The sequence below is a fragment of the Canis lupus genome, chromosome 38 (assembly GCF_003254725.2).
Source record: "Canis lupus dingo isolate Sandy chromosome 38, ASM325472v2, whole genome shotgun sequence".
Lineage (NCBI taxonomy): Eukaryota > Metazoa > Chordata > Mammalia > Carnivora > Canidae > Canis > Canis lupus.
The window spans coordinates 19,798,209-19,870,297 of NC_064280.1; positions in this window are offsets into that span (position 1 = coordinate 19,798,209).

The following is a 72,089-nucleotide window of genomic DNA, read 5'->3' on the forward strand; positions in this document are numbered from 1 at the left end:
AAAAAAACAAAGTGCTCTTCTTAAACGCCTTCCTTGTAAGACCTGGCTGCCCTACCCCGAGCCATTAGTGGGAACAGAACGTTAATAAGGAGGGACTGTGGTATCTCTAAGAGAGGTTGACCTCCTTCAGCGGAAGCAGGGCACCCATTACAGTGTAATGATAAATCACAAGCTTTTCCCTTTCATTATTTTCCCAGAAGACTCTTCTCTGAATGCATAAACATACTGGAGGGAGGAAGAAAAAAAAAAACACGCAACAGATGAAAGAAAGGTGAAGAAAGAGAGAAGGGACAGAGAGGCCAGCAGCAGACCCCTAGTGGGATTTAAAACAATAAATGCATCATACACACCCACATATTTGCATATAGTGAAACTTTAACATAAGCTCATACGGAAAAATCTCTGCCAAAAAAATGTATAAATGAACTGTAAGTTGCAAGAGCCTCCCTCTGAGAATTGTAAATACAAATGACATCTCTAGGCGAGCTTCTTTGTGTTTAATACTATGGTGCTTTTCTCTCTATTGTTGCAAATTCAAAGGCAAATTAATCCAAGGGATGGGATAGAGCATAAATAATCAATACATTTATAACTGAGTTTATTATCTGTTCTCTAGCCCATCTTTCAGCTCTTAGTGGTGATCGCCTCCGTTTAACAGGAAGTGGCTTTCAGGGTAAAACATTTGCTGAGTTCTCCTCTCTCCCTCTGTCTCTCAGAGAATGAGAGAACCCAAGACTGGGGCTTGTGCCGAGGGAAAGGGCAGAGGGAGAGAGAATCCCAAGCAGGTGACACACTCAGCACACAGCCCCATTTGGGACTCCATCTCACGACTCTGCGATCATTACCTGAGCCCAAACCAAGAGTCAGTCACTTAATCAACTGAGCCACCCAGGTGCCCTTGGGTTCTTCTCTCTTGATACACTGATCACGAACCAATACTGAGGTGTAGACCACTCCTGCTGGCCATGCAATGATGTCTACTAGATACTTCTTAAAAAAAAAAAAAAAAGATTTTATTTATTTACTCATGAGAGACACAGAGAGACAGGCAGAGACACAGGCAGAGAGAGAAGCGGGCTCCATGCAGGGAGCCCGAGGTGGGGCTTGATCCCAGGACCCCAGGATCATGACCTGAGCTAAAGGCAGACGCTCAACCACTGAGCCACCCAGGTGCCCCTACCAGATACTTCTATAACTGTTGCCAAAAACCTGCTTTTATATCAGCCATAGCATCATGGCTCTCAGGTCACCTTTGCCTTTGGAGCCTAGGATACAGCCAAGTGACTTGCAAGGCTGTTAGAAGATGATTCCTGTTCAATGGAAACAGGATCAATGTGAAAACATGATGGAAGTGAGTGAAAAAGGATCCAAAGTGACTGATTGCAACACTCCGACTTTTTATAGTTTGTCTGTGTGGGTAAAAGTGCTCACCATGAGTGCATGGGTTAGTTGGACTGTCTCCACGCAGCTTAGAACATCAGACTCCATCTTTGATTTTACTTCTATGTTATTTTTTATACCAACACCTTGTTCACACTAGATCTTCCCATTTTGAATCCTATTTTCTAACAAAGATCTTTGGCATGGCTCATCAAGTTCTTAAGTTTATTTTTCACTTCCAGGTTTACCTGCTATAAATCCCATAATCTGGCTCTAGTCCAGTGGAAATGGTCTCTCATTTAGCCAGCTCCAATCCACTTGAAAGGACTTCAAGCAAAAATAAACCTTTATGTTGAAGGATGTATTCCAAAATCACTGGTCAGTTTTTGTCCTCTATGGAGCATCCAGCTAACTTTGAAATCATTCCTCCAACATATCAGATTCCATTTCCCTCCACTACCTCGAGGTTCACCAGGCATCACTTCATTTTTATCAATGGCCTTCCTTAGTCCCTGTTTTCACTAAGCAAAAGAAATCTGAAGAGGATTTTCACCTTTACAAGAATGGTAATTTTATGAAAATTTTGCTTCTTTGCTTTACTATTTCAGCTTACAAAAAGATTTCATAAGGATTCTCTACTTTCAGATAGTAAGGGAAACTCATATGCCATATTTCCATGACATCGATTTTCTACAATTTTATTAAAAAAGTTTTTTTCCATGTCCCCCCTCCTACTCTCTTGTCTTCATGATTGTTTCTTTGGTTTTGGTTCCATAGCTCATTTTATGACAGTGACAGGTATCCATCCCTCCTTCATTTTTGTAAAAACTGCAGCTCACATCTCTTGCTTGGTAGAGGACCAGATCATCTTTGGCTTGAGCTGGGGAATATTTCCTCCCAGACTACTGATTTATGGCTCAGATTTTCCAAATATTCACTAATAGTGCTTTCCATCAATAGCTACTTTATATGTACAAAGTATTCATCGCCTCCTAATAACCCCGACTGCTTTCTCCATTGCTTTGTTGCTAACATCTATTTTTTTGACCCTACGTCAATCCAGTAACTCACTCATTTTTGAGCCATCATGATTTTCATCCCTTTTCTGATTTATTAGCAGACTACTCTCTCTCTAGTATGCCTTTCTTCCTTAATATATTTGTGAAAGACTCTTTGACCCCAGCTGTCCTGAATGTTTTACTGTGCTCGCTGGCCAAGGCTTTTGCAATGGGTGCAGTTTTATGAATCTCAAGATGAGCTTTGCTTTTAAAAGCTGCCCTTTTCTGTTCATTTAAATAAAATGTCTCCAGCTGTGTTTATGCTACCAAATCATTTGTAACCATCTCCTCCACTTTGGCCCCAAACATTTTTTATTCACAGACCTCTAGATTGCAGACACAATGGCTCTTGGTTTTGTCCTTAGCACTATTTGCAAGAATTGTCCATCACTACTCCCGTTTCTGGATCTGTCCTAGCGTCTGCATCCTAAGAGGGAAACACTGGCTTCATAAACAGAATCCCCATTGTAACCCCTCTGCTCAAAGACCCAGACAGTATCTCCCATCACAGCTTCCAGAAGCTTAGTCCAGTTAGCAGCCCACTCAGTCTACTTGAGAGATGGGGAATGTCTGGCATTAACGGAGGTCCTTGTGACTGTCTCAAAGGCTACTCACGGGCTAAGGAATGTGGCCCACAAGACTTATGACTAGCTGACTTACTTGGCTAAAGAATTTGGCTCACAACTGTTAAAAAAAAGATAACCATTCTAATTTTTTAAAAGATTTTATTTATTTATTCATGAGAGAGACACAGAGAGAGAGAGAGAGAGAGAGAGAGGCAGAGCCACAGGCAGAGGGAGAAGCAGGCTCCATGCAGGGAGCCTGATGTGGGACTCGATCCCGGGTCTCCAGGATCAGGCTGCCCCTATACTAATTTTTTTAAAACTATATTTGCAAGATGGAAATGGCTAAAATTAACAGAGTCGCCTCCTGGGGGAAATTGTTGATTCCTTATTGTGTCTTCTTTCCACTGTTTTGCTTTATCTTCCATTTTATTTTTCTTTTAATCACTGATGCCATTTGAGTATTCCTTCAAGTTCATAAACAGATGAAGGATACTCATTTGAATATCCTCTTCCATTGTAATAGTGGTGCCATGCTAGTAAGACTGACAAACACTGGGTAGTGAGGTTGGTTTTTCCTTTGTAGTACGAAATGTTGCCAGTTCTGATAGCTACACTTGGACTGTGAGGGAGCATTGACACACTATTCCAAAGAGTGCCATACCATAGGTCATCAAATAACAACATGGAGCCCTGTACGAGGGTGAGTAGGAGAACAGGAAAAACCGGAGATGTGTGACTTGAGAGCCCATAATGCTAGGTTTCCTACACTGAGTAGCTTAAAGTAGGAATAATAATAATAATAATAATAATAATAATAATAATTACAATAGATTGATTCTAAGCCAAGTCCTTAAGAGAAATTTGAGGATCAATTTGGGAAGACAAAATGCTAACACATAGTTCAGAGAGATGGGATAAAGATTTTACCCTGGAGGTAAAGCCAGGAATCCAGAAGGAGGCTTTTACTCCTACACCTGATTTCTTGCCTATTTGGGCTCTAAAAGCATGATCATCAATGCCCCAGCCTCTAAATGACTCAAAGTATTCCCTGTTACATGAAATCTCTTCTATCTCTTCCTCCATTAATAGATAAATTATCAACAATCTAATAAGCCTGTCCACAATTAACTGATAAAAAATTAAATTCCTTGTTGATACTTTGTTAGAAAGAAAGCTTCAACTGAAGTTAACAGTGAGTTGCTTATATTTTTGAGCTCATGGGGACATCTGAATTCTAAATTAATGTTTAATAATATTAATAATAATTTGAAAAGCAAGGGAAGCCCTAAATGCCATATGGTATGATGGATTGGATCCTGGAAAATTTAAGAAAAGAAAAAGGACATTCGTGAAAACAGTGGCAAAGCCCAAATAAAGCCTATAGTTTAGGAAATAGTAATATATTGTTAATTTTTTAGCTTAGAGATATGCACCATGGTTATGACATCTAGAAAAACCAGATAAAGTTCTGTACTATTATTGCAACTTTTCTGTGAACCTAAAATTATTCAAAAAGAAAAAGTTTATTTTAAAAAATGATGCAAAGCAGAGAACATAACATGATCGGTGCCCTCATTGCCTTGTTATTCCTCTCTGACAACATTCAACTCCTTTACTTCAATGCTTTAATTTGATCCTCTTCTTTTCCAAAGGCACAAAGTAATGATCAAAAACTTAAGTAGTCAGTACTGTGGATATCAATAATATATGTATAGGAGACATTTATATTTAAACAAAAGGCAAACAAAACAGACACAAAAGCAGCAAAAACAAGCTTAAAAAAGAAACACCCATAAAGTTTGCTTCTCTTCCTTCTTTTAATCTAAACCAAGTTTTCTAAAAGGATAAGAACTTGGGTTCTTGAGTGGGGTCAAGATTCATTTGTCAGGATCCCCTTGGTGCTTGACCCAGAATCCCCTACGCATTTTTCTTCCTGCAGCAGCTGGAGATGCTATTTGAGTCCTGGTCTACACACCCAGTTCTCCTGACAGCTGCAGACCCCTCAGAACAGGCTACGGTGGAATTCTAATTTGACCCCATTTGGAAGCCCTGGAAACTGGTGGTTGCTCCATAAATGTAGCTGAATGAATAAATTTGATTGAGCAGAGAGCTGGGAGTGGAGGCAGAGACCAAAGGGCTCTCCTGTTCTGGTCTGCCAGATGCGCCATTCCTGACCCAAGGCCTAATCCCTGAGCAACATCCGATGCTTGAGGTGTGATAACTCCCCACTGGCTATTGTCCTGTGTTAGGAGCAGAACTCGCTTTGCCCATGAACTTCCCAAGAGGCAAATTTAGTTCAGAGGGAATAATCAGACTCTGGGGTCAGAATGGAAGAATTTCTCAAGGAGCTTCATTCTTGTCTTGAATTGCAGAAAGTCAAGAGGCTGTTGAAAGCTTGCTGTGGCATGCAACACAGCATTATATGGCATGATGTGGCATAACCACAGCTTCATACGTGCATGCATGGAATGAAGGGTAGTGACAAAGGACCATAATTCCAGGAGGAAATTCCTTTGGAACTCATAACTGTCAAAGCCGTATGGGCTTGTTCCCTGACATCTTTTCAGTTAAAGAAGCTATTGGAGAAAATAATTATGTGCCAATTTATAATCATTTCTGCCACTGTCCATTGTTTCTAAGCAGCTTGTACCTTGAAAGCTACTCTTCTTTTGTGTGGCCAGCAGTAAGAATCTCTGGATCTTTGTACAAAGAAAAAAAGAAAAAGAACAGAGTGATGGAGTAGATGGGATGCAGGTCAGATTACTAGATCAAGGAATCACAGTTGGGCGTTTGCCAAGCATCTCTACTTTTCCCATTGGCCTACATAGGTGATGGTTGTTGCTACGTTATGTTTATTAACCATATAAATAATTCAACGTTTTGTGATTTGCCATGGGTTTATTATCTACCCCCAAATGAAGAAGGAGACCTATTGTTTGGAAATAGTTCAAAGGTACAGATTTACCCCACCCCACCCCACCCCCCAAAAAATCTAATTCCACCATTAGAAACCCATTCTTTTTGTCCTAAAGAATTCTAGTCTGTGCAAATGCAACTGCCCCTCGGAGAAGTAGCATATTAAGCTTTAGAAGCCATTATAGCAGATTAGTCTAGCAGACCTTATCTGGAGGGTTTGGGGAAAAACAGAAAAATACCTTGAGGAAGAAGAGGTAAGGAAGACACACTTGCTAAATGCCTTTCACAGGTATTCACATATAACCCTCACATGACCCCGGCTTCCTGTTTCAGACACGGAAGAGGGAACTCATGGACATTAGGCAAATTGCCCAAGGACACTAACCTAGTAACTGAAGGATCTGGTGTTTAAATCTAGGGCATCTGACTCCCAGGTGCAGGCTCTTCCCTTTGGAGGAAACTGAGAGCCATGGATCTGTGGTCAGAGATGGGGAAAGCAGAGGTCACCGTGCAATGGAGGAGGAGCAGGCCATTTGTAAACTGTAGGCTGCTGGATCTCAACCCCTGACTAGGTGGAGTCCAGCAAAATCTTTTTTTTTTTTTTTTTAATTTTTTATCTCCCGACCCTATACAATGGCAAATTGGTACAGTCACTTAGCTCACAGTCTCTGGACTCCACACAGGATCTGGGTTTCAGTACAGTCCCTGCCTACTAGGTATGTGACTTGGAAAATCTACTTTTTTTTTCTCGTTCCTATATTTGTAAAGTGCAAATATTAATCAAACCTTCTTCATGGTATCATTGTGACAATTAAGTGAAATACTGAACATGAAGTGCTTAACACCAAGATGGGGACAGAGTAAATGCACAGTGTTTGCCGTTATGATTTCTGCAGGGGAAGATGAGGAGGGGGTATCCCGGAAGGCTAGATCCTTCCAGTCTTTCTCAAACAGCAGCATTCCCCACTCGGGTCCGGACTTTATGACAATGAGGCTTGATTTTACAGTGATATTTGAAATTTTCTTTGTTTTTGGTGGGTTTTTTTCCTTCCCATATGGGGCTCTCATCATCTCATTACAGTTCTGACACCTTCCTATCTCTGAATATGGAGGAGAAAAACACTCTAAGTGTAATTTTCTCAGAAAAGAGAGACAGAGGGGGATAGGCAGAGAAGTGTCTGAAATTGCTCAAAGATCTGGAAGTAGGCTTATGCCAACTCAAGCCTTTTCTTCCAGGACGGTCAAGTATTTCCAATTTCCCTTCGCCACCCTACACTGGTGTGTCTGTTGAGGGTATGGATGGGAAGTCAGTAAATGGGAAACAGTAAGCAAGAGGCTTTCCAAAGGATAGTGGAACCATTCATTCTTGTATGAAAAGGAGACATTACACAGCATGGCGAGGGGAGACCTTTCCTGTGTTGTTCAGAAAACTCATCGGGTCACAGTGGGGCATGATATCCAGTAAGAAATTCTTCTACTACAGGCTGCAATTTTAGATAGAGGGAAGGAAGGGAGAAGGAATAAGACCTTAAGGGGCACTTGAATATCTCCACTGAAACCGGATTGGGTTGGGGTGGCCAGGAAGAGAAGGGAGGGGAGAGGGGGCTGATATACAAAATAAAACAAAGCCGAAACACCCAGGAGAGTCCCAGCCCCTTAGCTTGTAATAAGTCAGCTTTTGTTAGCTTGGCTTTTGAGTATTAAGCACTCAGTTCATCTCCATTGATTTGTAATGAGGCTGGGAGGCTCACAAAGCCTTAATCAAGCCAGGATCCCTCTAAAATGAACTCTTCTGTGGAGGGGAACTAGCAGATAGCATCTGTGGAGGAGCTGTGCTGGAGAGAGCTCACTGTCTCCATTGTGAGGCTTACACTGGCCCAGAGAATGGGGTAGGGGCTTCATTAGTCTGATAAAAACAGACAGGCCAACTTTTCATTAGAGGGATGCACAAATCCACTTTCCTTGGCTTTCCTCCTTTACATTATAAAAGCATTATCAGGCCCAGGCTTATGGGACTCATTATTCCACACAAACACCCGTTGTGGAGGTGGGGAAGTGCTGGGGAGCTGAGCGCTCAGTCTTGGACTGGTGTTGAGGACCTCTGCTAGCTTTTCAAAGCAAGAGCACCCGATTCACCCTGAGCTTCCTACCCTATGAAATGGAGATCCACATGATAATCGTCTACTTTTTTTTTTTTTTTTCCTACTGTCAAACAAGAGAAAGTGCCAGAGCTTTTGACCTTTTCCAATAAGGGCAATTTGTCCTAAGATTTATGCTTTGGGATAGTGAATTACAGAGAAATTCGAATGCTGGTGCATCTCAAGGTCTCTGCCCTAGTAAGATGGTTTTAAGCAAATTACGTAAATCATACCGAGGTTCTTTTGTTCTGCATCATGTTTCATTAGGGAATCATGGAAAATATAAGATCCTATAGTCGATGTAATTAAAATTTGGGGATGGAGGCCCTGGTATGGGGGGTTCGATCAATATTCCTGTTTTAACTTTCACAACAATTTTCAACTTCCTTCTCTGCCTGCTACAGAATCTCTTTGTTTTACTCACTTTTCCCCCTACATTCCCAACTCTCCACTATCTACTCAGCTGAGGAACTGACACTGACTGGTATGTTCCTGTCAGTAAAGTACAACCCCCTGGATCTTCCTTTCCCTCATTTTTTTTTTTAATTTTAAATTCAATTATCCAACATATAGGACATCATTAGTTTCAGATATAGACAAATTGAGGGTTGCTGGAGGGGAGCAGAGTGGAGGATGGGGCAGTTGAGTAATGGGCATTCCCTCACTTCTTTATGTATAATGATGGACACTGTTCAACGCGGCATTTTGTTGGGTGCCTTTATTTTCCACCACATACTGTGTTACTGTCTGACATTGTCTTTAGATTAAGACTTTAGACTATATTCTGTAAAGTAATAATAACAATAATATGCTTTATCAGTATGTGTCCCAAGTTTTGCAAAATAAGTCTATTTGAAAAAAAGTATACCTGAATAAACTTCCAACTTGCAAAAATAAAAGCACTCTTTTTTTCTTTTTTCTTTTTTTTTGAGAATTTGTATTGAAACCTTCAAAGGAGATATATAATGTAGTCATGGAAAACCCAATGTTGGCTATACTCTGCAGCTCCAGACTAAGCAAGTACCTTACTTCGTAGGCCAAACGGTGATCCATGGCTTTATGGGAAAAAAATTTAGATTGGACTTGGAGAAAGCTGGCATCCACACAGTCAAGGATTTATTGCATTCCAGGCCACACCTGAGGCAAATGTATGACTTTGCCGGAAACTTCCCAATGTCATCGTCCGTCTGTCTGCATTCTTCCAGCCAATCACTCAGAAATGATGAAGTCTACCAAAAATGGCAAGGCCCTGACCAACTTTTAGTGAATATTAGCTTCACCAGAGATCTAGGCTCTAGTATCTTACTTTGTACATTGGCAACAATACTCTTGATGTGGCCATCCTTTTGGTGCATCTCTCTTAGATTCAGAGGCCAAGAGCTGCAAATCCAGCTGACAAAGCACAGGTCAACAGGAGGGGGGGAAACCCCAGATGTTGCACACATGCAGGAGAGCTCAGTGATGAGTAACCCAGAGAGAAGGTCAGCATTTGGGGTCTATATACCATCTTAACAAAGGGCAATAAATTTGTGGAGAAATGACAGGGTGATGAGAAAGGGGTTTGGACTTGTAGGGCCAGTGACTGCAAGAAGGTAGACATGTGGGGGAAACTAATGGAAGGTTTGTTTGGGCAGACCCATCTTGGGGCTACTCTGTCTCCAGTGATCATGGTTGTTCTCCTGCTCCAGCAGAGGAGAGGGGAACACTGTCACAGAAGGAATTTATGTCTTGCTTTTAGGCATATAGGTGGAGGGCAAAGAGTTCTTTCTGCATCTCCTCCTTCTTAATTGCCTTTGGCTCAGAATAACCCTTATGCCCAAATTGTATATTTAGGGGTGGCACAATCTGATCTTCTTTAGTACCTTTGTAGGGATCTGCCCTACATGGGTTGGGGCTTGACACAATGCGATCTGCTGGGGTCACAGAACCAACCCACATTTGCAACAGCTTTGATACTGCTGGGGAGGCAACCTAAGTGATTTTCTCTCCCCCCTTTGTATTTTTAACTTCTGACTCAAATATGACAGAGACTGAGGAGCCAAGACCTCAACTGTTCCTATTGGTGGAGATTAGGTGATTCAGCACCTTGGGGTAGTTATCCAGCTTCTAGAGGATGACTCTTTGATTTCTGGTGTCATCTCAGGACATTTCCCTGAATTATGCACTGGGATCAGTCAGGCACAGAAATAACAAAGTGTGAGGAGCACAGTCCTCCAAATTGTGACATGACATGATAGCAGATAGACGTTATGCTTTTCTTCAGGAATGTCTGATTTTACTAGACAAAGGCCTAATTTTACTTCTAAGAGAGAAGAGTTTGGGGCACTGCCAGATATATACAGATAATAACATGTTTGATGAAAAGAAGAACGTACCTGTCTTTCTTAGCTTGTGTAAATACCTGGGAGAGCCTATCAGTTTCTGCTCTCTGGATTTTTATGTGAAGCAAGGGTTACCCATGTTTACATTCAAAGAAGAATGTAGCCTTTTCTGAGCTGGGGCTGCCATAAATCCTTATTGAGTTACATAGTTATTCAGGCCTTTTTAGGCTTCCACTTGAGCCCAAACCAGTGTAAAATGAGGGGTTTGGGGGTTATCTGCTTGAGACTGCATCATGGCAGTCAACTTGACCGTCTACTTGAGACAAGCCATTTGGCCTGAATGTTAGTTTTCTTCTTTCAATCAAGAGTTAATCTCCTTTTCTTTGATATAACTGGCACTAAATGGCCTGAATTACTCTGTTCTTTTTAGTGATAAATCCAATTGGGTCTTAATCCTGAAAACAACCTCAGGTTTGGCACTTATCCCAAGAGAGATGGAATGTGGTATGGAGGTCAAGCCAAGGGTGATAAATTGAGGAATTATGGATCATACCTTCAGCTCTGTTACTTTAATTGCTTTCAGCATTGCTGTGAAGAACGAACAATGCAGAATGGCCAAGCACTTAAGGAAATCAAGCAAGAGTGGAGGGCCTGGCGAGCAGGAGGCATGCTCTGGTGTGGGGTTTTCTGAGGTCAAATCATGTGCTACTTTAGCTTCTTCATATGTCAGCAGTAGAATAAGCACCATATTGAAGCCTTGGAGGTGCCAAGCCTCTCAATGCAGCTCTGATTGTAGTGAGTGTGAGTGGTGTGAGTGGGCTAATACCCAGTTGGGGTAAGGGCAGCCTCTCACTGACATAGAAACAGAAAAAAAGACCCTAAGGCAGCCACAGAAGTGGCTGAAAATGATCCTGATGGCTCTGCAAGGGCCTCCCAGTGTGGACCAAGAGATCCAAGACACTTTGCCCTTGATCATGGTGGAAACACAGAAAGTTCCTCAGGTTGTGGTGAGCATGAATGCTGAGACTTGTCAAATCAAATGCTCTTTCTCTAATGCCATTATTACTGTGGTAAAAAGAATAGGAAAAGGTGGAACAAAATAACACAAATAATTGACTACGTAATTAACCAAAATTCAGTTTTAAGCCAGAAAGGATGCTTTATATGAACTGATAAATTTTCATTATTATCTACTACTAGCAGAAAGTTATACATCTGTGCACCTGAATTTTGGGATTCCAAGAGCTCCTATAAGCTCTCCCAACAACTGAAGATCTTATAGAAGAAGGAACAAAAACCCAGTAAGATAAAGATTGAAAAGGATCCTCAGAAAGAAGCAATATGAGGCTTGTTGAGGAGTTGGTTGAGAGATTGTATTCATAGGTATAGTGGGCAGGCTGAGGAATGAATGGGGAAGGAGGACCTGGACTGGGGGCTATAGCTGGATGGGAAGATCAGGGATGGGGAAGAAAGAAATGAAATAAGAGACTAGATATAGCAAGAGTTTGGGTCAAGTACAAGAGGTGGTTGGAAGGCCTACAGGCTAAGGACAAAGCCAAAAGGGAGAAAGAGAAGGTACCTTGGAGCAGCAGGTGGGATATGGGATCTAGTGACACGTCGATCAGTTACTGTGAGTAGGGAGACGTCTGCGTGGTGCCCTCAGACAGGAAGAAAGTGGAAAAGAATGTTTGCACTGCTCTTTATATAAAGGAAATGACGGGTTGAGGGAGGTAACAAGCGATCTCATTTCCAGCAGCATCTTGACTAGATACCCCCGCATGGTCACACTCTCCTTTTGGCAAATCCTCTCAACTGCTCTCTCTCTCTTCTAGCATCTGAGATCATGACATCTCATAGAAAGTCACTGAAGCCTCTCCGAACAGTCTCCTACCCTCTATTTCAACCTTGTTTCTCTAGTTCTCCTCAGCTTTCCTGTAGATTCATATCTAGTTCCCGCTGCTCTGCATGGCGCCTTCACGTCGGTTATGGGCCAGATGTCTAACTGGCCAATTTCCTCATATGCTGTCTCCATAAGCTTCATAATGAAGCCAGTGGCCAAGGTACACTATCCTGCATGTGGCAGCATTCTAGCCTATTCAACCTGAGACTTTACTTACGCAGAAAAGTAAAAGCGGCTAATTTTTAAAAAATGCGTATACTTCTCTTCCTTTATCTCCCTACATTTTTTATCATAATAAAAATTCTTACTACTCACTGTTGACCATCTTGGAACTCTGTTGGGCATGAAAAACATTTAGAAAATTATTTAAAAAATAGGAAATCCAAGAATGAGCATATGGCACCCAATTTTCTTCCCTAGAACCAAGAGATGCTACTGTTTGCCTTCTCCTCTTAAAGGAGCTGTGGCCTTTAAAGAAAGAGGACTGCACGAAAACCTTGACAAGTTACTGAATCTGGTGACCAGGAAATGGTCTTTTGTTTTGCGTTGTTGTTGTTGTTGTTGTTGTTGTTGTTGTTTTTAAGGTGGAGACTCTGGATCCCAATAATGCTTAATTTCATGACAAGAGAAGCAGCCTGGTCTGTATTACAGCTTAAAATTTATGGCAGTTTCACAGGATGCTTGCTAATTGTGCATAAGGGAATAAGGTGAATACATGGAGTTGTAATTTTCTAACCTAAACAATTTAGGTCTTTAATAATCAAGAGTGAGATTCTAAGTCATTGCTTCATTCATTTATGTACAAACAAGCATCATGTGAAACCTTTTAGGACCTGGACTTTTATAAAAAAAGATACGTTTCCATTCAATAATGGGAAGAGAATCATATTTACATGTTATGTCATTGCTATTAATATTTATTAACTGGATCATGGGCAATGGGAACTCCAGTAAATAGGTCCTTCTCAACTAAAAGCCCAGCATCCCAGAACACGGGCATTTTTCTTTATACAGAAGGGGCTTGGAAGTTCTCCCTGGCTTTGGGTAAGCTGTCATTGATCTCTTAAACAATATGGATGGAGGCTCTGAGCACTGGAGTTGCTAGAAGTAGTCAGTTCTGGAGGACTGGGTTCTGAGCAGCCTCTTCTTCCCCCACAAATGTATAAAAAGGAGAGTCTTGGGAGCCTGCAGGCTGAACTCATCTTATTGTGCACAGTTTTTACCCCAGAGTGTTGCTGCTCCCAGCTCTGGGGGCCACTGCTTCTTCCCTAAGGGTCACATTTGGCCACAAGTGTAAAGTAGGGTTTTGGGCAGTGATATGACACATTGGGCATCACATTAATTGGTACCAGAATCCAAGTCTTAGGTGCCAGTCACTTAGCAGATTACCACCGAGACTGGTGTGTATATGCTTGCTTGTGTCCTGCGCCTGACTTGGAGGGGAAGCTGCCCTCCTGGAGTCATAGGGATGCTGCTGGGAGCAGGGGGCTCTGCTCCTGTGTCAATGGCAGCACTCCTCAATGACCTTCCGCTTGCACTTTTCCAAGGTCGTAGGGGTACCTTCTCCTAATAACAGGACAAAGAGTCCCGCAGTTGATGGCAGTGCCTCCTGTGAGTAACAAGTACCAGCTGCTGCTGCCAGGGCAAACCTGCGGGATTTGAAGCCACCAAGGGCACAGTTCCTAAGCTGGCTGGCTCTGCCCCAATTGCAGCCTCAGCCCAGATCAACTCCAGGAACCTGCGCCGAGCCTGCTGTCTACAAGGGACAGACTGAGAGGTCTGTGCTGATGCAGACAGCAGCTGTGCCAGGAAGGCTGAATTAAAGTCCCCATGTAGGAAAGGTGCCAGGAGGGAGGTGCTTCCAGCCTGAGGTTGTCGATCAGGAATCCTATAATCAACCGACCTGTGAGCCCTACCAGACAGCTCCGGAATCCTTCCCTAGAATGAGGCAATAAATACATCACTGCACAACGAAATGGCCTCTGGGTGGCTATAGAACACTTAATTATTGATTAATCTTCATTAATTAATGAATCTGAATATGAGTGCTACTAAACAGGAATATGAAGAGCCAGCATTCCATGCGAGAAGAGAGAGGTGGCCTCACTGTGTCCCCAAGGCAGGGCTGACTGCTCATGGTGTGAACTGCTGCCTGACGGGGGGTTATCTAGGGTTGATAGTGTCAATAGTGACCCCCCCCAACCCGGGGTACCACCGCTGTGCCACGACTGGGCGTAATCATCTAGGTTGAATAGGTTGAACAAAGGAGGAAGATAAGAGATTCAGTGGGAAAATAACCAGAGAACCAGCAATCCAGTTCAACATTTATTTACCACCTACTATTTGCAGGGGATTGACTCAGCACTTTCTGGGAAATCCTGAGAACGTAGGCTAGAAGCAGGCGGCACCGAGCAATAATCTGAATTTAACAGGTGGACCATTAACTTTAAACTCTTTAAACTTAAGATACAATAAAAACAATAACAATAAATGTCTTCCTTGAGTTGGGGGGAAACAAGTGAATTACTTCTAAATATGGCCTCGTCCTTTTCCCTAGAGTGGTACAGGCAGCATGACAGGTAAACGCTGCCTTTATTACCTGCTGCCTGTTGGGCTTCATGCAAGCTGCTTCTCTTTGATGGCCTTTGGTTTCCTCGTCTGTCTCATGAAGATAATTATATGCTCCTCTTAGGGCTGTCATGAACAGTGGATATGATCATGAGGAGGGTGTAGGGATCCCCCTGACTTATAGGAGTCATTTATCAACAGCCTACGAATCATTTATAACTGGTAGTAAGTTGAGTTATTACTCTGTTTGGCAGTGCAAATCACAATCCTTTCATCATGTGACTTCCACACTCAAAACCCCGCAATATTCATTTCTGATCACAGGGAAGGATCCATGACACAAGGAGGAGGGAGGTGTCTACCTACAGAGACACAGATGATGTCTTGCTTCAGAGTGTGGGGAGCAGGGTGGTGGGGGCTGTCCTCAGCGAGTGTGGGCTTGAATCTGACATTGCCACTTGCTAGCTGTGTGACTTTGGGCAAATCACTTAACCTTTCTGGCCCAAACTGCAGTCTCCTATGCATTTGATGAGGGTAATGATAATGCCTATCTCTTAGGGTTGTCATGAGAATGACATGTGATATCGCATGTAAAGCATATTGCCTGGCATTTACAAACCCTCAAATATTAAGTGTTAAAATAACACTTAAAACTGTTAAAATGATAATCTTTAGAAGTTTTTAAGATTGTTATCAGAGAGCATCACAACTAAGCCCCACTGGGACAAAACACTCAACTACCTGATGGAAAAACAATCTCTTCCTCTCTCCTGCCATCATTGTCTCCTGCACCTTACTGAGAACCCCACACACCTTCACCAAACACTTCTATCTGTATGTTGGGGTGGATACTAGAGCTTCGAGAGAGACTTTTCTCTAGCTTCCATGCTGCAGTGGTCTAGGAAGGTGCTACTCAGAATCACAGCACGACCGACCTGTGTGCGTGCTGTTAATACTCTGGAAGCAAAGTTACAATGGAACATTCGAGGGCATGGTTTCAAAAAGTTTAGCTTTTCCTGGTAGAGTTCTTGATGAGTGAGACAGCTTTCCTACCTCCAAGGAGTTTATCGTTTAGAGGGAGAAGTCATGCCTCTCTACGTAACTCAAGTATCAGGCTGACTGTTTTAGAAGCTAGAACACTGATGTAAGCAAGCAGCAGCAGGAGCTTGGAAATGAGAGGGAGAACCTAGCTCTGAGTGATAAGGTGACCCTCCAAGGAGGAAGTGGCAACTAAAGGATGCTTGCTTTGAAGGATAAGTCAGATTTCCGTAAAGCAAAAAGAGGGGCAAGGTTATTCTAAACTGAAGAAACAGCACATATATAAGCATAAAGGCATAAGAACATGAGGGAATATTCTAGAAATGCTGTGCTAGTAATTTTTAATAAGTGATGTTTGTAAGCATGCATGTTCACTTTTGCAATTTTTTTGTTCATTTGAATGTGAGTTACGGTGCCCGTTCCTGGGACCCACAAAGAGGTCTGTGTTGTGAGAGACTCCTTTCAGTTCACAGGAGGTATGGCGATGGAGATATTCTTCTGGTTCTCTGCAGGAAGCCATTTTATAAGGGAAAATGTCCTCTGGAATCTGGGACTGGCCCTCGAGAAAGATGATTTCTAAGAATTGCTGAGAAAGCATTTCCTTAGCATATCACCCAGATTCCTTAGCATGTAATCTGGGATGGAGATCATTCAAATTAAAACAACAACAACAACAACAACAACAATGACAAAAACGGGGAGAAAGAAAGGAAAGGAAAGGAAAAAAATCTTAAAAAAAAAAAAAAATTCCAACCCAATGAAATGCTTCCCTTGACCCCATGGAAAAGGTGGGAAGTCCTCTGGGTAGAGAAGTCAGGTGAGGGGCAGGAGGAGCTGGGGCAGGGCTGTCTTCCAGGTTAGAGGTGTTCTTCCCCCAGAAGGGAAATCACACCATACAGCCTCCCCCGTCTCTCAAATCCTCCCCTTGCCCAGACCACGGAATGCCTGCGGGAAAAGAAATAAAAAGGCAGGTAGAGTTCAAATCAGAAAAAAAAAAAAAAAAATGGAAACCAGATTCTCTGAGGGAAAAACAGAATCATTGACACAGCTAGAGAAACCTGGAAAGCAGAAATGCTAAATGCGAGTGAGCAAGACTCTTGCAGAAGGAAATTAGATATGAGCTGCCAGGTGATACAGCAGCTGAAAGGTCAGTGCTATTTTGGGCTGAATATGAAGAGGCTTCAGGCATCTCAGGACAAAAAAAAAAAAAAAAGGTACAAACTAGAGAGGGTTCAGAGAAAGGCAAAGCGTTGATTAAAAGGATGGCTGTTGGCTTTGTGGTGAGAGATTAAAGGCATGGGGAAGGCAGGAACAGGCAGGGAGCTCGGTGCCAGGTGTATATTAATAGCACTTTGTGGTGACAAACACACTCGACACCATGTTTATTTCTTATCTCTCACACAGTTGTTCTCTCCTTATAAAATGTGCTCATTCATCCAACAGTCATTTATTGACCACCTGCTTTGTGCCATTTATTGTGTCGGTGAGTCAAAGTTAAATAAGCCACAGCCTCAGTCATTGGAAAGCTCACTGGCCAATGCCATAGGGTAAGTACTCAACAGGTACTCTGAACTCCAGGAAAGGGAGTATTTCTGTAACAGAGCAGAAAACGTTTATTTTTTAAAAAGATTAATATTTATTTATTCATGAGAGACACACAGAGAGAGGCAGAGACACAGGCAGAGGGAGAAGCAGGCTCCCCTAGGGGAGCCCAATATGGGACTGGATCCCAGGACCCTGGGATCATGACCTGAGCCAAAGGCAGATGCCTAACTGCTGAGCCACTCAGGTGTCCCAGGCAGGAAATGTTTAAAGAGAAGGCAATCTTTTAGCTGGATATTGCAGAATGAATAGATTGCAAAGTGGAATGAGTGGGTGGAGGGATGGGAGGACATTTCAAGCAGAGGGAACAGCGTGATTAAATACACAGATGAGGGAACACAACCCATGAGGCTGAAGCCCAAGGCATGTGGACAGAACGGAGAGGGGGTTATGGAAAACAGATCACAGGAGGAAGCTGTCATCTGTTACAGTATGTTGGAGCGTGCTGATTGACGTGAGCCTGACCAATAAATATCCTTGAAGGTCTACAGTAAGGCTCTGTGCTCAACATGGTCGGAAATATAAAGGTGGGCATTACATAGTTTCTGACCTGAAGGAGCCTATCAATCAATCAATAAATATTTGCTGAAGTCTTAACATGTCCCAGGTGCTAAGCTGGGGATTTGTCTCAAAGAAGACAATTCTTCAAAAAGCTTTCAATCAAAATGATGGCAATAGATCAATTATATAGATTATTAAGATTTTTAAAGATTTTAAGGGGATCCCTGGGTGGCTCAGTGGTTTAGCGCCAGCCTTTGGCCTGGGGCGTGATCCTGGAGTCTTGGGATTGAGTCCCACATCGGGCTCCCTGCATGGGGCCTGCTTCTCCCTCTGCCTGTGTCTCTGTCTCTCTCTCTCTCTCCGTGTCTGTCATAACTAAATAAATAAAATCTTAAAAAAATCTTAATTATTTATTCATGAGAGACACACAGAGAGAGAAGCAGAGATGTAGGCAGAGAGAGAAGCAGGCTTCCTGCGGGGAAACTGATGCAGGACTTGATCCCAGGACCCTGGGATCATGCCCTGAGCTAAAGGCAGACCACTGAGCCACCCAGGCATCCCTTAAAATTTTTTAAATGAATGGAGAAGCAGCCCAGAGAACTACACCATTCCAGTAGCAGGCAGGGAGGACAGTATATGGTAAGTTCCTGTTCTAAGTACCTATCTGGGTAAGATAAACCTCCTCAAATTATAGTTGTTTAAAAAAAAAAAAACATTTTATCAGTATAACTCGTGGTTCTGTGGTTTGACTGGGTTCAGCTGGGCGATTCTCCTTTGGGGTCTCTCTTGGAGTTGTTGATAGATAGCAATGGGAACTGGAATTGTCTGCAGGCTCAACTGGGCTAGACATCCAGAACGTTCCTTTATTTAGAGGTGTGTTGCCTCTGTCTAGGTGATTGGCACCAGTAGGTGCTACCCAGGCCCCTCTCTCTCCACATGGCATCTCCATGTGGCCACTTGCAGTTTCTCACAGCAGTAGTCTCAGACATTTCACATAATATTTGGTTTCCCCAGAGCATGTGCTTCCAGAGTGAGTATTTCCAGAGGCTGAGGAAGAAGCTGCCAGGCTTCTCAGGACCCAACCTTGGAAGTCAGGCAGTATCATTTCCATCACATTCTGTAGGTCAAAATACTAATCCTGAGGACAACCTGTTCTGGGGATGAACATGACAGGCAAGAGTCACTGGAGGTCCATCTTTGCAGACAAGCCATCATGGCTGCAAATACAGGAAGGATTACAAGGGATGGGATGGCTGTTGTGTAGAGGACTCCAGAGAAGATAATTCACTGAGGAGGTGAAACTTGAGTTGGGCCTTGGAGGAAATATGAGTTCCATCTGAGAAAGAGACAGAGAGAGAGAGAGAGAGAGAGAGAGAGAGCATGTGGTAAAATGAGCATCTATTCTCAAGAGGAACTGGGTTTGAATCTTGCTTGCATCATCTGCTTTCTAACCACACATCTCTAGGGGCAATACCTCATGGAGCAGTTGAAGAGAATAGTGATAACGTGCCCCAAAAGTCTGTATCCTAACCAGAACTTATTTTAAAGAAGTTATTATTTTTAATCATAAAATAAGGTATTTGAGACTAGGTAAAAGTTAAAGGTACAAGGAATGCTGAGGACAGAATGAGTGACCTACAACATTGTGGTAATGATATTCAGAATCAATTAGAGGGAAAAACTTATAACAAGAACCCAGATTCCACACATTCTGCATTTACACAAGTTGTACTGCCTGAAATGTTTATGTGGATAATAATCTGGCCAGATCCCACCATGGTATGATTAGAGAGCAAAGAAAGACTGTCTTATTCCAAAGTGCCATCTTTTCTAATATGCCCAAGAGTCTTCTGCTCCATCATTAGTAGTTCATTCTTCTCAGTTAAGATATCCTATCCCCTGGGATCTCCTATCACAATGGAAATACTCTGGAAGAGGTAATACATTAAGATATCATCAATTACTAACAATGTGTTATACTCTTGAGATTACTTTTCAACCTTAATAGTCAAAATATTCCAGGTTACACAGCGCTAAAAATATTCTCACAATTTTAGTTCCTTTTAGTACAACTAGACTTACACACAAAGTCCTCCACATGTCCAGGCAGCTCTCCAGGGCAGCTGTCCTCCATGTGTTGGCTCACACGAGAGGCTGCCTTGATCTTATGGCACCTCCGTATCAGCTCGTACCCCGTGATCACCATGGCAGGAGAAGACAGAAATTAAATGCATCACAGCTATTCCTATTGCACTAGCCAAAACAAATCGCATGGCCACATCTAGCGTCAAGGGAGGCAGGAAACTATAAATCTCTCATATGCCCAGAAGAGGAACCAGGTATCAGTTAAGCGTAATATGCATAGCACACAGATCAAAAAGGAAATTCATGGAAGAAAGAAATTAGGCTTCAATTAAAGATTTGGGCAGTAAATAAATAAATAAATAAATAAATAAATAAAAGATTTGGGCAGTGAAGTAGAGGGGAATTGTTAGGAGCAGAGTAAGAGGAAGGTGTGATGAGTCATCACCATGGGTTCTGGGCCACATAGGTTTATAGGGTGGCACTAAGCTCCCAGAAGAAGACAAAGCATCAATAATAGAGATAGAGATTCCCAAATGAGAGGAAGAGGAGCACACATCCAGCACCAGCCTTGGTCCTTCCATATTTAGACATCAAGTCATTTGTCTTCAACACTAGGTGGTGATGGTCAGCATCATCAGAAAGCCAAGGTAATCCTTCACCAGTAGTCAACAATGGAGAAGAGATTCCATGTCAGCCAGCAAAGGAGTGGAAATGAAGCAGAAGAAAGTGGGCCAGAGTTGGGAGGTCGAGAAAATGGAAGGTCTTGTCTGGGTATCAGGAGACATGGTAATAAGAAGCTGAAAAAATGGGATAATCAGAAACTGTTTTGAACTGATTTTCATTTAGAGTTCTGAGGTGAAGGAGGGCAGACTGGTGTTTCTCAGGTGAGATAAAAAAGTATCTTTGGGGAAGTAGCAACAAGGAAGAGCCGAGCAGTCTTAGTGGGGATCTACATGCTTGTAATAGAAACATCCTGAGTAAGGGAGATGGTCATCCCTCTCATCCTTCTCATCCCTCTCATCCCAGGGCTGTAGCTCGACTCCATACCTAAGCATTGAGGCAGCTCTGAAGGCTCTGGCCTTTGCCACCTTGATGTGTTGCCTGCCATCGTTCAGCTTCCAACAACGGATAGTGAGGTTAGAGTAGATGCGTGGCTGGCCACTCTTTCGTTTTAACTTTTTATTTTAGATTCACAGAAAACTTGAGAAGATAGTACCCAGAGTTCTCATATACTATCACCCATGGTTTTTCTACTATTTTCATCCTACATGAGTGCAGTGCATTTGCCCCAATTAATGAACCAATGTTGTTATGCGATTATTAACTAATGGGTGACGATGTTTTTAAAAATTTAAAACCAAATCTGTGTATGATTCAGAGATTGGATGTGGGCACCGTATATATTTGTAAGTGCACACAAGGGGTTATGAATCAGTACAGGTCGCATATAAAGAACAGAGCGTTTCAGCAAACTTATCTTCAATAGCAGACAACAACGAAATCGCTTACAGAAAGGGCCTCTAGGGCCCCAGTGGGTATTATTTCAGTCCTGCACTAAAGGCCAAACTCAGTGAGGTGGGATGAAACTAATAAGACCATCAGAAGATTGAGTCCATGATATATCAAAAAAGGAAGGAAAGAAGGAAGGAAGAAGGAAAAGAGGGAGGGAGGGAAGGAGGAGGAAGGAAGGAAGGAAGGAAGGAAGGAAGGAAGGAAGGAGGAAGGAGGGAGGGAGGTAGAGAAGGAGGGAGGAAGGAAGGAAGGAGGAAGAAGTGAACCTGGTCACCAGGGAGGACTATTTCACACGGTCTCATCTCTTCTCAACTGCAGGTTTTGGAAACTTTAAACCTGTAGTTCTTTGGCCTCTTCTGAGCTTAGCCATGAATTCAGTAACTTGTTCCCAAAGGCAGCGTCTATGATGACTCATGCAGCTCCAGGCTGAGTACCTGAGAGTCTCAGGTGAATCTTCTAAACCTTAACTTTCTTCACAAATTGCTAAGACCGTTGCAAATCTTCAAACTTGCCTTCTTGATTTACTTCTTTGGCTCTTCCCTGAAACCTCACTCTGTTTGACTTATGATGTGATGGGCTTTTTCCAGATGTCTCGCTGAAGAGCCAGACTCTGTCCCAACCTGTAGCTATTACTTGGGGGTACTATTTCAAGCCAGAGAGAAATTCTATTATTTTCCTGACTATGCATATTATTGCTTCCAAAGATTCCTGCTGCCACATCTTACCTATCCCGCGGATAGCCACGACAGCTGAGCTCAGATCTAAGGTCACTATGTCCATTTGGATGCTATTATCCAAACTGCTGACGGCCTTCCTTTGCATACCAGACTGACTGTTGTTGGAAAGTCTCATGTCTCAACATAAGAATCTAGCACCATGGGGTTGTTCTGACTAGATCTGAAAGCCCTGAGGGCAGCATGCACAGTTGTGTGTGTGTGTGGGTGGTGAGGGGGCAGGTGTTTATTGCTGAAATATATAAAAAGCTCTAAAGAAGTGCCTTATTAATGGGATAGGGAAGGTCATCAATGGGGAGAGACTTTGAGATGGTAGACAGAGTTTAGGGATAAGAGAAAGAACACAGTCCAAAAGAACCAACGTCAGCCCCCTGATTGAATGAGCAGGTTGCTGGGAGATTATCAGAGAGCAAAACAGACAAAGAGCAATCACTGCCTTGGAAAAAGCAAAGGAGACTGTCTACCTTTCCCTGACGTCAGAGACCTGAGTCACAGCCCTTGACTCAGCATCTGCTCCAGGTGGCCAACTCACAGCTCTAAAGCATTAGAGGGTCCTCAAATCCTGTCCGCGCCTAGATTTGGACACAAACCACAATCTCACTCGCTTTAAACTTTCATCTTTGATTTCCAGTTTTTAGTCAGGCTCAAGGTTTCTATTTCATTAGTGGAAAAATATGAGAGCCCTCCAGTGGCCAAAAATAAAACCTATAAATTTATACCAACTCTAAGTAAAGCCTCTTTAGCCTTGTGGGGGAAAAAAAAAAAGTTGTGTCCATATTTCAAAGGCAGAGAATTCAGTGTCAGATAAGGTGGAACTTTTATTATCATTCCATTGACTCTCAGATAACTTGAGTCATTCTTAGTAGAGCCAGACGAGGCACAGCATTGGAAATGGGATCGGAGGCAAAACTTTACAACACTTGGTATATTTCCTTAAATGGAGATTTGTTATGTAAAAATAAAGCGGCAACAGAGAAGAGTTAACATTCATCATGGTCCAGTTGAACAACTCATATATGGGGGAACCTGGATTCCTCTCTTCGAAGATAAATCTGTAGCCATGAGGAACTGTTCCTAGATTCTTCGTAGGGATTTATATATATATATATGGCTGGACTGTTTTCTTCCCTCCCTCTGGTTTATCTATGCTGTACACTTTCTCTTATCCATGCTAATGGAGGGGATCAGTAGTGCAGATAATTGAAAGGTTGTGTGCCAACAAACTGCCTTGTGGTTGCTGCCAAAAACTCCCCAGTGTTGCATGGTTAATGAAAAGTCAAGCAATGGCAGGTCTCTCATCACATAGGAGGCCCGTATAATAATAACAGCTATTATTTATTGAACCCTCACTATGTGCCAGATTAAGTGCTTTACATCCAATTATCTCATTTCATCCTCACCTACAACCCTATGAAATTGGCGAATTTTCTCTTTTATGGATGAGGAAATGGGGTCTCAGCGGGTCAAGTAACTTCCAATGGTCATTCTACCCATTTAAGTGGCAAAGCGGTCTCCTAAACCAAGTGGTTTTTGTTTGTTTGTTTGTTTGTTTGTTTGTTTTATTAAAGCAACGCCCATTTTGCCATCCCACCTCCAAAGGCCATAAAGGATCAACCACGCTTGAGGGAAATGTTTTGCAAATGGGAGATTTTCAAAGTGGATTCAGAGCACTGATTCTGTCCTAACCCTTCATGAGAGACTATTTCCAGGCTAAAAATGATCATTCATAGACTTTCTGGATTTGAGTTCCTCCTAGAAATTTAAATAGCATCAGGATGGGAGAAATATATCCACATGCAACGGATACATTTTAATCTTTACCTTACTGAGATTCTCTGTAGGATCTGGCTTAGTAAGAGTCCTAGTCTCAAAAATCTCTCTTATTTCAGCTTTGGTACCTCATTCAATCCTGGTTCTTCTTTAAAACTGCTTCCGATTTCTTTCACTGTGGTCTCTTGCTGTACTCAACCCTTAAATATTGCTTTTCTCCGTCATGCTTCCCTTTGCCCTCTTCTTGGCTTGCTGTATGTGTTCCTGCTGTAACTTCAACCAGGACCCAGATGCCAATAGTTTGCTAGGCTTAATATTCAGCTCTGATCCCACTCCCAAGCTCTACGTTCCCAACTGCCAACAAGTTATTTCCACTTGAATATAATATTGGCACCTCAAACTCCCCAATTTTCAGTGTGTTCTTTACGTTGGTAAGAAAATTATATTATTACTTACCAAAGTGTCTCTCTATGTGATTGGCATTACTATTAGCATCAGTATCAATAAACAAGTAACGGATGAAAAAATGTATAAAGCTCGAGCTTCTTAGCCAACAGTAGAGTGAGTGCCTCATCCTAGCTTTTATCAATCTTCATTTGCACACCTTCAGTTCTCTCCCTTCAACACCATTCCCATCTACCCTCAGATACTTCAAGTTTGTTCCTTAATTCTCTGCACCCGAGGATAGACAAGATTTTGATTCCATGCCTCTGGTTCAATGCATATTGTCTCCTTCATTTTCTCTTTATCTTGTGAACTTTGATTTATCTTATAAAATTCATTCTCTGTGTCTTCTTTTTGCCCAGGACTTCCAGGCAAAAAGTAGTAGTAGTTTTATCTGTCATCCTGTTGTGCCTCACACACACACGCTGGTAACCCAGAATGTGTATTTTAATGCAAAAATGGATCAGAGTATCTGTCCTCAACCCTGTGAGCCATCTGAAGAGAATTAAGATTCTTGCTTCTTCTAACTTCTATTAATCAGAGTTCCTTTGTACACACGGGTATGTTGAAAGAGTAAATGATCCATAACCTATATCTTTGGCATATTCTGGCATAGACAGTGTTTAGAGCAATAGAACTAACTAATTTAATTTCACCCAGATGCCCAATCAGGAAGGCGAAGAAACTTCAGGAATTAATTCCACTCCATATTGCCTAGCAATAAGAGGAGAGAGAAAGAAGGGTGAGTGGGGAGCTAAGAAATCAGTTAGGATGAATAATCAAAGCTTAAATGAGATGGAGATTGGCCCGAAGATGAACATCTCCCCTTCCTCTTGCTGATCCAGACCACTCTGCGTGGCCACTATTCTCTCTGCCCCTCTCAGGGAACCTGCTCTCCAACCAGAGGATCCGTGGATCTTCTCTTTTTCTTCCCCATCTTTGTAGTCATAGATGTGATGCTGTTTCCCTTACATCCAGACACCCTCAAATAAGCCCAGGGGCAGAGACACCCAGGAAAAGCAGAAGAGCATGCAGCAAAAGGAGTAGGAAACCAGCTTGAGTCAAGTGCAAGTGGGGTCAGAACAGAGCCGCGGTGGGGGAGGGGGCGGTCAGGGAAGTAGGACCTGGGGACAGATTCTGATCCAGGCTCCTTATAGAGTCAACACTTAGGACTCTCACTAAGCTGTTTTGCTTTCAGCACATTCCATGTAAACTCCATTATTTCTGTACAGTTCCCTGACTTCTTGTATGCTTACTATGTCCTCTTTTGGTCTCAAAGCTTCTACTTATACATATTTTCTGATGTCTCAGTTTTTCTCATAGTTGCTGCTTGCCTAGTTTGTCTTGCCACATTCCTTTGTGGAAGAGGTGGCTCCTCGTCCTCAGGTTCCTGCCTTCTCCTTCCAAAGCAGTGGCTGTAACCCTCTCAAACTAAACATCTCATTTTCACGCTGAATATTTTACAGTCTTCCCTTTGCTCACCTAAAATTTGTAAGCATGCTTTTTCCTTATTTAAAGACTATAAATAGAATCAATAATGCCCTAAGTATAAGATTTTAAAAATGCAGAAAATAAAGTGATTTAAGGTAAAATAATATGGGAACGGGGTGCCTGAGTGACTCAGTTGGTTAAGCCTCCTACCCTTGATTTCAGCCCAAGTCATGCATGATCTCAGGGTCATGAGACCGAGCCCCACATGGGGCTCCATGTCCAGCTCAGAGCCTGCTTAAGATTCTCTCTCTCCCTCTCCTTCTCCTTCTGCCCTCCTAGTTGCTTGCATGCTCTCTCTCTCTCTTAAAAAAAAAAAGATAAAATAAAATAATTTATATTTTTACATTACATAATTACAAGTAATGATGCTATTTAAGTCAAATTTAATTAATTAATTAAAAGTGATACACAATTTAATAAGTAAACATTCAGGCATAACTATACTAGAAAATGAAATGAAGTAGTGAGATGATTATATCTAAACATGAGCCAAGATAAAAGTAGCACTAAACGGGGACTTACACAGTGTCTCATATTGATGACTCAAGTGCTGTGAGCAGCATTATTGTAGATGATGTGCTTATTTTTCTGAAATGGTAAACAACTGTGGGTAAAGATACAAATATAATACAGTACACTTTTTCCTTGATTGAACCAGTGGATATGCTCCTAGAAAATTCAATGTCTATGACAATTGCACATTTATATAGAAAATGGAGTTAAACTCTAGACTTATAAAATTATAAAAATATTTTTCTACATACCTGGAGGTCCTTCAGGATTTCCAAAAGTTGTGCAGAGTATAAAACAACTTCTTTCTTTCTTTCTTTCTTTCTTTCTTTCTTTCTTTCTTTCTTTCTTTCTTTCTTTCTTTCTTCTTTCTTTCTTTCTTTCTTTCTTTCTTTCTTTCTTTCTTTCTTTCTTTCTTTCTTTCTTTCTTTCTTTCTTTCTTTCTTTCTTTCTTTCTTTCTTTCTTTTCTTTCTTTCTTTTTCTTGATTTATCCATCCATTTGAGAGATATGGAGGGGGTGCAGGGACAGAGGGAGAGGGAGACAAGCAAACACCCTTTTGAGTGTGGAGACCCACATGGGGCTTGATCCAAGGACCTGAGCCAAAATCAAGAATCTGTTGTTTAACTGAATGAGCCACCCAGGTGCCTCACAAGACAACTCTTGACTGTGTCACCTTTCTGTATCTCTGAATTCAGCTGCAGCTGCTGTAGAAAGTTCTACAAGAGGCTTGCTTCACTTCAGGCCAAGAGTGTCCTGCATCAGGTGCATTCCACATGTCCTCACTTTCTGTCACTTGGCTTCTCCTATGATGTGAGTGCCAGAAGAATCTTGTTTCATCTGTACTGGTCACTACACATGTGCAACCAGAAAGAGCAGGGGTGTTCATATCCTCAGAGTAAACTGCTAACCAGTTGCAAGTGGGAAATTTTGGATACATTTTCCTGCTTCCCCTCTTTGGGGAGAACATTGTGAAAGACACTCTGAACATTTCTCATGAGGTCCTGCAGAATCGAGCTTTAGAGGCTTTCACTTTTATCAATTGCTGTGGATGCTTTAGAGAAAGCAAGCAACCAACTCAGGGTCCAGGGTTAAAACAAGAGTCAATAATTAAAGCAACCTTCATGTCCTGCATCCATAGGACAGAGTGCTCAAAATCATGAGCAGAATTTTGCTGTAAGGGGGTAATTGTAAGGGATACGAAGGATGCAGAATGTGCAGCCACAACATGTCTCTCATCAGAAACAAGAACTGATAGGAAAGAAAGGGCTATAATACCTGGAACAGGGACATTTGGATGAATGAATGAATCTGAGAGTCTTGAAACCCTATCCTATATTCCCTTGAAACATTTGAACCAGCGGAAGTACACTGACACTGGCTGGAGATCAGCCTTCCTTTGTGAAGGAATCATGCAAATACATTAAGGCTAATGCTGCAAAAGATGAGGGAGACCATCTCTAACATCTGCCCATACATATCCTCATTGCCCCTAAGCTCAAAGAGATCAGAGCTTAGTATATCCCAAGTGAAAAAATAGAGCCCATGTTCCAGGAGGAAATAGCTTATTCAACCATAAGAGTTGGAGTCTTTGGGGCCCTTGGGTGGCTTAGTCAGTTCAGCATTTGACTTCAGCTCAGGTCATGATCTCAGGGTCTTGGGATCAAGCCCCACATCAGGCTCCCTGCTCAGCAGGGGGTCTGGTTTTCCTTCTCTCTCTGTTCCTCCTTTCTGCTCATTCTCTCTCTCTCTCTCTCTCTCTCTCTCAAATAAATAAATGAAACCTTAAAAAGAAAAAAACGAATTGTTGTCCTTGAATTCCTGTTGATCTTTAAGGAATTAGACTTGGGGAGGGAGCAAAATATATGGCTGTATAAACCCTGTAGTTATTTTCCAAATGCATAATTAAAATGTATATACTTAGTAGCTAACTGAATGTTCACCTTGGTTTTCCAACTTGTGGTGTTCAGAAGCCATTATGGTAGAGAGGGTTAAGGGAGGGTCCTGAAACCACTCCTCAACCCCACCTTGCCAAAGGAGTAAAGGAGACATAATAATGCATCATTGAAATAATTGTAAAGATTACTGCCATTCTCAAGGACTTCAAGTTTGCAAACTACTGTCCTAATCATATTTCAATTTAGTTCACTGGTTGGATCCCTACAAAAACCAGAGGAATCATAATCCAAGGCCAGTAATTATGAATCTCCATAAACTTAATCAATTGGTAGCCCCAGTAACAACTGCTATGGTGAACGTGGTATCTTTACTGTAGTCGAAACTTAATACACACCCATTAATCTTGCAAATGGGTTCTTTTCTATTTACCAGAAGCTGTTCACATTTGCATAGAAACAACATGTATACACATTCGTTGTCATGTCCAAGTACTAGGTTAACCCTCCTGCTCTCTATCACAATGTTAATATGCAGTCAGGTTAATCATCTTGACATTCCTCAGAACATCCTGCTAGTCCACTATGATGATGCTAATTGGACCTAGTTGACAAAAAGTGGCAAATACTCTGGATACTCTAGTATCTATATATGCCACAAGTGTGGAAGCTAAGTTCCAAAAAGCTTAAGGATTTGTCATATTGGTAAAAAATTCAGGATTCTATAAGTCTAAAGTATGAATTGAGCATCCTCTCTATTGACTTTGCACTTTGGGCCTCTTTGGAATCAGAAATAGCATATGCCATGCCCGTGAATATTGCTTTGACCTAATTATTGAGTGGTTCATGAAGCTGTCAGTTGTGAGGGAAGCAGCCCACATCCTCAGGGTTCTGGAGTAGGGCCATTACTTCCGTAGCCAAGAATTGCTATTCACATCCTTTATCACAGTGGTGAATGGACAATTTTACCAGCCATGATCTAATAAGGGCAAGGCAAACTGTGGACCCAGACCAGTCAAAAATGAAGACCTGGGTCATCCCACTAAGCAAGCAATTTCTGTCAATAGAATTGTCAGGCAAGAGTAAAGAAATCTAAAATATGGCAGAAGGAAGATATTTTATATATCACTTAAAGCCTCTGGACCACTAACATCATCAGACAAGCAATGAGATTGTAGTTTGTTTCACTAAAACCTTTGCTCATTAAATCTCTTGCAAAGGCTGCAGCAGCCACTATCTTGAAGACACGTTGATAGATTAGGCTTTATGTAGTCATTACCAAATCTAGAAAATTTGAGCGGTGGACTATGCCAGATGCCTCTGTGCCACAACCCACATCATCTCAGCAGACATATGATTCTGGCCACACAACTACCAGTGGACAGTTCCATATAGACTTCAGCTAACTTCCTGTTGACAGTGCTTCCCTTCAAGAATGTGCCATATTCTTCTAGTGTTTCCCCAACACGTAAGACACTAACAGGAACTTGCTTTGCCAACACATATTCCCTTCCAGGAAGGTGGGAAGTTATGACCCCTGGGGGCAATCTCGAAATGATGAGGAATGGGCACTGGTGGGTAAATGATCCCACCTTCCATTATTTAGCTAGACAATTCTAGAAGGCATTTGTAAGTTTTTCAGGTGGTCCCAGTGGAATCAAGGCCTCATTGCTCACAATGGTGACTTCAATAATGTGTCCTTATGATGGCTTATGTCTTTCCAGGTCTCACTTTCCCTGTGTCTCATCTTATTCTCTGTGATCATAGCCTAAGTAAACCCCCTGAAAATAAACTTGGCCATGGGTGTGTATTTGGGAGAACGTAGGTTGAAACACTAACTTCTGGTTTGACATGAACGAAATATTTATGCCCTCATCATCTTGGCCAAAATATATCCAACCAATATGCTCCTGTTTGCTATGACCAATATTCTAATATGACTCCCACTCTAATTGTTTATTTTTTTAAATTATTTATTTATTTGAGAGGCAGAAAAAGAATGAGCAGGGAAAGGGTGACAGGGAAGAAGGAGAGGGAGAAGCAGACTCCACACTGAGCAGGGAGCTCAATGCAGGGTCCTGAGATTATGACATGAGCCAAAGGCAGACACTTAACTGACTGAGCCACCCAGGTGCCCCATAGTTATTTCTGTCTTGGTGTATCTATTCAGGTTCAATTCCTGCAACTAACTATTCTCTTCTGGCATTTTTTTAGTTTAAATTCCAGAAAGACTTTGGTTGATTTAGCTCATCCTTTCATGCTAGGTCAATCCATAATCTGGATATAGATTGACAGATCATGTGGAGGAAGTGTATTATTGGGTGAATTAACTACTTCCAGAAGTGAGGGGTGGCATGTGGTGATAAACTCATGTAAGAGCCTGAGTGAGGCAGTTTCCCCTAGAAGGAGCTGTGAATCCAGTCAACCTCTTGACTGATTGTGATAACATAGACCTCCAAGGCCCAAATCTTCCCCAGGCAGCTCTTATTCCCATCCCTTCATCTTCATTTCTACCACCACAGCACACACCCCATATTTATTAAGTTTTGGTAGATCCACAAAAGGCTTCCAAGATAGTTTCTATTCATCCAGCTTCATAATATTTTTATTAAGTTTTGCCTTATTAAGCTTTCTGTTTTGATCATTATCCTCCCTTGTTCAAATATATATCTACTATAGACATTTCCTGCCTTTATATCAACTCTAAAACACTAAGCCTAGTATTTAAAGACACTTATAAACGACCTACTGGAGTACGAGTTTTGTTGTGCGCCTTCCGTACTTTCGGAATGACGGCTACGTCCATTATACTGAGGTATCTTTAGTCTGTCGGTAGTCTTCTCTTTTTTCTCCTCCTCTCGATCTCCTCTCTCTTTCTTTCTTTCTTTCTTTTCCTTCCTTCCTTACTTCCTTCTTCCTTCCTTCCTTCACTCCTTCCTTCCTTCTTCCTCCTTCCTTCCTTCCTTACTTCCTTCATTCCTTCCTTCCTTCCTTCTTTCTTCTTTTTTTCTTTCTTTCTTTCTTTTCTTTCTTTCTTTCTTTCTTTCTTTCTTTCTTTCTTTCTTTCTTTTCTTTCTTTCTCCTTCTTTCTTTTCGAGAACATGCAAACAGGACGAGGGGCAGAGGCAGGAGAGAGAATACCAAGCAGACTACCCACTGAGTGCAGAGCCTGAGTTGAGGTTCGACCCCAGATCACAATGCCAAGATCAGGATCTGAGCAGAAACCAAGAGTCAGTGGCTTAACTGAGCCACCTAGGTGCCCCTGGAATACAAGTTTCTTTAGGGCAAAGCTATAGTTCCTGTTCTCTTAAATACCTCCTTAAGTCTCTGCTGAGTCCTACTCAAACAAGAAGTGCTCAGTAAATGTATGTTGACTTTAATTTGGTAGATACTTCTAAATCATTCCTCTATCATCTTCTTAGACACTTAAGGAATTCTTCAGTATGAGAAAACAAATATTTTCCAAATGAGAAATCAATCTAAGCAACATATGAAGGAAGTGTAAAATTAAAAAAAAAAAACTGAGAGAGAATAAAATAGATTGTTTATTAGCATAGGGTATGACCAGGGAAAAGGTAATCTCAGAGTTATTCATGACTTTTTACCCAACTAAAAGACTAATGTACATTGTTACCTAATCAATTTCATTAATTCTTTTGTAATTAATCACTAACTTGGACAAAAAAAGAAAAATCCATGGAAATCAGTCTGCATAAAAGATAAAACACAATATACCTGAAAAAAAGACCATTTAATTATATACTGTCAACTGATTTTTATTTATTGTAACTTTTTGTTGTAATATTTTTAAATGTTTCTATGTTAATAATAAAGATTGTAATACAAATGACTTTCGCTATGTGTGATTAAAGGTGGCATTTTGTTATAGTTCAGTACTGCTAAGGGCAAGACAATTTAGCCATTGAATTCCCATAATAATAGTCTCCACAATTCTACTTGTGTAGAATGAGGCTTCCGGTTGCCCTTAAAACATTTTTGGGACCCTGTTAGGTTCTGTTGAAGGCAATGGAGTTCCTTCCTAGGGGAAGAACAAAGTTTATCCATAATACATTGTCTACAATTCTTGGAAGTGAGAGTGTCTGCCTTAAGTGAGGTCTCCAAAGTTACATCATGCTCTTAGGGAACACAGCTGCGCATTTGCTCAGCCATCATAGGGCCCTTCCACGTTTCAGATTCTGTGCTAAGTCCTGAGGAAACAGAAAATAAAATGTATTTCTTCCGCTAAAGGGGTATGGTTAGAATAAAATGAGCAGAGTGCAATATGTTCTGGGGACTATGATAGCAGTACACCTAAGGAGAAATCAAATTGTGTAATATTAAAAGCTAGAAAACAGAGTCAGACTGACTGGATTGAGTCCCGCCTTGGCCTTTTAAAACTAATCAGATTTTATGCAAGTTATTTAAGTGTTTTTCCCCTAGTTGCTTTTGCTGTACATTGCAGGTGATAATATGTGTAATTCATAGGGGTTTTGTAAGGATTAAATGGCTTGCTGTATGTAAATCATTTAGAGCAGTGCCTGGACCACAGTGTGGACTCAAGAAATTAAGATTATTATGTTAAGATTATAAATTATAATTATTGTCCTCATTGGGGAAGGATGCACTCAGCTGGAAAAGCCCCACTACATGACAGAAAGAGAGGAAATGCTGAACGAGGGGGAGGAGAAGGCAGGAGCAGAATGAGGAGCAACAAACTTAATGCACGCTTCCTGGTCATGAGGAGCTCTCCTCTGGGGTTTACCAGAGCTCAATCTTCCAACATTCTCGGGAGGACTCAGATGTGTGACGTTTTCTCTATGAAATATCCATCACTCTAATAAATATCTGCATCAAGTGCTGCTGTGCAAACAGAGTAAGTGACTTGCACAAGGTCACATGGGGGAGTGCCCACAGGAAGATAAGGAATCTCCTCATTCTTGCATGGTTTCTTCTGCACACCAGATGGACTTCCAAATGAAAATTCATTTATTTGATTTATTCAATGAAGCATACATCCTTTTAAGATGACAAAAATTATCTTGGACAGGCATTAGAAGTAGATTTTTTTTTCTAAGGGCAAAGAGCCACTATTTGCAATATCATAAGAAAGTCATTGGAATTATTACCATGACATGACAGGAGAATACCAACTATTTGCTGTTTCCTTGAATCTCTCCAGTAATAAGTCAGTTTATTCTAAGAAAATTAATCTGTGTCTCTTTAGTTATACTAATAAATAAATTTATAGTTTTCATATAAGGTTAAACATTCCTTTACCTAACAGTTCTAATGCAGGCTCCAATTCCTGGGGTACCATTTTTCAAATATTTTCTTATATAAACCAAGCTAAAAGCTTTGGGCACATTTCTTGCTCCATTATCCTAACTCTTTCTTTTGAGAATCAAGTGAGACGAGGTCTTTAAATCACCTATCATAATGTCTGATTTAACAGGAGGCTTATTAATAATAAAACCAGTAATAAGCTAGTGATACTATTCCCATGATATTTTTACTGTAGCAACAACAAGTTTTTTAAATACATGCACCAAAAGTGTTTATAGGTACATTGGATGAGCCAGACTTGACCCATGGACAGAAGAGACAAGAGGTTTAATTTCATGGCCGCCAGGGAAAACTCATTCCCTTGAAAATCCTCCTTTACTTTTTGCTTCATATTTTTGAAATTCCATCATTAGAATTTCAGGCTTGATTGCAAATTTTAATCATGACCATCTTATAGTTCCTCTAGCTCTGCCACCTAAGACCAGTAATGTAAGCTGTATCAGTTTTTTTTTTTTTCACCTGAGCATGAAAAACATCTAAAGAGATTCCATCAGGGTTGCAGGCACAAAGACTAAAGACACAGGGTGTCTACTGTAATGAAAGTTAGGAATTCAGACCACATTGACTCTAGATAGGGTTCACACTCTGTCCCCCACCGTTGCTCCATCCCTGGGTGACCTCATTCACTTCAGAGTTGAACTAGCTGTCTGCCAGCTAAGAATGTCAACTTTTCCAGGCTAAATAACCATTCTGTGAGGTTAGCTGCTCTGCATAACTGCCTACAAGATCTCTTCACTTGGAATAGTCTTCCATGAGCCTCTCGGGGAGCATCAATGTCTCCTTTATGGGCCCCATGACACATTGCCCATCTCTGCTATAGCACTAACCATGATGAATTATAATGGTCTCTTTCCTGGTCTTCTCCACTGGACTGGGAGTGCCTTGGAAACAAGTACTATGTCTCTTATTCATTCATTCCCTCATTATTCACTCATCAACTGTGTGATTCATATTTAGATCCCAAGGAATAGAACTGTGCTTGGCCACAGAATCGTGGCCAGTGAATGTTTGTTGAATGGATGAATAAATAAATGTTGAAGTAAATAAATAAATGAATGACCGAAATAAAGTGGCTGAAACCCTAAAAGACAAATGTCTACTTCACAAGTAGACCCAGGCTGGTCCTGGTTGCTGATAATCAGAAACTGCCATCAGAGGCAAATGTATAACTGTCTCTCTTCCGGAACATTGTGTAGCAGGGTTCAGGAAAAGGCAGTGTGATGAGAGTGAGATTAAGCAGTTTGATAACATCAGTGTCCAATCACCATTTCTCATGGTGGACTGAATGATGAATGTAGGCCTGTCAGGCATCTATCGAAATTCCTGGAGTACCTGTCTCCTGGCTTCCAGGATAGCTCTTCTCTTGTATCTCTGAGCAGAAGTGAGGAAATGCATTTCAACCTTAGCTTTATCTCAGCAGCTCCAGAAACTGGTTTTTATTTCTTGGAATTTCCCATTAGAAGAAATTGCACTTCCTTTGACCTCTTGAGTAGCTGGAACTGGATTGGAGTGTTGTTTGATCAGATTACTAACATGTCCATAGGTGGGATAGAAGAAAATATACCCTGGAGCTCTTAAGAAATACATGTTGCAGAGCAGAGCAAGTATTTTCCATTTGAAGCCAATATCAGAAAATGAACTTGCAGACCAAAAAATGGGGTCTGTCTCAGGCTCTCTTAGAGACAGAAGCAAAAGAAGAATCCTGGCTTTTCCAAAAAGATTTGCATTCTGTAATCATCCCTCTTGATATCAGGAATAGGAAGCAATCATAGACTGTTAAAGTAGATGGAAACTTAGTATCTAATTTACCTTTTCAGATTACAGTTGTTGAAATTGAATCCTGGAGATTTTAAGGGACTTGATCAAGATCATTCAACTATGTGATTGTAGAACCTATAGTAGAACAAGGTTCATAGATTCTTCCCCTATCCCTTCTCTTCCTTTATTTTGTTTTATTTTGATCTCTACCACATGATATTCAAAAATTTCATTATGCTCTGATCTATATGGAACTTACAAATCTGTTCAATATTCAACAAGACTTCTTGAGCATGATGTGTAAGCTACTATGTTTAGCATCATAGAGGATTCGAGGATGACTTAGACACTCATTCACTCTTCATGAAGCATACAGTCTACTCTCTAATAAGATAACACAATAGTTTCAAAAATGATCTGTAGTGTAGAACCAATAAAAGGAAAGATTTCTTAGGGACTTGGAAAGTGAACCTGCTATTGTGCACTATATAGGATCTGACTGTGCGTTGCCAGCTATCATTTTGCTACCATCCTTACAGGCATCCAGGGAATCTCCTTTATGGGTGGTAAGCAAGATGCACGTTTGTTCACCAATCTTGCATTTTCTATTTCTTAAAACTGTCATCCTGTATTTCTCCTGGGGTCTCTGGCTTCACTCACCCAAATCCCAAATTAAATCCCCTGTGATCATCATTGCTACGTGGAAGAAGCTGTCCTCACAGTAACCGGGATATCTTATATGTGCATTTAGCAAGGATTTGAGCTACAGGGATACTTAAAGCTTAGGTCAAAAGTTGGCAATTGGCCTAAAGGTATATTTTGTTTGACCTACCTAATGTGGACTCATATAGAGTTTTAAATTTGAACTAGTTACCAACATATAACTACTGGGAAATTGTGCCTACTAATTTGGGTTTCCAGACTACAGAAAAACTGGAAATCCTGCCCACTTAGGGTCTACCTTTTCACATGGCAATAGTTGCTTGGGGATTAATAGCCATCAGTTCTTTAGACAGAGGATATAGTTTCTAGCTTGCCAGAGACTCCCATCACTTGATCTTGCTTCTGCAAACAATGGCCTCATGTAGGATACTATTCATCACCCTCTTGCCTCACTAGTTTATGTCAACTTTTGCTTCTATAGGTACTAAGCTGATTAGCCCTACCTTAGGCAATAACAACAATACATTTGATGAGTTCAGAAGTTTTTAATTTTGTTTGCATTAGTTTACATTTCGTTAGTGTGCAATATCTACAAGTTACTTTCTCATAAGTTATAGGTCCCACAAGTCTCAAGAAATATGTAAGGTAGTTATAGTTATTCTCATTCCTCAGCTGCTGACATCACATCTTGAATGGGTCAAATAATTTGCCAAAGAGTATGCAAATATTCTCAAGTTAGCCAGTCCAAGGCTCTTTACAGAACATCACTTGACAACCATGGTGAGGAACGCTAAAATCCTAGGAGCAAGAAAAAGTACACACCTGTCTTTTGGTTTCTGTATTACCAAACTGCTGTTGAAGCAAGTCTCAATAATATACAATAACAATAATTTCACCTACACTGAAATAAGCCTTTCATTCAAAATAAACTGAACTTTCTAAGTAACAATATTTATCACTACAACCATTTGGATTTTAAATTAAAATATACCATTAAATGTTAGCGCTGTAAGGAACTTTGTGTATGACTTAGACTACCTCCTTTGTTTTATGGATTATAAGACTAAAATTCAAAGAAAGGAATGGCTTATACATAGTCATATAGAAAGTACCAGAGTTGGTATGGGAACTCTAGTCTCGCAGTCCTAAAAATGTTCTTCTTTCTCTTTACTATGTTATATTTATTCTTTGAGCAGGACTTAATGTAGGAGATATAAAAAAAATGAAAGTGATTCTTACATACCCTTAAAGAGTTTAACCCTTCTCTGTGGAGCGATAAAATAAAACTCATTCAAGAAACCAAGACAGGACTGTAATTTGTTCTGTGTAATATATAAGAGATATATATTATGCAATAGGTGATACTAGAAAAAGTTCTTAATAAAATCCATACTGATTCAGCTGCACAGTTTCATCCTTTTTTTTTTTTTTTGAAGATCATAGGGTAGAGTATAAAGGGATTATCAAAACATAATAATATATAAAATATATAATACATAAAATATATAATTTGTCGGTGGCAAAAGGAGTGGAATCCAAGAGCAAAGAGAACAGCATTATGGATACTACACCAACCATAGGGAGAGAAGGAAAGTGTTTCCAGTTGAGGACAGCCATCTAAGCTAGCAGGTGGAATATGACCACAGGAATCCAAGCCCAGTTTTGCCCCAACATTGGGAGGTACAACATGAGTCACATCATATGTTCACTTGTGAGAGAGACATCTCTCCCTGTGGGTAGTGGGACTTGACGTAAAACATAACTGAGGTAGTGAATGTGTTGATCATATTTACACATTTTTTACTCTGGTACATAGGAGTGTCAGGTTATGGGAGGCCTATTGTAGTGAGAGGGACAGAATGTGGCTTTTGGTGCTATGATATGGTATCAAAGCCCATGCCCTTTACGTAGCTCATGAAGGGAGAGAAGGAAGCTATCCAAGATTCCAGCAAAGGCTATAGCAGTTTGCCAGGGCTTTATGCAAGCAGTTGGCGATTTATCTTTAAACTCTAGTCTGTTAGGATATTAGCACAAAAGTGCTAAGTAAGGAGACCAAGGCAGAAGGCAGATCATGCAAACTGCTTGAACAGAAATGAGGAAATCACAGCTGAGGAGGTGGAAAAAAAGCTGAAAGTCAATGGACAAAGACCACTTATCAGGCCTTATTAATCAGGTTCCAGAATCTCATTCTGTAACCATCAGCTAAGATCCAATTCTATCAGCTGATGGTGTAGACAGGTAGTGGACCTCCACCTCTGGTCACGATCACCTCATAACTTGAGCTACTTTAGAAATGACATTAGTGGCTGTCACTGGGAGAGTCTGGGGACACTGGGGCTGGCAAAGAGGGATGTTAATGATTTCATATTTGGTTCTATGAATTGGAAAAAAAATAAAAATTCTCAAATCAGTGAAATGTTTATTGTACACATTATAATAAATTCAGAGAGGGAAAATCTAAATTAAGCATTATCTCATATGTTTCGCTCTTAACCAGAGGATATCCATTTAAATTATTTATTTATTTTTTCATTTGTGTGATGCATCTGCCACTGATGCTGCGTTCCTATTTCTGAAAGCATTAGCAAATTACACAGGAACATTAAGCATTTCAACTACTATTCTTCATCTTTTAAAAAACAACTCTATATTGTTGGGGAAGAAAGAGCACTCTAAAAAAATCACTTTCTCAGCTTTGGGGTTTTGCATTATAATTTGAAAGCATTGAGAATAAGAACAGAGAAGGAGAGCATATACACTTAAATTTTGAATGAGGTTTTTGCTCTTCAGAAGCAAGTAAACAAAAACTAATTGATCTTACAGTTTCCCTGGGCTTGATTCCACATGTTTAACAATGCAGTGGCCACTGCTTTCTGTACATTTGAAATATATGAGAAGATCATTTGATTTTAGTTTTGCTCTGGGACTCTCCTCTTCCCACAAGACACTGAGAGAGAAACACATCTCAATCATCTACAAAGGATTATCTACTTTCAATTGGTACATGACAAATCTTAAAGAGATAGGGCAAGTCTGGCTTGCTTCCCATTGTGAATAAAAACAACAACAATCTTTGACATCCCCGTAGTCTTTATCATTTACATGGCGTTTTCACATCCAGTTGCTCATTTCATTGCCACAAAGTCCCTGTAAGGTCAGTAGGGCAAGAATCATCATCTCTATTTTATAGCTGCATTAACTGAGACACAAAGAGGTAACATACACAAAATTGCCCAGCTAGCAATTTTGTGATTCTAGAATTTTCAAGACCTTTGGAATGCTGTGTGTGTGTGTGTATGTGTGTGTGTTCCACTTTATCCCTCTGATCCCAACAGGAAATAAGAGGGAAAGAATTTGTTTGTTTCGGCTTCCTTAGGAAAGGCTTCTGATACGAAATTCCTCCCTTTGCCTTCCAAAAAGAAAAAAAAAAGGACAAATTTACAAGAAGGAAAGTTAAAGCCAAAGACAGCTTTCTGCTTAGGCTGAAATGAGTTATGGGAAAAAGAGAACTAGGAGAGGCACAGAGAAGGGGAAGGAGTGTGGGGCCGGTAGGAAAGTACTGAGCATCTCAGGAAGAATTAAGGGGAGTCATGATGGAGAATGTACTCAAATTTTTTTTTCCCCTTCAGAGTGAGCCTTCACAGTGCAGCTTTGCTTTCTTGGATGAAAGTCCCTGAGCATCAATTCAATCCATTTCAACATGTATTTATTGAATACAAACCATGTGTTCGGTCATGAACATGGCACCATGGGGGTCATAAAAGAAGAACATATTACACAGTCCCCACAATATAAAGGAGCATGCAATCTTGTGGAGAAGAGGGGAGATGGTGGTAATATATATGAATTAGTTGGAGGAAAACCTAAATACAATGTAAAACAAGGTGTTAATCTGAAGCATCCAAATGTGTGGGGCAAACAAGGACATGCTGGGTAATCTGATGAAGGGGGTTCCTAGTATTCACAGAATTTTTAAGTAAAGGCTTTGTGGAGAAAGTGGAGCCAAAATAAATGAAAAAGTATTGAATCATTGAGTTAAAACAGGCAAGTAATACTGATTACAGGGTCAAGCCTGGCACCCAAAGCCAGAATCCTCTACAAAGTTTTGGACACCCAGGCATCTAGCTTCAACTTGAATAGTTCCAGATATCGAGATTCTTGCTTTTTGGAGAAACATCTATGTTTTAGGACTGTCGCACAAACTTAGAAAGCACTTCCCTATTTTCAGCTGAATCCTTTTTCTCATTCTTGGGCTCTGACTGTGCTCTCTGGTTCTGGAGCCACATAGAATGATCCTACTTTGACTTCCACAGAAGAAACTTTCAAGTACTTGAAGAGCCCCAAGTCTCCTCCTTTCCGATCTGAACACCCCAAGTCGTTCTGCTGGCTGTCAATCTCGAATCTGAAAGTACGTTGGAAAAGAAGAGGATTGAGTCTTTAGTCAGTGGGCAGCAACCTCCCAGGGATGGAGGTCTCTAAGAGGCCAGGAATTAGTGAGGAATATTCTGAGGGTCAGGGAGCAGGGAGTGGTAGGAAGATATCTCTCATTTTTAGTTTACTAAAATAGGATCTAGTTGCTGGATTTGCTCATGCTCACCCTTTCTGTGATTTTTATATTCTCTTTCCATAGATTAACCAGAGGTTAAAAGTGTTGACCTGAACAAATAATTCATGTATAGGACACTTATGTCAGAATCTGGAATATATTCTTCCATTCTGATGGAGCAGAAAGCACCTTTAATATTGAATATATACTTCTTCAGACATACACTTTTGATTCTTGATACAGAGAGCAATATCCAGGCCTTGTGCTCAGACAAAACTTGTCCAGGATCACTGCACACAGAGCGAGGTTGATGCCAGACCTGGTAACTAGAAAAGTCTTAAAACATCACTTGATCCAACTCTTCTCCTTTATTTATAGATATGGAGAGTAATATTTCCAGTGTTTTATCCCAGAAACTGTAGAGAATATGCTTCATGTGGGTTTATCAATCCCCGTCAAATATCTCTAATGCTTCCTAAAGTTAGGCTCCATTTTTAGACTGCAGTGATCAGAGTATTTTGTCCGATAAAGCCCCCTAGAGATCCATTCAGAGGCCTATGATATGCCAGCCAGGAAGCCATTATATGTGCCTGGTTAGATGCGGGGCTTGTGGTAGTGTTTTTCAAATTGCTTTTAGGAACGCGTTATTGATTCACTACCAGCACTGAGTCAGCAGGATGGGAGGTACAGAGTTAGACACGGTCTCACATGGTAGGGAAAGGCTGGTTGAGTCCAAATATCAGGGTGTCTAGACCCCTGATTGATTTTATCCTCACTGAAACTTAGTTAACCAAACATTATTTGCTTCCTAATGTGAGCTATTACAGAGAACACTATACCAACTCTGAAGTATTCCAAAAACAAATTGAAACAGAATCTAGTCGAAGGTTTACATCTAACTTTCAGTCCACAGGAGCTATAAGAATACAGAAGGTAAGTCAATGACACTAGAAACAGATAAATCCAGAATGTGGAACATTCGGGATGAATTTCTTCAACAAGCCAATCAGTATGTTAATAACAGGAAAACATAAATAAAAAAGGGAGAGACACTAGATAGTTCTGGACTGAAAGAAATTTAAAAGATATTTATGAATATAATAATCAAATAAAATAAGAAGACCTTGTTCTCATTCTGACTGAACAAGCCAACTATGAAAAAATCATATTTTAGACAAATGGAACATTTAAATATGGACTGGATTTTAAATGGTACTTAGGAATTATTGTTAATTCTCTTAGGTATAATAATGATATTTTGATTATGTAAAACAATATTACCTTTGAAATGCAGACTATAGCATTTGGGAAAAAAAACAAAGTCTAGCATTTGACTCAAATTGCTCTAACAAAAGATAAATAAAGGTAGAAGGATGGGAAGGACAAATGAAACCAAATGGTGACACTTACTGAAGCTAGAGGATTGCATGCTCTGCTTTTTGTGTAACCATAGAGATTTTTATAATAAAATTAAAAAAAAAATCAGTGAGGCAAAGAGGAGAGTTAAGATGGAACATTGCATAGCTTAGATCAGTGACACTTAGCCAAGTGATTGAGCAGTGATGTTAAAAACATTCTGAGGGCATTTCAAGTGACCAGTAATGATGGATCTTTGGCTTATGGGATACAGTGAGAATTTGTTCTTGATTGTAAGTTGAGAAAATTGAAATTTCATTTATTAGAGGGCATGTTGATTTTTCCTGAGAGGAGGAATTCCAGTTGTAATTATAAAGATGCTTCTATTCCTATTCCCACCTCTAGCCTGGAGTAGATTAGTCTTAACCTCTCCTAATCAAAAGATGTTATCATTCAATTGCACTAGTTTAGGAATGAGAATTTGAAAGTTAAAAAAAGAAAAGCTAAATGAACAGGAGATTAACAGGAAATGAAAACACTGTCCTAAAACCATTTGTTGTTTGTGGCCTCATTTTGTTCTTGAGAACCCCACCATGAACCGTCAGACATAAAAGAAAGATAAAACATTGAAATGGTGGTGAGCACAGGGCCATCTTAATGGTCATAGTAAATTGACTCTAGTTGTCTAGCCCTTCTCCAACTGGTGCCAATTTGGACACTTTTTTTTTCCTTGCCAGATGATCACATCTCACAGGCATAGCCTATCCCAATCAGCTGCCTTTTTTCTGGCTTCTTATTTGGCTGGGGGCTGTTGGAAAAATGGGCTATCAGCCACAAGGCATAAATTGCTTCTGTCTCCTTGTCAATGGTTTGCAATACCTGTCTGCTTTATGGGCAAGCAGGAAATTCTCTACCCACTAGGTGCTAGTGTTCACAGAAATCTCCCTTTGTTTCATCTAAGAAAATAGATTAAGGGAGTCATTATTTCTTTGAGCAGAAAAGTCAAGAGTGGGTCATGGTGACATGAAAATCCATCAAACACAATCATAGAATCACTTACTGGCTTTTTGGTCATGCTATAGGTTAGGCTGCAACTTTGACGCCCCACACCAGCTGACCAGTCTTAATATTGGGCTGTTGTAGAGCCAAGAGAAGAACATTCTTCACTTAGTCAATTATTTATAAGAACTTTTCAAGTACCAGGCAAAGTACTAGGTGCTGGGGACAAGATTGTGGAAATGCCACACATGGTTCTATCTACTGAAGAACCAACAATCTGGGAAAAGGCAGAGTTTTTTTGTGAAATAAAAAAAAAGCAAGAATGATATTTGATGTTGGAAGATAAGATGAGGGAAGACTTCCTTGAGAAAGGACATTTCTAATTGAGATCTAAAGGATAAGACGATGTAGTTAAATAGAGAAGAGGTAGGGTGATGGAGAAGCCATTTATTAGGATAGAGAGGACCATAGATGAGCAAGAGGTATAGGTTTGTTCCCTAGAAGAGTGTCAGGCATGCCCCAAAATATTATTAGATTGCTATATTTAAAAAGCCAAAGAGTTGTAAGTTTTTGTCTGCTTTTTAAAATGTAATATGTAGATTAAATATAAAATATGAAAATACCCAGAACTTTTAACTTTAGCTGGAATGGGTTTGACCTATCTGATTTTTCATGTGGGTCACAGGTTGACGGTGACTTACCATAACCTCACCTTCCATTTATTTCTTGTAGCTCTCACTGCCTATTCCACTCACTGTGTGCTTGGTGCGTGTTACACACCGATTCAGTGGGGACGTTAAGATGACCTTCTGTTCACTCATGTTGAGTGTGTGTGTGTATTTGTTAATAATGCCACAAGCTACATCAATTGGAATGAAAGCTGGTGTGCATAATCTAGAACATCTAAATAATAGTGATGTAAATAAGATAGAGGCTTATTTGCCTCTCACATAAAAGAATTCTAAAGATAGATGACAATCGAGGGCTTGGATGACATCTCCAAAGTAACCAGGGACAAGAATCATTCTACCAGCGGCTTCTCACTTTCTTACCACATGTCTTTCATCCTCAAAGCCAACACTCGGTCAAGGTGGCTACTACGGCTCCCACCATCTTGACAGAATTTGAGCAGTAGGAAGGAACAAAGCAAAGGGCACACCTCTCAGTTGATTAAGCTGCTTTAGTGCCCTTGTAGAGATTCCTTGGAAGGCCTACCAAATGACTTCATACATCTCATTAGCTATCATTATCTGTGCTGGAGGCTAGGAAGGATCGGCTCGCTCATTATTTATTTATTTACTTACTTACTTATTTATTTTTTCATTTAATCTGGGTGCATTTCTGCTCTTAGTAAGTAGGAATTCTGTTACTCAGAATGGAAAGGAGAGCTTCTGTCCCTTAGGAAACAGGCAGGCTCTATCACAATAGCTCTCATTTGATGGGCACTCACCACGCACTGCGCACTGTCCCAGACAATTTCATAATGTTCTCTTTATGTAATTGTACAGTTATCTCATAAGGCAACTTTCATTATCCCCATTCTGCAGATGTTATAAGCAAAGACTTTTAGAGGCACTGTGCAGACACAGCCTGGCCAAGAAAAACGGGACTGCAGGAAAATATTGCTGGAGATTTTTACATAAAAGTGTTTCTTGGCTTTATGTTTCTTTACAAATCTATGTCCAAGTCCTCTGTAATCTATAAAATCTGAAGTTCCAGAGTGAAAGGAACCCTTCACTGCCTATGGCTTTTCCCCCATTCCTGTGAGATCTGCACTTTGTGGTCATGCAGATTTGCTCTCCAGGTGTCTGTTTAAAGCCAGGACAGAGTGACGCAGACCATGCTCACCCACAGATATCTCTACCAGCCTTCTTACCATTCAGGGTCAGCATCCCCATGTCAAGCCCATTTGCACGGAGATCTCAGACAGGACCAAGGAATTTGTGCTCCTGCATTACCTGACAGAGGGCTGGCTGCTTCCAGCCGTTCCCTTGTCCAGGCAGAGGCAAGTCTGGAAGAAACAAAAGGTGTCAGAGGGTAAATATGGGGAATGTGGAAGGTGGGAATAAAACAGAACCCCCTTTATAGGCAAAGTTTTATTTTTTATTTTTTTAAGATTTTATTTATTTATTCATGAGGGACACACACAGAGAGAGGCAGAGACACAGGCAGAGGGAGAAGCAGGCTCCATGCAGGGAACCTGACGTGGGACTCGATTCCGGGTCTCCAGGATCAGGCCCTGGGCTGAAGGAGGCGCTAAACCACTGAGCCACCCGGGCTGCTCTATAGGCAAAGTTTTAAACCATGCTTATTTCATAGCCAAGACCTTCTAAATCCAACAGTCCTACAGAGAAATAAACACTAACAATGCAAAACAGATTCATTTCCAAATGACTTCATATCCTGATATTTTCTCACTAAAGAGACAGTCTTATGGATCTAGGCTACTTTGGCTTTTTTTTTTTTTTTTTTTTTTTTTTTTACAAAAATGCTTGAATGACTTTAGCTATGAATAAGAAGAGATGAAGTGTATTTAGTCAGGATAATATTTGTTCAGTTCTTGCATGTTACTGTGTGGAGGAAAAAGAAAAATCTACAAATGCAAGGACATATACAGATGGCTTCTGTCATCAAACACTCCTCCAGTGATACAGACAGAAACACTGGATCGTGTGTCAGGAAGAAAAACAAAATAAAAAAAAACTCTCACAGTGTGAGATTAGAAGGATCTTCAGTCTGTGTGAATCCTTCTTATGGACTCCTTGACTCATCTCAATCCCTTCAAGAGCGGCAGTTATAAAGACAGTTCGTAGGGATAACATTGGCAAGGGCTCTCTCCTTTCCTCTTCTCTTCCTGTTTCCCGCCATCTCCCCTCCCTCTGTGGCAGGTTTAATGCAAGCTGGATAAGGGGATAACATTTATTATCCACCTCCTAGGATGGTTGTCAAATCTTAAATGAGATAGACCATATAAAATGCCTCAAATAGATAGATAGCTCCTTCAAAAATAGATGTTTTGTAAAAAAAAAAAAAAAATCATTCAGAGGAACACTAATACTTTATTGAATCCACTAAGGTTGCTATTTCCAAACCATGCCTTCTTAGGGCCTGCCTTTTTGTGAAGAAGAACCACAAGAATAGCCCCAGGGGAGGCGGGGTAGAGAAACTGTGTGTGACATGTTATACACACAGACCTCTCTTAAAAGCTATTTTGGAAAAAAACCAAAATGATGGTCAACAAATCTGTGATTTAATTTTTTTTAAGATTTTATTTATTTATTCATGAGAGACACAGGGAGAGAAGCAGAGACAGAGGGAGAGGGAGAAGCAGGCTCCCAGTGGGAGAGCCCGATGGGAGACTGGATCCCAGGACCCCAGGATCACAACCTGAGCCAAAGGCAGACACTCAACCACTGAGCCATCCAGGGGCCCTGAATCTGTGATTTTAATTTAAGCTTTATGAATGCAGCCCTGTACCTGTTTCGGTCACCCTGGCCCTCTCTAGCATCCAGAACTGTGCTTCTCACATTGCAGGGGCTCAGGATACACATATCAAAAGAAAGTCTGAAAAGGAACCCTAGGTGACAGCTTTGGGACACAGTATAGAACTCTTTTTAATTTCTTCTAGTGTAAAAAATTTTTTCAACTGGATTTTCAAAAGCTGACCTACCCATTTCTCTTCATTTTCATGTCTTTTATTTTTTTATTTATTTTTTCATTTTTGTGTCTTGATCCATTCATTTATTATACATTCATCTATTTTCTAATTCTTTAAAGAAACATTTAACGAACCACTATAACATCCCACTGCTAGGCCCTGGGAATTTAGAGATCACTCTGTCTCTGTCTGCAAATTGCTGAGTCAAAAAGAAGGAAAAAAACACAAATAACACTATTGATAGAAGGAAACATGCTATAAAGAAAACGATTGTTAAAGAAGGAGACATTAAATTCATCTAGAGGTGCTCAGAAAACGCTTCCCAAAGGAGAGAACACTTAATCTGGATCGTAAAGGATAAAGAGGATTTCCCCATTCACTATGTCCTTAAGGCAAATTATTTAATCCATCGTGAAAATAAATCTGTGGCTTAGTGAAGTGCTTTATAATGAGGTTTGTCATATGTAAAAGATAACAGGAACTGGGATGTAGACAACAGTGCCAAACTCCTAGAATTCTGGGATGATGCACGCACCTGCTGGTGTGTTCAATCCTTGCTGGCAAGGTATGGCTAGAAAGCAGTGGGCTAATTGTAATAATCACCACGATCCAGCCAGACATTATTTCCTTAAAGCAATGATTGCCTGAGACGTGCTGAGCTCTGTGGAAGTGGAAGATGAACAAAGATCTATTAAATCATCCTGGCTGCTCCCCCTGGAGGCCACATTCAGATCAGATTGGGTCATGCTATCTGCCTTTGCTCTAGACCCAGTGTGGTGAACCCAGGGAGAGAGGGAGAGACGTGACCAGGACGGCGGCTGTGACCTGCTTCCTCAGAGTTTTGCATAAAAAAAAAAAAAAAAAAAAAAAACTCCCTACAGCCTTGATCAGGAGAATTCTATTTCTCCCTTGGTTCTGAAGCAACTGTTGCCCAATTCATTTTAAGTGAAAAAAAAAAAAAAAAAGAATACTCAGGTAGAAATATAAAATAGACACATCTTTAAATTGTGCCTTTCTTTCCGAGGCTATTTGCTTCTTGGTAGGGGAGCTTCAGTGTGGGATCTCCTTTTAATAAAATGCAGAAGTGTTCACAAATACTATGCAAAAATTGTGCTCATGTGATCATTCTTGCATTGTCTTACTGCTTAATTTTCTTTCCTTGTCTTAATACTCACAATCTTCTGTGCCTTTACCACCTACCCAAGTAGCCCCTCTTGCCATGCTGAATCGCCCATCCCAGCCTTGGGAGAAAATTTAACTCTTGCACAGCCTGGGAGGAACCTCTTCACTCCGTTCACTTAAGGTTCATTCATGGACTTGCTAGGATTCTTTGTCATGTTTCTAGGAAAACAAGACAATACACACATCATCATCATCATCATCATCATCATCACCATCATCTAATTAACTTGCAGAATGGCTTGGGTTGGATTTGTCCTCTTACTGGTTTCCAGGACTCATCTGAAACTGTCCAGGTTAATTCAAGTTTCTTGGAAGAGCAATTTTATTCCTTTGATGCTTAGAGGAAGGCACAGCCAAGTTGGCACCACCAGAAAGGAGAGTAATATGCTGAAAACCAAGCCTCCTTATTCCCAAAGATAAGAAGTTATATAGCCACCACTGCCCCAAAACAGGGAAGAATCATCCAGAATTTGAATAAGCTTGGTTCAATGTAGCTATATTTTTCTTCTCTCCCCAGTATCTCCCACATAATAATCATAGTTTCTTCAGGTTAACTGAAGTCTTGCCTAATATAAAATTACATAAAATACATCAATAACAGGATGTGTGGTGAAACTAAGAGACCTACCTAGGTTTTTGTTTTTGTTTTGTTTGTTTGTTTGTTTGTTTTTGTTGTTGTTTTTTTGCTAAAACCTGATGTCCTCTCTATAAAAACAAATTAGGGATCATTCTTCAATCACTCATTCAACAAACGTTACTGAGTGCCTTTTGTATCCACTAAGAAGTGTCCTTCTGAATTTCATCATTCCCTTTTCTACTGGTTTGCCACATTGTGGAATTCCCATCAACAATCAGAGGGCCTCTTTGGAGAAGAAATTGCAAACAGACACCCCATTGGCTTATCTGACTCACAGATTTGTTTTGTTTTGCTCACTTAAATTTCTTTCAATCGAATCTGTTAGACTTGGACCATTCACATGAAAAACAACAAAAATCTGCGTTTTCAGGTCCCAGTTAAAAAATAAAACCTCCAGAAATGCTGGGCACATCTCCCAATGGTAGCAGTAGTTATAGACTCCCACTGGTGGCCTCCATGAGGTAGATCCTATGCTCTCTCACCTGCCACAGTGGCTGGTGCCATCCCCAAAGAGACTACCTTAGGCATTTGAGTTTATGATACTTGCTAATTTCATCCAAGAAACTCCTGCCTGTGAGGAAGAGGTAGGAAGTCTAGGAAAACGAGAGGGAACAAAGGAACTGAAAGAAGAAAGCAGGGGAAATAGATGACCAGGGAGAAATACAAGGTCAAACTCCACCCTATTCATTATTCCATGATGTTTATCACCTCCAATAAACACCAACATCTTTTCCTCAAAGGTCTCACTTGGAGATATAATAATGGCCGTTTGGGACATGGAAGAATTAGTTCCATCATTTTACTATCAGACAAATCATTGGCAGCAGTAATAGTTTTCCCAAGATGTGTGATCCAGGCAGAGTTGTGATATAGGTCAAATTTGACTCAAGCCAGTGGGGGACAGAAAGTTCCCAATTTCCAGGTGTTCACAGCTTTGTGTAATCCCTTTTCCTTGAGTATGAGGGAGAGTTGTGACTTGCTCCTAATAAAGAGAATGTGGCAAAATTGTTGGGACATCACTTCTGAGATTGCATCATGCTATATGACTCAGGCTTAGCAAATTAGAGCTAAGGAAACTTCTGGTGAGCTTGATGAAGTAAACCATCATGTCAGAGAAGGCCATGTGGCAAGAAACCATGAGTGGCCTCTAGCCCCTGAAAATAGTCTCCAAGCAAAAACCATAAAAACCTGGGGCCTTCAGTCATATAGTCACAAGAAAATAAATCCTGCCAACAACGTGAATGAACAATGAATGAGGAAGTGAATTCTTCCCCACTTGAGCCTCCAGATGAGAACAGCCTGTCTGATACCTTGTTTCCAGCCTTGTCAGAGCATAAACAGAAGATTCAGCTAAGTTATTCTTAGATTCCTGACCCACAGCTGTTCCCAGATTTACTGGGATAATAAATATGTATTTGTTACCACTAAGTTTATGGTGATTTTATTATACAACATCAGAAAATGAATACAGTGCCTTCTGCCTTCCATTTACTTTCTCTCTTGCTGAGGTTCCTCTTACATCTGTCCAATGTACCTGAATTACTCGTCTTTCCAGTAACCCCATCCCTGTCCCCTACAATGTCACCCACAATGTATTTTTCAACATACTTTATTTTTGGATGTGTTTGTTTCAACTCCTCCCTCTTTCTATTTCACCTCAACATGTGTATAATTTACCAAAATGCACCTGTCCCCATTCTTTTGTGTATTCATTTTTATAGCTTCTGTAACAAATTACCACAAATTTGCTCTCTAAAAACAATAGAATTTATTTTTGTGTAGTTCTGTAGGTAAAAAATACAAAATGGGTCCCACTGGGCTAAAACCAAGGTTTTTGGCAGGGCTATATTCCTGTCCAGAGGCTTTAGGGGAAACTGCCCTGTCTTTTCCAGTTTCTATGGGGCACCCATGTTTCTTGTCTTATGACCCCATTCCTCCAGCATTATTGGCCTTGTCCTCCTCACATCGCTATCCCTTTTCTGCCTCCACCTTCCAATTATAAGGGCTGTTGTGATTATATTGAGCCCACTTGGGGAATTCAGGATAATCTCTTTATCTCAAAGTCAGCCGATGAGCAATCACAATTCCATCTGAAACCTTTACTCCCTTTGTCATGTAGCCATGTAACATCTGGGGATTAGGATGTGAACATTATGGCAGGGAGGGGGAGCTATTTTTCTGCCCGCCACACTTTGTGAAAGCTGTAAATTTAAAAAACAATCTGCAGGACTCATTGAAGCCCTAGTGCTAATAAATGATTGTGAGTTAACCTTCCCAAGGGAATTTTTACCCTAAGGAGACCCCCTCCAAAATACCCAGAACTTTCATAAGTAAGGAATGAATCCTACAGGGGGAATCTTCTGGCACTGGGGCAAGTCTATGAGAGATCTATTTTAAGCAAGGGGGCATTTAATGGTTCACAAATCACATCATAAAAATGACTGCTTGCTCTGACTCCTTGAAAAAATATTTTGCACTTAGGTCTTCATGATCCACACCAGTATTAATGGAGTGTCATAGTCTGAAGAGGTTAGTGGTGGGCTCCAGTGATGAGGCAATTAGATGAGAAACCAGGGACTATATTGCCCTGAGGAATGAGCAAATGCTGTGAACCATTCAGTTGTTGTGACACCCAAGCGGCAGTCAAATTCAGGGGCTCGATTTTGTGACTCCCAACGGATATAAATTATCCCAATGGGACTTCCAAATTTTCCAATAAATTTCTAAACGAAATTAATTTTAATGGCTTTCATTAGCCTTAATTGTATTGTTACTATTATTGTATATGCTCCTTTTTTGAGGTTGATGAGAAAATACTTTTAGAGAAACAAACCAACAGGCAAATGAGGGATATGATAGGTCCAAAATATCTGGAAATTAATTGTCTATGTGCCTTTTTATTTATATTTCTAAGATTGAAAATAGGGCAATTGTCAATTATAAGTGATTGTGGCATATACACATATTCTGAGAGCCAGGAACCATAGATTCTGATTTATTTCTGCTGTTTCTTTCCCAATAGACACACAGTCAAGAAACACACACACATACACACACACACACTATATATATATAATATATGATATATTTAATTATATTATATATATATTTTTTTTTTCCTGGCCTTCTAATTCATACTTCTGAGAACTGTCCTGTAGGTCACTGTTTCAACTCGTCCATTTTTTTTTTTAAATCTGGCCATGGTTGTCAAGAGGAAATTAATCTTTTGCAGCCAAATGAAATTTGGGCTTCCCAGCACTAGCCACTAATGAAAAATGCATTAATGGCAAGCATCAGAAAAACCCCTGGCTCTCAGTACCAGAGGGTACATTTAAATAATTCTATGAATATAGATCAATAAAACTAATTTACTTATAGCCTTTGTGTGCAGTATTCAAATCTGAATAAAAGTCATTTGTATTACAGTGTTTTGTATTAATTTGAGGTATCTATTGTTTTACATATTAAATTAATCTTGGTCTTTAGACAGAACTTCACAGATGATATTAAAATATGAGGCCTGGGATTTGATATTAGTAATGGTGTGATTTCATAATTCAGCCTGGTTTGCCTGGATGTCATTTGAAAGGCTGGAGAGGTCCCAGAGGGCCAGCTCTGAGAAGCCAGGGTTAAGCTGGAGAGAGAGCAGAGGCCTTTAATATTCAAACATGCAGCATACCCACAGCGGTGCCCCAAGGCCCACTGGGAGTGTGAGGGTTTGGAATGGACGCCTGCAGAGTAGGGATGTGGGAATGGCGTTCATTAGCACCAGAGTGTTCAGAGCATGAACGGAAGGCTACAGTATGTAAGTATCTTGATGCAAGTGTTAGGACCAAGATATTACTTCCTGTTTCAGTAAAGCTCATTATTTATTACCATCAGTATTTATTTACTCAATGCCTTCCCTTTACTAGGTGCATAGACACAAAGAGGAAATGACCCAAAATGAGATTCTAGGAGCTCAAAATGGACACAGGGCAGTCACTAGACATGCATGATTCAGTGTGGTAAATATTGCACCAGGAATAAGTACCCAGTGTCCCCAAGACCTCAGTACTACTCCTCAGCAGCCCAGTGTTGTTTTTATGTTGTTGTTGTTGTTGTTGTTTTCATTTGGCCGTGGAATCCTTTAAATACACACACACACAGCTCTTCACATCCCTTTATTTTTTATTTTTAAAGATTTTATTTATTTATTTGAGAGAGAGAGAGGCAGAGACACAGGCAGAGGGAGAAGCAGGCTCCATGCAGAGAGCCTGACATGGGACTGGATCCCAGGTCCCCAGGATCACACCCTGGACTGAAGGCAGCACTAAACCGCTGAGCCACCTGAGCTGCCCTTTTCACATCCTTTTAAACTCTGTTCATATGTAATTATGGATATAAAACAATGACAGAGTTATCCAAGAAACAGCAATAAAGATTAGACATTCAACCCAACCCTATCTCCTGCAAGAATAAGAAAGCATTATCTCTTCACCCTCTCCAACCCCTGTGGTACCAACTCATCTTTGCTCTACAGCTTGTGAGTCTTCTCAGTCCCTGAGCCAGATTCTGCAGGGGCTTCCTTGCATGGTAGTTGTGCCATGGCCAGGAACTCAAAATAAACAAATATGAACTTCCTGAAGACCAGCAGTAACTCTGATGGTCACAATACTTTCAGTTATTTTTGTTTGAAATACTGTAGGGATTTTTATTGGTTAGCTAATCCAGCTACGCATCATCTTCTATATGAAAACAATTGTTTCAATCTCTCTCTCTCTCTCTCTCTCTGTCTCAATTTTAGTTATCATGAGAACTGGAAATGAAGTAGTTTTGTAAAATGCAGAGTTTTCAACATATTTAAAGCATTATTATTATTATCATTATTGCCAAGAAAACATCAAGAGAAGAAAGTGCTCCTCTCATCTCACTGTTCTTCTAGGATTCTTGGGACAGTGAGGAAGAAGAGGAACTGGCACCTCCATGCCTTCCTCACCTCCACAACCCAGGGACGAATCAAAGCTATCTAGAGAGATGCATTAGAAGAGGCAAGCACTGGGGCACCTGGGTGGCTCAGTGGTTGTCTGCCTTTAGCTCAGATCATGATCCCTGGGTCCTGGGATTGAGTCCCACATTGGGCTCCCCAAGGGAAGCCTGCCTATGTTTCTGCCTCTCTCTGTGTCTCCCATGAATGAATAAATAAAATCTTAAAAAAAAAAAAAAAAAAAAAAAAAAAGAAGAGCAAGAGCAAGTGTCTGTACTCTCCCTTCTTAGTGCTATGAGAAATCACACTGGGGCTTCTCTGAGCCCCAGTTTGCTTTTCTGTGATATGAGGAAGTCAGTGATTGCCAGGCTTCCCTCATAGATTTATCAAGATGACTAAAATTAGAAATGAGATAATATGCGTGCAAGAGACTTGTTTTATGTTCTAGCATATGGCCTTGTCCTGGGGAATGTTTCATGAGCATTTGAGAAAAACGTGTATTCTGCTATTGTTAGTTAGAGTGTTCTATGAACTTCTGAGGGTTCTGATTGATTGACAGTTTTGTTCGAGAAGACTCAAACAAAAGATCTTATTGCCCCTCTGTGTAGTTCCACCTGTTACTGAAGGTAAGATCTCCAACTATCAGTGAAGTCCCCCAAAATTACTGTTACAAATATCTCTCCTTTGGTTTCTGTCAATTTTTGCCTCATGTATTTTGGGGCTCTGTTGTTAGGTGTGTACGTGCTTCTAATAGTTCTAACTCCTTAATAGATTGACCCTTGTATCATCATGAATTGTCTTTCTTTATCTTTAGTAACTTTTTCTGTTTCAAAGTCTATTTTGTATGATAGTTTTTTCACTTGTTTACTTCCAATCTTTTTAGTATCTTTGAATGTAAAGTATGTCTCCTGTAGACAGCACAAAGTTGGACCTTGTGTTCTCTAGGCAGTCTGATAATCTTATCTTTTGATTGGATGGTATAATCCATTCACATGTAGTATAACGGATACAGATGGATGCAAGGCCATCAGGTGACTTACTGGTTTCTTCAAATCTCATGTTTTTGTTTTTGTCTCCTACCTTCTTCTTTTACTTCTTTATTTTGCATTAATTAAATATTTTCTAGTATAACCCCCTAACTCCTTTAATGATTTTTGAAACCGTTTTTATGTCATCCTACACTTTCTCATATACACAGCAATTACCTGGGTCTTGTGGGGTTTTCTCAATCCATTCTAACAATCTTTATTAATTGCATTGTTTAAGCCATTCACATCTTTTTTCTAAAATACAGTTTGCCAACATATAGTATAATACCCAGTCTCTCATTTCATCACGTGCCCTCTTTAATGCCCATCACCCAGTTACCTCAACCTTCCGCCCACCTCTCCTTCTATGACCCTTTGTTTGTTTCCCAATTAAGAGTCTTCCTGGTTTGTCTTCCTATCTAATTTTTCCCTACTCAGTTCCCCCCTTTTCCATATGGTCCCTTTCACTATTTCTTATATTCCACATGAGTGAGATCGTATGATAATTGTCTTTCTCTGATTGACTTATCTCACTCAGCATAATACCCTCCAAGTCCATCCACGTCAAAGCAAATGGTGGGTATTCATCCTTTCTGATGGCTGAGTAATATTTCATTGTATACATAGACCACAACTTCTTTATCCATTCATCTGTCGATGGACATAGAGATTCCTTCCACAATTTGGCTATTGTGGATATTGCTGCTGTGAACTTTGGGGTGCAAGTGTCCCGGCATTTCACTACATCTGTATCTTTGGGTAAACACCCAGTAGTGCAATTGTTGGGTCATAGAGTGGTTCTATTTTTAACTTCTTGAGGAACCTCCACACTGTTTTCCAGAGCAGCTGCACCAGCTTGCATTCCCACCAGCAGCATAAGAAGGTTCTCCTTTCTCCACATCCTCACCAACATTTGCTATTTCTTGTCTTGTTAATTTTAGCCATTCTCACCTTAGGGTGGTATCTCATTAAGGTTTTGATTTGCATTTCCCTGATGACAAGTGATGTTGAGCATTTTTTCATGAGCTTGTTGGCCATGTGTAGGTCTTCTTTGGAGAAATGTCTGTTCACATCTTCCTCCCATTTCTTGACTGGATGGTTTGTTTCTTGTGTGTTGAGTTTGATAAGTTCTTTATAGATCTTGGATAATAGCCCTTTATCTGATATGTCATTTGCAAATATCTTCTCTCATTCTATAGGTTTTCTTTTAGCTTTGTTGACTGTTGCCTTTGTTGTGCAGAAGCTTTTTATTTTGATGAATCCCAATATTTCATTTGCCTTTGTTTCCTTTGCCTTCCCTTCCCTTCCCTTGCCTGTTTCCTTTGCCTTGTCTAGCAAGTTTCTGTGGCTGAGTTCACAAAGATTACTGCCTGTTTTCTCCTCTAGGATTTTGATAGATTCTTGTCTCACATTTAGATCTTTCATCCATTTTGAGTTTATCTTTGTGTCTAGTGTAAGAGAGTGGTCCAGTTTCATTCTTCTGCATGTGGCTGTCCAATTTTCCCAACACCATTTATTGAAGAAACTGTCTTTTTTCCACTGGATATTGTTTCCTTCTTTGTCAAAGATCAGTTGACCATAGAGTTGAGGCCCTATTTCTGGGTTCTATATTCTGTTCCATTGATCTTTGTGTCTGTTTTTGTGCCAGTACTGTACTGTCTTGATGATCACAGCTTTGCAACACAGCTTGAAGTTAGGCATTGTGATGCCCCCAGCTTTGGTTTTATTTCTCAACATTCCTCTGGCTATTCAAGGTCTTTTCTGGTTCCATACAAATTTTAGGATTATTTATTCCAACTGTGTGAACAAAGTCCATGAAATTTTGATAGGGATTGTATTGAACGTCTAAATTGCTCTGGGTAGCATAGACATTTTCACAATATTTATTCTTCCAATCCATGAGCATGGAATGTTGCCCCATCTCTTTGTGTCTTCCTCAAATTCTTTCATAAATTATTAGAGTATAGATCCCTTACCTCTTTGGTTAGGTTTATTCCTAGGTTTCTTACCATTTTTGGTGCAATTGTAAATGGAATTGATTCCTTAATTTCTTTTTCTTCAGTCTCATTGTTAGTGTATAGAAATGCAACTGAGTTCTGTGCATTGAGTTTGTATCCTGCCATATCGCTGAATTGCTGTATAAGTTCTAGCAATTTTGGGGTGGAGTCTTTCGGGTTCTGTATATACAGTATTATGTCACCTGCAAAGAGTAGGAGTTTGACTTCTTTGCTCATTCGAATGTCTTATTTCTGGCAGTTTGGTTCCTGAAAAGCCATTCACTTCTGATGTAATTAGGAATACAGTTGGTTTTCTATTTTTCTAATTTCTATTTTTCAGCTTTCTATTTTTCAAATCTGTTATTTGTTCCTCTTTTTCTCTGTTCTTATCTTCTTTGAAAAAATGGGTATATTGTGGGAATTTTTCTCTCCAGTATTGGCTTATTGGTTATGCCTCTTTTATTTTCTATTGTGGTTGCTCTAGGGTTTATAATATGTATCTGTGCCTTATCAAATTACTTTCAAATTATATTATACCCCTTGGCATATACTGTAAGACACTTACAATGGTATATTTTAATTTACCCTCTTCCAGCCCTTAGCTTTTATAGATTTTACTGATATAAATTATAAACTTCCAAATTCATTATTATTTTTAGTTTACATAGTCAATATCTCCTGAAGTGATTAAGATGAATTGAAAATGCCTCTATATTTATTCACATGTTAACATGTTCAGTGCTATTTATTTCTTTGTATAGATGTGAATTGCATTTGGCATTATTTTCCTTCTGCCTAAAGAAGCTCTTTTTAACCTTTCTTGAGGTGTAGATTGATTGATGATGGATTCTCTTATCTTTTATTTATCTTGCAACATCTTCATTTTTCTATCTTTATTGAAAGATATTTTTACTCAGTAGAGAATTCAGAATTGATTTTTTTTGTGCCAGTGTCATACTGTCTTGATGACTACAGATTTGCAATTTAGCTTGAAATCCAGAATCGTAATGCCTCCAGTTTTGTTTTTCTTTTTCTGAATTGCTTTGGCTGTTCAGAGTGTTTTCTGGTTTTGTACAAATTTTAGGATTTTTTCTAACTTCGTGAAAAATACTCATGATACATATATATATATGGAATATAATTCAGCCATCAAAAAGAATGAAATATTGCCATTTGCAATGACATGGACACAGCTAGAGTGTACTATCCTAAGTGAAAGAAGTCAGTCAGAGAAAGACAAATACCATATGATCTTGCTCATATGGAATTCAAGAAAAAAAAAAAGATGAACATATGGGAGGGGAAAAAGAAAAAAAGGAGAGAGGGAAACAAGCCATAAGCGACTCTCAATGATAAAAAACAAACTGAGCATTGATGGAGGGATGTGGGTGGGGGAGGGGCTAGATGGGTGAAGGGTATTAAGGAGGGCACTTGTTTTGATAAACACTGGGTGTTATATGTAAGTGATGAATCACTGAATTCTACTCCAGAAACCAATATCTCACTTCATGTTTACTAACAAAATTTAAATTAAAAAATACAAATAAATTGATTTTTTAATCTTATAATTCCTTAAAATCAAACCTCCTTTTCTTTTGGCTTGCATTTTTTCTAGCAAGAGGTTAGCTATCATTCTTATTACTGTTACTCTGTCCACTTTGTACAGACTATCTGCTTTCCTCTGGCTCCTTTTAATATTATTTTGACAGATCATTTTATTTTTCTCTTTCTCCTGGGATTTTGTCATCACTTATTGTTTGGTGTGAATTTTTAAAAGTTAATAACGTATGAGTTTTCTCAAGGTTTTAAGTATATGGGTTTATAGTTTTCATCAAGTTTGTAAAAGTTCTAGCCATTATTTTTTCACATATTTTTATGTTTTTTTCTCTCTTCTACTTTTAAGAATCCACTCGCACCTATTTTAGATTATTTGATATTGTCACACAGTTACTGGGCTCTGTTCCTTTTTTCTTTTTCACCTCTTTTCCTCTCTGGGCTTCAGGTTAGTCAGTTTCTTTCACTATGCATTTACTTCCACCAACATTTTCTTTTGTAATGCCTCCAATGACATTAATCCATTACATTTAATGTTCTCTTAATTTCTAAATTGTACTTTTTATCTCTAGGATTTTCATTTGGGTCATTCTTATGAATTTCCATTTTCTTCCTGTCATGGTCATATTTTACCTTCTCTAACTGATGAAGCATATTTATGATACCTGTTTTAGTATCTCTTACTGCGACTTCCATTATCTCTTGCTTCTGAATCTATTTCTATTAATTGATTATCTCCTTGTATAATCATATTGTCCTGCTTATATGCATGCCTTGTCATTTTTGTTTGGATGCCAGACATTGTGCTTTTTATGTTGTCGATGCTGAATTTCATTGTTGTTATTCCTTTAAATAGTTTAATATTTTGTCCTAGAAGGCAGTTAAATAACTTATTATTAATTTGGTACTTTTGCATCTTTCTTTTACACTTTGTTAAAGCAAGCCAAGGCCATTCTCTAGTTTAGAGTTAATTTATTCCCACTAACAAGGCAATACCTTTGTGAGTACTCTGCCAAATGATCCATGTTTTATGAGGTCTTTCCACTCTGGCTCTTAAAAATACAAACTATTCCCTACTCTCTATGAGCTCTAGGAACTGTTCAGCATACAATTTGCCCATGGTTCTTTGGCTGTACACAAATAGTTTTTTTTTTTTTCTCATGTGTCCATCAATTACTACTCAATCAAAGACTCAGAGAGACCTCTGCAGATTTCCAAAGCTCTCCCTATAAAATTCTTTCCTCTCTGATACTCTATTCCAAAAGGTCTGGCCACCTGAGTGTCCCTGAAGAAGAACTACTAGGTTCTTCTCCTCCATCTTATGTCCTGGAAACTCCAGATAGTAGGGAGGGGTAATATACAGCTACTTTTGTTTGTTTCTCTTTTATCAGGGATCACAGTCCTACACTATCTGTTGTCCAATTAATAAAACAGTTGTTTCACATATTTTTTTTTATAATTTTCTGCTTTTTTAAGCTGGAAAGGTAAATACGTTCTTCATTACTGTATCATGGCTGAATGTGAAATTCTATATTTTTATTTCTGATAGCTACTTTAGGCAAAACAATGCACTTATATGAGCTTTGATTTCCTCTTTTATAAATTGGGAGTAGTATTTCATAGTATTATTGTAAAATAATATGTAGCTATGAATAAATAATCATTTATTTCTTTTTCTTTTGATGATCAAGAGATACAGTACTCCTCTGTACTTATCCAAATCACTTTCCATCCTGGCAAGACTCAATTAAAATATTTTTTTTTTCCTTCCTTAACAATGGTCCTGCCGAACCTAGCCTAAAGGGATCTTTCTTTCCTCTTAAATATTTCAGCAATTATTGTCTGTACAATTTGTTCAGTAATTAATCATAGATGCCCTTTAATAACATAGCTCCTCTTGTCTAGAAATGCTATTTAAATCTTTTATTGTTGGATATTTTCTAATGTTAACAAGTATCTCTACCCAACAAGACATAAGCTTCCATGAGCGCAGGTGACTCATCATAAGTGTATTAATATTCCCTATAGCTTCTGAATCAGTGCCTAGAACACAGTAGGAGTAAAATTATTAGTTTAATTTTAGTAATTGTGGTCAAAGTAGCTGTTTATTCCTTGAATTCCCCCTCTTTTAACTTTTTCCTACATCCTCCTTAAGAACTTAAAATTTTATCTTAAAGAAGGCATCATGTTCATAGTATGAAATTTACTCAGAGCTCAGGGGAAAGACTCATTGTCCCCTCTTTAAATTACCTTAAATGATCAGCTTCTGATCTTTTCTAGGTGAGCCCCATCCTTTGGCATTCTTCAAAGAAAATAATGGATAATGTAAGGACCATACAACGCAGGAGAAGAATATATGAGAACATATATGCCTCTTAAAGGACCTGCAGATCCTCACTACTGAAGAGTCCTGTCCCTCTTGACTCTGCGCCTTGCATGGAGCATGAGGTCTGGCATCTCCCTCCAGATCAAGAGGTCCAAACATCATGGATATAAATATCTATGTTTCTGATTTCTTGGTTATGGTCAAAGCTAAATCCTGTGCTCAGTGTGAATTGTAGGATTTATTGTGCCAAACTCTATTAATATTAAAGAGAGGTCCCCACCCCCACTGCCACAAAAGAAAAAAAAAACTTATAGCTTGAAATCCTAATGATAGGCCAACACATCAGAAGTCATCTACAACATTCTTTGGAGGAGCAATTGGTATCTGATTTTGCTTTATTTTTTACCCTATGACCATGCATCATTTTCCCTTGAACTGGATATTTCCAAAGAGAAATGACATTTTAATGAATAATGGGGTGGATTTGGAAACCTATTTCATCGCAGTGACTTCCTCGGAAATTGGATGTTTGCTCGTCACATGATGGCTGGTATGAGTGAAAACTTCTGCAAAATTGCTCAAATCTGAAAAAAATCCAGCATTCTATGGCCCTGGCACAAAATCCAGGTACATATAATCCGATTACAATTATATATGAGATTAATAGATTTTAAAGGATCAGAATCCATGGTCCTAAACTTTTAGGGCTGGTTCGAGTCTCTTCCTTTGAGGTAAATAAAAGTGAGAGACAGATTCTTTCTAATGTCTGGAATCTGAGGCATTATGTGGAAAAGAACTTTAAGTACCATGAATCATCAGCAGGATGAGAATGAAAACAGGAAATGATGGTCCCTGTCTCATTGTCTCACCACATCTACATACTCTTTTGCTAAGGGAAACTGAAGTACACTGAGTATCTAATTTCACCTGGTCTGCTGTCAAGAATGTCTCTTTCTTCTCTTTCAGATACTCAGGTCCACATACCCTTTCCCCTTCTTGTCCATGACTTACTATCTAAGTTAGAGAATGTTTTAAAAAAATAATTAAGTCACTATTCAGCTTTCCTCCTTACCCTTTCCTTAGCATGGACAAAGACTTTGCCAAAAGACGAGTCTAGAATGGAGTACTTTTAAACATTACAAGTAGAAATTTAGGGTCACAGAAGCTTTCTCATAGTTTTTAACCCCAAGTCACTACAGCCACTGCCCACTCCCATTGTCTGCTGAGGGTGATCCGGCAAGAGTGCTCCATAAGCACCAGCTGCCAGAGTTCTCTTTCAGGGGGCACAGGAAAACCAAGCAGAAGTGGTTCTTTCACACCGACACAGCCAGGAGGGAGCCTGCTATTTCACATTTTTCACTCAAAGTAGCAATCCTTATAATAAAGCCTCTACTGGTGTCCTCCTCCAGGTCTTTGCTTGTATGATGGCTCCTTTGTCCTTTCCTTGACCTGTTCTCTGGGATAAATGAGCACAGACTAGGATAGCTGCTTCCTGTGTGAGTTAGCCTGCTTCACAGGGGAAAGAGGAGAAGGCCGAGTGGTCTCTGCTCCATCCTCCTCTGCCTCCATTTTTCACTAGCATTGAACCCCCAGCTCTCCCTCTGGCTTCCCAAGGGTGAGCCCTGATTTCCCTCTGTGGCCCATACCCGATCCAGCCTCCCTTCCCCAGCCCTTCAGCTCCCCATTAACACACGGAGCCCCTCATGTTTCAGGAAGTTTGTGAGAGCAGTTGGTGAGGTGAATTGTGCTTCCTGACAAGTATGCAAAGCATTCCATGATATACTGGATCTGGAAGCCCCTATTATAGGAGATTTACTAGTCTGTTCTAAGGTTGCACTCCAGGTTGAAATTGGCTGACAAGGTCTCAGCTAGGGTAGGATTTATTCCTCTATATTAAATTATTTTTTTAATTAGTTCAATGCCCCGGTCATTTCTAAACCAAAGAAATGTGAAATAAATAAGTTCCTGAAGTAAAAAGGAAAGAGGCCATAGTTTGAATAAAGTTGTTCTGTTTACGCAAAAATGTCTGCAGCCCCAAAGTCCTTAAGCACTGCCACACAGTGGCTTAACCAGGAGCCCCGTACAACCTACACCTAACGCACAAATTAATTCCTATCGCTGCCACTCTTCTTGGTCTCTGCTTGCAGTTCCACACTTTTTCTCTCTCTTTTAGGCAAGCCCGAAGTGCATGTAAAATCTTAGGCAGGAAAGCAGAAACTGGGCCTTTTCATTCTATCTGAAATCCTTTCCACAGCCTTGGTTCAGTGAGTAGATGAGCGTGGGAGAGGTCGGTGGAGGGTGTCTGTGCCTGGCAGATTGTGGGAAGGAGGTATTATTGCCCGCGTGCATGCACACACAGACATACACAAACCCCAGATGGTAACTAGATGAGGAAAAGGAGCCAACAACACCACGAGTTATTTTGGGAACAAAACTAGGAATCTGCATATGGCTAGATTTTTCATCCTAAATGTTGCTCTTGCATATGACAAGCTCCTTGGTGAGGTGGAAGCCAGTCCATTGATCAATTAAAATCAATTTCCTAGTGTCTAATGCTCTGGGGGTAGAAAGAAGAGGTATGTGGTCCCTTTAAAAGGGCCATGATACTGCAAATGCCCCAGAAGAGGCCCTGTCATTTCCCCTCAGTATAGATATGCAAGGACCAGTAATGGCAGAAAACAGCTAAAAGTCAAGTAAAATCGCTGTAATGGAGCAGTTTCTTTCAGGCTTTGGTGGCTGACTGGCTGTGTTGATGGTGGGATATTGCTGGGGAGAAGAACTCATGTGTTTGATCTGTAGTGTGACGGGCTTTGCTAAGGTGCCACACTCACCAGCTGCACCCTGAACCACACCAGTCAACAGATTCACAATCCCATGTCATTTGGTAGGGGGAGTAGGGAGAGTGTAAATGGCACAGCAGACAAATTCTTTATGACTCCTGTGACAACTGTCCAACTCTAAACACGATACCATATAAACAACAATTTATTAGTATCTTTATATACACATAATATGATTATCCCTGACTGAAAGATATAAGAAGACTACCACTTATCCCTCTTTCTCCCACTCTATTTTTCCAAGCCATCAGCAAGCATTCCTTGGTCACCTTGAGGGGAGTGCTGTGAGTTTCAGGAGTAATCTGACTTCTCTGCATGGCAGTATTTGTCTGAAAGGCAATGGAAAACTTTTTTCCCATACTGTTGTTTGAAGGACTTGCTGCTTCCATGATGTGGGAACAGGCTTTCAAACCAAGAAATAGTTCTTTTTTCCTTTTTAGCAGGAGAGAGAATGCCACTGAAATAGTGTGCCAAAATCTGTGCTAGGAACTGGGCACATAAAAGTGATGAAGACACAGTCACTGATCTCAAAAAGCTCACAGTCTAGAGATGAAGACAGGCACATAAATAATAATTACAAGGCAGTGTATTAAGTGGTTTCCCAGATGCACACACTGGATGCCATAGGAGCACAGAGGAGTGGGTCATGAATCAGAGTGGGGGGTACGGTAAGGGTTCCTGCCCAATTCCATAACCGTGGAATGAGGATTAGCTGAGTGCCTGCAAAATAAACTCTCATTGCCCTTATGCAAAACTGGGAAGGCATGGCATGAACAAGCTTTGCCTACTGTTTACAACAATGTCAAAGCATGCGTCTATTGCTTTCTCTGGCAGGTGTGCCCTTTTCTTTTGAGAACAGCACCCCTTTTGGACAGGGAAATATTGATTCCCACTCTTTCAATGTATGATTCTCTGAGTGTAGTCCGTCAGAATACTCAGCTCATTGAGTCCCATAGCTCCCCAGGTTGAAACCATGGGAAGGTAAGCAGGCCCTCTTGAGTGGAAGGACTTTAATTGCAAGCCAAAGGACATGTTTCCAATTTTTGGAGAAAGTTGGTCTAAGAGAATGGAGTAGGGACAAAAAGAAACAAATGAGAAGGCAAAAGAAAGAAGCTAATGGAGTCCACGAACCAGGCTCTGCTTACCCCTGAGGGCCCCCTGCTCTCTGCATTCTCGCTGTTTGATTGTGGAGCTGAAACATCTACATTTTTTGCCTTAATTTAAATAGGTGCTTGCCTTTGGTATTCAACAATAATTTAGATGACCAAAGAAGTCGATGCTAGAATTTCTCCAGTCTATTAAGACGTGGTATGGTACCAAACCACTCATCTACAAGTGAGATCTGTTTCTGCAGACTTCAATTACCTGGTGTTGGGTTTTATTTTCCAGAGCATTCCAAGATTCCCAGCATGCTCGTACTCTGGGCTGTATTAAGCTAGAGCAGATCACAGATGAGTCCTGGGTAAAGAATGCTTTATTATTTAATAAATTTTATTTATTATTTTTTAATTGTGTTCTGTGATCTAGAGCAGATCACAGATGAGTCCTGGGTAAAGAATGCTTTATTATTTAATAAATTTTATTTATTATTTTTTTGAAGAATGCTTTAGAACTCAATAAGAATCAATGGGAATGCACAGTCTCATGAATTGCAAGCACACACCCAATTCTGAAATGTGGACTAGAGACTGAGGGTAACACCCTACTCCCAACATGTGACTCTACTGTAGAAATGGAACGTTCTCTCTAGCAATAACAGTAGACAGGTAGCTGAGGCAACTAATTGGAAGCAATTGGGAAATTGGAACTAGTCTTATTCATCAGAGATTCAAACAAACCTGCCCAGGGATAAGCTCATCATTCACTGTCTTCAACTGGTTCCTCTTCTAGTACTCTTCATTTCAGGTGGTACCACAAGACCCCCAGTCACACAAACAAAGAAATGAGGACTTTGTCACAGGTGGAGTTTTCTTCCTCAGCCCCGATGTCTAACTACTCAAAATCTCAATTAATTTTACCTTTCAAGCAGTGCTTCCTTCTGTCTTTCCTACACACACATTATATTTTGACCAAGTCAGATTCAACATCCTTTTAACCGGTTTACCTGCCTCCATTTATTGTCCTTCTCTACCCAGTCCCTCACACAGCTGTCAGAGTGATTTGTCTGAAATGCAGATACGATCCTGTTACTTTCCTGTTGATAATTGTTCAGGGGAGCCCCATCACCTTCTGAGCCCTGGTGATGAGTTAGCCAGTTCTGTCTTAGAGTGGTAGGTCCCCGGTCTGTTCCTGGGATCTACTTTTCCCCCTCCATATCTTGCCATTCTCAGCCTCTAAGTTTCCGCTCCAACTGTGCTGGTCTACTCCCATGGTATTCTTTCTCCTTGAATACTCTTTGTCCAGGCTAGGGTTAAGATATTCAGAGGCCCTTAGCAAAAAAAAAAAAAAAAAAAATAAAAATAAAAAAAATCAGATACCCCATGTAAAATTGAGAATTTAGTAATATTAAAATATAAAATATGTTAATGTTGTGCTCATTTCACTTTAATGAATCCCCTCCCTTTCCTGTTGTATCAAATATCCAAAGAAAGTTTTATAACATCTGGGGTATAGTATAGTCTGGATTCTATGGTAGAATGGGGGCTCCTGGTGGGTTTTCAAACACTGAGTAGATGGGACCTCTGAAGTCACAGCTTGCCTGCCTTGCCCTTTCTCCTGGTAATAGACCCACATGTCTTCCTCTGATAATAACTTTCAACTCACTCAGGGAAGGAGGGTAAAAGCAGCCTATGTATGGAGGCTTCCTGATAATGCCATTGCCTGCCTAGAAGGATAGCTTGATTTTTTTTCCCCAAGCAATTACTTAAATGGTGTTTTGGCCTCTTTTTCTCTGAAGCAGGACATAACCTTTATTGACATTGTGGCTGCTGCCACATCTGTTACGCTGACAGAGAGAAGGAGCTGGCCCAATCCTTATGATGGATTTGGGGTTGTCAAACCTTCAGCACAATTTGTCATGGAGCAAAAGGAAGCCTGTTGCTGGTGGAAGGTGCCTCAATCCCTGAAATATGGTGCCAGAGGAGGACTGATCCCCTCCCCCTACCATCAAAGTCCTCATGTGTCCTATGAAGGGAACTCGAGAGAGATTCAGACACCATTTCTGGGAGAGTATCTATCTCACTTTTGCCAGCTCTTGAGCATAGGAACTGGAAGCAGCTCACAACACACTGAGAAGACCCATGTCCCCTGTGTTGAAGCTCTGTAAATCTATCTCCCAGGGACAAATAAACACAAGAGGAAAATGAGGAAGAAAGTGTCTGGGCAAGAGCTCCTGATAGAGGGAGCCATGGATGGAGATCCATGTCAGTCCATGAACGCTGTATTGCAAGGTTTGCAAGTTCACCTAGTGCATTGTGTAGAATAAGCTTTTTCTGTGCCCACAGTTAAGAGATCTCTACTCCAGTACAGAGTACTTTATGATTTAGCAATGTTAACCAGACTTGGCATTCAAAGGAGAGGCTGTAGCTACAGACCATACTGAACTGAGGTCCTCTGGAGGTAATAAAACACTGAGGAGATGCTATCTCATGGATTTGGAGCATGTCATTCCCTTGAAAGTCAAGGAGACAGCTGATTTAAAGTTTCCAGCTAGGTCACAGAAAAGTCAGTGGCGGCTGTTTCCAGCTGAGTTCAGAGTTTGAATATTTATGGTGTCAATCTGAAATCCAGATAACCACAACTAATATAAATCCATTAACTCCCCCTCCATGAGAAAAGCTTTTTGGCTGCTAATGCCTTGATTGCTAGGTTACTGCAGGACTGGTGTGTGGATTTCTTGCTTTGGGGCTTTCTTTTTCTTTTTCTTTTCTGTCTCTATCTCTATCTTTCCCTCCCTCTCTCTGCGCATCTCTCTCCACACCACCCCTCCCTAGTGACTGGGTACAATTGTGCTGACCTGCTGTGAGCTGGTTGAGGAGACTCCCCAGGAAAATCAAGCAGAGGCAGCAACGTTGGGAATGTCTGGTTTCCTCAGCATCTATTGCTGAAATGTTTATTTTTGACAATCCAAGTGAGAACCACCGTGCTGGGTTATTCAGACTTTCACCATTTACATAGAGAATGTATATTATCCAGGTCACCAGATTATTTCACCTGAAGTCCCTTGGCTTCTTTGTTCCCTCTGTAAATAATGTTTTTGCCCATCAAATAACAAACATGTCTTCTTCATTCTTAACCACCATAGAAGCCAGTAAATGGGAATGTCCAGTGGTCATATTAAAAAAAAAATAACATGGTCCTGTATACATTAAGTAACCCTCTCACATATATGATATTATTGGAACTTAACAATAGGTATGTGAAGTAGAGATTGTCATTCCCCTATTTTTGAATTAGAAGACCACTGCTCAAAAAAAAAAAAAAAAAGACCACTGCTCAGCAGCCAGCTGAGGGTCACAGAGCCACATTACAGATTTGAGGGTCTTATCCACAATGTTCATTCGCATCACAACACTTCAACACTGTTGATGGTTTAGTATCCTCACTCACAGAAGACCCCCGATTGACCTCATTGGGACACCTTGACAGAGAGGAAAAGCCAGGCACTAGAAAGATCAAAGTCTTACTACAAAGAAACAAAACCCTATGATGGCACATGTTGGGTGGATGGAAAACTCCATGAAGCACACATTTGAATTATACTACTCTGGACCCAGCCTTCTTTACTTTACAAATATTATTGTGATCTTGGAGACAGTTGGTAAAATTGAACAATTCCTCATCATCACCGTTATAATATATTGGCCCTGTGTTAAATATTTGGGTGCGAATGGCAACAGAGGGGCACCCTCACATCAGGAAAATTATAGCTATAGACAAAATAATACAGGCCTACTCAAAACTTCTAAATAATGAATAAATCATGAAAATGTTATAAGATCAAACAATTAAACACACTCACAAACATCTTGACATATGGCATGCAAAGTCCCTTAAAAGCACTGGTTCTCAAGCTTTAGTTTAGAACAGCAGTTTTCAACACTCTGTGCATGACAATCACACCCTGGACATTTTTAAAATACAGATTTCTGGGCTCTAACCCCAGACTTCATGATTGAATTTACTTGGGGTAAAGTCTGGGCAGCAAAAATTTTAAAAGTGCCCCAGATGATTTGAATATGCATCCAGGATTAAGAGTAACCAAGTTTAAAGATTCTGATCCAGTGGATTCAAGAACTCAAGCTCTTCAAAAGATGTTTGTGCAAACTAGTAAGTAATACTTCTGTGGCACATATTTGCCAGATACCGTTTTAAGTTCTTCAAATATATTAACTCATTCATTCCTCATAATAATCCTCTGAGAAAAGTACTTCTATTATTCCCATTTTACAGGCAAGGAAACTGAGATACAAAAGATCATCTACCCCTAGTCACAGAGCTGGTTAGCGGAAAAATGAGGATTTAAACTCTGGGGACCACAGACTTCCTCTAAGTCATTACAACATAATAATTCCAAGGGGTCTGGGAGCCATCCATTCAGATATTTTAATTTCAGAACCTGTTAAAGAGCATGAGGGACTCTGTCTCTTGAATCTTTATATTTCCATTCAGGGGATATTTCTATTGACTTGATTGCAAAGAGATCAGTGAAAAGTATCAGAATAGACTCCCCTTTGTCTGGACTCAGTCTCAGAGTCTCAGGGAAGAGATTTTTTTAAAGTTTAGAATCTACTTATGCAGCCCCAGTGTCTTTTTTTTTTTTTTTTTTTTAATGAAAAGCAAACTTGTGAAGTTAAAGCAGATTTGTTTTCAGTGATATGTCACTTCCTGCTCTTAAGGCCAGGAGACCTTTTAAAAGCTTATTTTAAATCTCAAGTTGCTTCTCAAGCAGTTAGTATGTCTTATAAAGGAACATTTAGATGAGTCCAGGCCAAATAAATCACTGAAGTATCAATTGCATAACCTTCAGAAGAATGCCCCCTCCTTTTAGAATGGAAAGGAATAGTCTTTGGAATTTGCTTTGTTTTGCAAGCCTTGTATGTCTGAAAAGGTGTCTGAAATATTTTTCAAACTCTAAATGGTATTGCACTCCTCATTCACTAATAACAATAATGAATGACTATCAAAACCTGTCACCTTTTCATGCTTCCCCTTGAGATAATGTCACTCAAGAAAATACAAACCACTCCCATCTCTATATGGGAGAGTCAGACCAAGAAAAAGCATACTTAAACAGAATCAAAGCTTTTGACAATTGCCAACAATGTAGTTATGTGCCCAACTTGGCGCCAGATACTGTGGGGTTGCCCATAAGACACAGTTCTGACACAATTTGTTGATATAACTCACTTCCCACTTCTAGAGGGAGTTCAGTCTAGCCTCTGGGAACAATTCCAGCTTGAAGCAGGCTCACATAAAGGCTACTGGGCTTATGGTACAATGGTCAGTCTGTTCAGCCTTGTTACTTGCTATTGATTTGCAAATTGAATGGCAAATACAATTCAGTTAAAAAAAAAAAAAAGTGGAATCTTCACTCCCCCAGAGTCATGCTACTCTCCACTCCATTCCACAATCCTTCCAGGTCTTCACCTCCAAGTATGTGGCTAATTTGTCCGGTTTTGCCTATTTAGTACTGGACGTACTGTGTCTCCTTGGACTGTCCAGGTTTTAGTACTAAAAAGTACTATATCCCAGGAAATTCCTCAACACTGGACAAACTAGAATGGTTTGCCATTCTACCCTCAACATGTTCCCAAATCTCATCTTATCTTTGAACCTCACTTTGCAAGTAAAGTATTGTAGCTCAGATGGTTCAGAAGGGCATCAGTCTCTGAGGTACCAATGGAGAGTCTAGGGAAAGATGAGCCGTCCATAAAGCACTAGCTAATGAACACAGGACTATCTTCTTTTATCTTCTAGCACTATCTTCTTATGTAAATTATGACTTGATTTCAGCCTCAAAACCAGTTCTTTTGGTGCCAACATTACTACCTGCAGCACGACTGCTAAGCTGGGATAAATGAGAGTGACTCATTGTAGACCAACATGGCACATCCAAACACTCCAATGGTCCATCTACAGGCCAGGTCCAAATGCACACAAAATTGGTTGGAGTAGACGCTTTCAGCTTTTGTGGTGGGTGAGGGGTGCTATCCTGTTTCTTCTAAGGCAGCATCTTCCTGCAAAGAAAGCACGGGTTAGGGGTTATACAGGGAGTCTTTCCTTGTCAAAAGGAATGGAAGGCCATTTATGCCTTTTTGTGTCTCATAAATCACTTGCTTCCATACTTGAAAACCTGAAGTCAGAATGCTCAGCCAGAATTGAGAGATGGTCACTTTGCCTTTGGCAGCATGATACCAGAGTCATTTACAGAGCAGGTACCAACAGCCCTGCTGCCTGTGTGTCATGTCATCCATCATGCGAAACTAAACCAACAAGGCGTGAAGAGATGGTTGTGGGAACTCTTGTCAAAAGGGTCAGACCACTTCATCAAGGAGTCAGGATGATATTTAGGGTAGCAGGCCAATGGGAAGGGTCACCCCAGGCAGATTTTTAAGGGTGTTTTCCCATATTCTAAAAAGAAAATCTCAGGAGGCAGAAGCTCACCTTTACTTTTGGGCACCAAGCTATGTTTGAGAAACTACTCTCACTACTAAGAATACACTAAGTCATTCTTCTGGTTCTTTTATGTATTTTTCCTTGTTGTCAACTACAGACATGACTACCTTGTAAAGTTAAAAAGTAGCATTACTTCAGAAAATTATTCAGATTTTATAAAAAATGTACATGGCAAAGTGGATTTACTCACTGAGTGAGTCCATGATACTATGGCTCCACTGTCGGCAACATTTCCCGTCACATCCTCCATCCACGCACAAGGAAACAGAAATCGAGGGCACTACTTGTATAACATTGGAACCGTAGAGTTGGGGAGAACTTAAAAGTTACCTAGTTCAACTGCCAAACCCCCAACTTCATAAAGGAGAAATATAAGGGTCAGAAAGGAGATGCAATAAACTAAAATAGTATCGTCAATTAGCGCTGGGGACAAAACCAGAACTACAGCCCTGCGTTGCTTTAGAAACAGCATCTTTTGATTCCAATGAAGCCAGCATGAATACATGAAAGCTCAAAATACAGAACCTCACAGGAAAATCAATTTTTAAATTTCAGTCAGCACATAGTGGGCGTTATGTAGAATCCATGCCTGGCACATACTTAGGAGTTCAAAAATTTATCTGTTAAATACAACGATAAAATGGATGTAGGAAGAGTATAAAACTACTGTGATTACCATATTCTACTCAGAAAAGCTGGTCTGTAAGTATGTTGATGGGAAACTCACTCTGTTTAGCATTGTTTGCAATGCTCTAACTTATTTAGTTATTACTATGACTGGATAAGATTTAATTCCCATCTTACAGGTGAGGAAACTGAACAATAAGAAAGTAAAGCAACACTCCAACCTATAAGAGACTCATTTCAGACTTAAAGACACATGCAGATTGAATGTGAAGAGATGGAATTAGCATTTATCATGCAAATGGAAGTGAAAAGAAAGCCAGGGTAACAATACTTATATCAGACACAATAGATTTTAAAACAAAGACTACAACAAGTGACAAAGAAGAACACTATGTACTCATAAAAGTAACAATCCTACAAGAAGCTATAACAATTATAAATATTTATGCACCCAACATAGGAGCATCTAAATATATAAAGCAGCTAATAATAAACATAAAGGAAGTAATCATTCGTAATAATAGGGGACTTTAACACTCCACTTACATCAATGGATAGATAATC